The 72,089-nt window shown below is 36.6% G+C and overlaps 4 protein-coding genes and 1 non-coding gene across 5 annotated transcripts; 3 read left to right on the plus strand and 2 right to left on the minus strand.

Annotated features, from left to right (window-relative positions):
* Positions 1–21,724: 21,724 nt before the first annotated feature.
* LOC138177779 (olfactory receptor 51G1-like) lies at positions 21,725–22,681 on the plus strand. The gene has a single exon (XM_069108982.1). It carries the CDS (start codon positions 21,725–21,727, stop codon positions 22,679–22,681), a length of 957 nt encoding a protein of 318 aa, XP_068965083.1.
* Positions 22,682–26,887: 4,206 nt separating this feature from the next.
* Positions 26,888–26,990, plus strand: LOC138177803 (U6 spliceosomal RNA). The gene has a single exon (XR_011172553.1). It is a non-coding gene; the product is annotated as a U6 spliceosomal RNA (small nuclear RNA).
* A 2,224-nt stretch (positions 26,991–29,214) lies between these two features.
* On the minus strand, positions 29,215–30,328 carry LOC138177780 (olfactory receptor 51I2-like). The gene has a single exon (XM_069108983.1). It carries the CDS (start codon positions 30,184–30,186, stop codon positions 29,215–29,217), a length of 972 nt encoding a protein of 323 aa, XP_068965084.1. The 5' UTR covers positions 30,187–30,328.
* Positions 30,329–55,690: 25,362 nt separating this feature from the next.
* Positions 55,691–56,677, plus strand: LOC138177781 (olfactory receptor 51I1-like). Its single transcript, XM_069108984.1, has one exon. It carries the CDS (start codon positions 55,691–55,693, stop codon positions 56,675–56,677), a length of 987 nt encoding a protein of 328 aa, XP_068965085.1.
* Positions 56,678–67,180: 10,503 nt separating this feature from the next.
* Positions 67,181–68,125, minus strand: LOC138177650 (olfactory receptor 51I2-like). Its single transcript, XM_069108860.1, has one exon. The coding sequence runs from the start codon at positions 68,123–68,125 to the stop codon at positions 67,181–67,183; it is 945 nt and encodes a 314-aa protein (XP_068964961.1).
* Between the last annotated feature and the right edge of the window lie 3,964 nt (positions 68,126–72,089).

Consider the following 72,089-nt stretch of genomic DNA (forward strand, 5'->3'; position numbering starts at 1 on the left):
ATGCACTTATGTTCTACTCCTCACTAACCAGGAATATCAACACAACGCACAAGAATGATCCTAAAGAACATCCAGTAAAAAAAAGTGTTCTTACTGCTTTATGATTTCTTACAAGAGATGTTTTCCATACAAATTGCATCTACCACATAATTTGATTCTCTATTTTATTTTGTTTACACCTTTTTTTCATCTCGATATACTACTTCTCTGAAAGACTAATACTATGTTTTGTTTGTGTATTTACATCCAAACCTGAAATTTTATAAATATATGGAATTCAGTTTGAAAATTTTCTCAATAATAAATTTTAAAATTTAATTTGTTATAATTGTAATTTAGAATCTTAGAAAGTTGCCAGAGCACTGATGGGAAAAGAAAATTTTCTAGAGTCACATAGTTAATATATGTCAGAGACTAGAATTAAGAATTGGCCTTCTTGTCTAACAGGATGTCAATCCATTAAGGTAAGCTAACTCTTATGCTTTAAGTTGCCATTAGAACTTTTAATTGAACTAATTTTCTATAAATGGACAGTGTTCTCATATTTGTATTTGAACTACAATTTGCAGAAAGTCATCAATTTACAGTTCAATTCTATTTACTTAATAAGTTCCCCCATATTTTCAGTTAAAGACCCTCATGGGGGTGAGCTTTTCAGTTCAATTTGACAATACATTATCATATTGAAAATAGGGCAGTACATAATTGCCAACTTTAGTAGCTTCAAAGTTCATATCATATTGCTTCTTGAAAGGAATTAAGGCAAGCACATGTGTATGAAATGGGACTTTGTAACAGCACTGACACGCACATTTACTTTGCAACCAATGTAGAACTTACATAACTCTTCTATCTTCTTCCTATATGCATGAACATAGACTGCATCCCATACTTTGAATGCTCTACAGAAGCACTTACTTTCAAAACTCAGTCAAAATATCTTGTTTCATATGAGAATTTTCCTTCCTCTTCCCAGCCCCTTCACACCCCAAAGAACTCTATATTTACTTATCTTTGTATATTATGTTTCCCTCCTGTAGCATATAGGGTACATGAGGTCCTGGAACTCTTTCCTTTTTACCTTTGTAGTCCCTTAGAATTACTTAGCTCTTAGCAAAATAAAAAAAAAAATAGGCCGTTATTAAATGCTTGTATGAGCCTGCAGTGTGTCAGATGTATAGAGGCTTCCTAGGGGAGTATTGCTAATAACTATTCCCCTGAAAGGAAGGGGAGGGGCAAATTGGAATTCCCTCCTATGGTGTTCTAGTCAACATTCTGCTTAATGCTGTGATTATATCTATTGGATTGAATGTGCCTGCAGGGACAAGAGAGAAAAACAGACACAAACCTTTTGATTTCTATCTCTCTAGTGGATAATACTACAGTCAGGCCAGGGAAATCTCAGGATTTTAAAGGTACTCAAGTTATAGGAACCCTTAAATTGGCTTTTTCAGCTAAGATCAAACAGAGACTGAAGCAGAAATTTTTTTTTTTCCCCTACCCCTAAGTACAATAGATTTCATATGGTGACCACATCCCTCAATCCTTCCTGTGGATCCTTCCTTCCAAAATATGGGTAAAAAGGACATTAGATCACTCTCCACTTACATTCTTCCCATTTATTTTATTCTTTATTCAGTTTCCCAAATCCTGAGCATACACTCAAAGGAATTACTTATAAGAAATTTCTCCATTAGATTAAAAGAAGTCTATCCAGAAATCTAGAAAGCAGTCCAGCAGATATTAGGCTCAGACAAAAATCTTATACCATGCTCCATGATATGGCCTTTTTTTTCTATCTATTTTTAGTTTTCAACATTCATTTCCACAAGATTTGAAGTTGCACATTTTCTCCCTATCTTTACCCTAACCCCACCCCAAGATAGAAAGCATAGTTAATGCCCCTTTCCCCAGTCTGCTCTCTCACATCCTCCCCCATCCCCTTTCTAACTTTCTAGGAGGGCAAGATGGATTTCTATACCCCTGTGCCTGTATAGCTTATTTCCCAGTTGCATGTAAAAAACATTTTTTTAACATTTGTTTTTAAAACTTTGATTTCCATATTCTATCCCTTCTTCCCTCTTCACCCACCCCCACTGGGAAGATAATCAATTCAATATAGGTTGTACATGTGTAGTTATGCAAAACATTTCCATAACAGTAATATTGTGAAAGACTATATTTTCCTCGATCCTATCCCGCCCCTCACTTATTCTCTTTTTTCCTTTGACCCTGTCCCTTTTCAAAAGTGTGTGCTTCTAACTACCCTCTCCCCCAACATGCCCTCCCTTCTGTCATCCCTCGTCTTATCCCCTTTCCCCCTACTTCCCTATAGAGTAAGATACCGAAATGAGTGTGTATGTTATTCTCTCCTTAAGCCAAATTCAATGAGAGTAAGGTTGACCCATTCCCTTTCACCTTCCTGTTCTTTCACTCCATTGTAAGTGTTTTATGTTGTCTCTTTTATGAGATAATTTACCCTATTCTATTTCTCCCTTTCTCCTTCACTCATTATTTTCCTCTCACTTCTTAATTTTATTTTTTAGATAATATCCTTTCCTATTCTAACTGATCCTGTGCCCTATGTTTATGTATACATGTACACACATACACACATACTCACATATGTATTTATACACACATACACTCTCCTATTCATACAAATATGTATATATACATACACACACATATATATTCCCTTCAACAATTCTCATAGTGAGAAAAGTCTCATAATTTACAGTTATCTATTTTCCATGTAGGAATGTACATAGTTCAACTTTAATGAGTTCCTTATGATTTCTTTTTTCCTGTTTACCTTCTCATGCTTCTTGCATTTGAAAGTCAAATTTTCTGTTTAGCTCTGATTTTTTCATCAAGAATACTTGAAAGTCCTCTATTTTATTGAATGACCATATATTCCCCTGTAACATTGATACTCATTTTTACTGGGTAGGTGATTCTTGGTTTTAATCCTAGCTCCTTTGACCTCTGGAATATCGTATTCCAATGCCTTCTGTTACTTAGGGTAGAAGCTACTAGCTCTTGTGTTATCCTGATTGTGTTTCCACAATACTCAATTTTTTTTCTTCCTGGCAGCTTGTAATATTTTCTCCTTGACCTGGGAACTCTGGAATTTGGCTATTATACTCCTAGGAGTTGTCTTTTGGGGATCTTTTTCAGGAGGTGATCTGTGAATTCTTTCAATTTTTATTTTGCCCTCTGGTTCTACAATATCAGAGCAATTTTCCTTGAGAATTCCTTGAAGGATTTCTAGGTTCTTTTTTTGATCGTAGCTTTCAGGTAGTCCAATAATTTTTAAATGATCTCTCCTGGATCTGTTTTCCAGGTCAGTGGTTTTTCCAATGGGATATTTCACATTGTCTTCTATTTTTTCATTTGTTTGGATCTGTTTTATAATATCTTGATCTCTCATAAAGCTCCTTGTTCCAATCTAATTTTGAAGGAATTATTCTCTTTAATGAGTTTTTGAAATTCCTTTTCTATCTGGTGAAATCAGCTTTTAAAAGCATTTTTCTCCTCATTGGTTTTTTGGGCCTCTTTTGCCATTTGAGTTAGTCTACTTTTTAAGGTGTTATTTTCTTCAGTATTTTTGGGTCTCCTTTAGCAATCTATTGACTCACTTTTCATGATTTTCTTGTATCATTCTCATTTCTCTTCCCAAATTTTCCTCCACTTCTCTTACTTGATTTTCAAATTCCTTCTTCAGTTCCTCCATGGCCTGTAGCCAGTTCATATTTTTCTTGGAATCTTTTGATGCAGGAGTTTTGACTTCATTGACTTCTTCTGGTTCCATGTTTTGATCCTTTTTTATCCCCCAAAAAAGTTTCCTATGATCTGATTGTGCTTCTTGTACTTGCTCATCTTGCCAGCCAATTACTTGACTTTGGAGCTCTTTCCAGAGAAGAACTCTACTTTCAGAATGGAGAGCACTGTGTACAAAATCGCTGGGGTTTTCACAAATGTTTTCAGAGTTGTGAGGAGGGCACCCTTTCTACAGACACCCCAAATTCTGGCACACTGCCACACATGCCAAGACCACCACCCAAGTTCACAATCCAGATCCAGCAGGTCAAAACAAGAGTGATTGCCCTCTGATGGTGGTTTGGTGCACCTACAATCTGAAGGCCAGGAGCTCTGGAGGCAGCCACACAGTAGCAGTTGCAGCTACTATGCCTCCACCACCTCTTGTCCCAGGGGAAGGGGCTATACCTTGCTCTTCTGCCACCCATTTCCAATAGAGTTTCCCACTGACCTTTTACTTTCTCTTTGGCATTTATGGATTGAGAAGTCTGAAAACCACCAAAGCTGCTGGTGATTCTGAAGTCTGCTCTGGCCAGTCTGGGCTGCTGTGTGGGCCACCCCAGGTTTGGTTACAGACAGTTCACACGGGACTGCACTTGGCTCCCAGTCTTGTGCAATAGACACTTCCTACTGGCCTACTGGGCTGTCTTAAGCAGGAGATTTGGTTCTCTCCGTCACTTTGTGGGTTTGGTAGCCTTAACATTTGTTTAGAGACATATTTTATAGGCATTGGATTAGGTTGGAGGGGGAGCTCATGCCAACTTCTTGCCTCTACTCCTCCATCTATGCTCCCCTTGCCCTTTCTTTTTTACTCTTTGTTATTAAAGGGTAGTTCCCTGGGATTGAAAGAAGAGTTCTACTGGAAAGCACAGGCTATGAACAACAGGTTTTTTTTTAAATCAATAAAAACAACCTTTTAATCTCTCTCATACACATTACACATGCAAGTACACCATTTCTAATTAATTTTTCTTTTGTTGAAGAATTATTTTTTTAAATTTTTCAATTGAAATGCTAAGTAATTCACTGTCTCTTGAAGCAGGATTGTCCATACATCCAACAATAATGGTACAAGAGGATTTCCAGGAAAAAAAAATATTTCTCTTTCTCTAGCCTATCTTCCACAAGGTATCTTCCTTATAGAAGCTGAAACTTCCACTTTGCCTATTTTTTCTATTAGTTTTTGGATCAGCATTTCACCCTACCACCCCTGTTTTTTCATCTGGATATGCATCTTCTTTGAGGAAACTGTTCAGTGACTTTTTTTTTTTACAAACCCATGCATTTATGGGTCTGGGAAACTCCCATTGAGAAAACTGTTCCTACCAATGGAGATTAGTATTTTTTTTAATGTAGTCTTAGAAAGTTTCTAGGGCACTGAGCAGTAAAGAACTTTACCCAGGATATCATAGGCAGTTCATCTCAGAGACTGGAATTAAATACTAGTTGCTGTTTTTTTGGTTTTGTTTTGTTTTGTTGTTGTTTTTTTGTCTTGAGGATCACAATCCACTGAACTAATAGGCCTCTTATTTGGTGAATTACCAATTTTCCAAATCATGATTGACCATTAAGGTACTTTTAAAAGAGTCAGCTTAGTATTGATGGCCAGTGGTTTCCATATTTGTCTTTGAGCTAAAATGTCAGTTATCAACATATAATTTAAATCTATCTGCTTAAAAATTTTGTGTGTGTGTATGTTTGTTTGTGGGTGTATGTGTGTATTTAGGGAAGGAATACTGTTGGTGTGAGTCGTTTGGTATGATATACCAACATAAATTATTGTCAAATACAATGGATCCTAAATTCAGGAAACTTCTTGAAAAGCATCTAAGGAAAGCACATGTGTGTGCTGAATGGAGCTTCATATCAACATTTGTATACACACTAACACTGCATCCAACACCTAGATCACATACATTTACAGTCAAGAACATAACACCATTTCATAGCTCCGTGCCTTTATACCTTTTATTTTATGGGCCCATACCTTTAATCCTTTTATTTTTCACCTGATCTTTAAACCTTCACTCCCTCAAGTTTCAAATGAAAGGCCTCATCCTAGATGAGGTATTTCCTAAAGTTCTGCATCTTCATTCTCAAATTACCTTATACTCCCTTATCTTTGGATATCTTGCTTCCTCCAGGTAACATATAAAAGATCTGTTGCCTTTTTGCCTTTGAAAATGCAGTACCTAACTCAGTGCTTGGCAAATTTTTTTAATAGACTTTTTTTATATAGATGTTGCATCTAGGTGGTACAGTGTGTGTGTGCGCGTATAAAGATATAGATCCTAATCTTCTAGGAAATGGTATGAGTCTTTGATCTATGAAGTAGACAATGGCCCATACTCCCCTGGTTTCACTGTGGGGCAGCCCAGGCTATCCTGGGGCCCTACAGGTTCATTGTTCTCATTCATCCATTCCCCAAGTCCTGATCTGCCAGAAATTAGCAGAAGTGGTTTTATTGTTATCTGTTTCCCTTTGGTGATAGACTGAGCCTTGGGGAATTCTCCTTCATTCATCTGATTCAAGTAACAAAGTATATCAACCCTCTCTACCATGTTCTCCAATGGTACTGTGTTATCCCACCCTGGAGATCTTTACTCCCCCATCCTGATGTACTCATACCAGTTTAGCAGAAAATCAGATAGTGAGATAAAAGAAATGAAAATAGCTTTCTGTATTATTACCCACAGACTAAGGGGAGATCATAGAATGATGTACCTGGAAAGGCTTTACAACTCATCCAACAGAAACCCTTCATTTTACAGATAAGGAAATTTTGGATCAGGGAGTCAGAGAGGATTCTCATTCTCTCTTTCTCTCTCTCTTTCTCTGACTCTGTCTCTGTCTCTCTCTGTCTCTGTCTCTCTCTCTCTGCCTCTTTCTCTGTGTCTCTGTCTCTGTCTCTTTGTCTCTCTCTCTGTATCTCTCTCTGTCTCTGTCTGTCTGTCTCTGTCTGTCTCTCTCTCCCTTTCTCTCTGTGTCTTTCTCTCTCTCTCTGTCTCTCTCTCTGTCTCTGTCTCTCTCTGTCTCTCTCTCTGTCTCTGTCCCTCTGTCTCTGTCTCTCTGTCTCTCTCTCTCTCTCTCTGTATCTCTCTCTCTCTCTGTCTCTCTCTCTCTCTCTGTCTCTCTCTCTATCTCTCTCCTCCCCCCACTCCCTCTTCCCCCCTCCTAAGGCTAAGAGTCCAGGTTTCTTATTCCTATATCAGGGCTTTTTCAGTGCTGTAACAAACTGTCAAATGCAATGCATGTAATAATTACGATTTCTATTATTAGTGATGAATACTGTAATGATAAATGTATATTCATATAACGGAAAAAAGAACACTAAGTACAAGGTGATGGGAAAATTTGACATTAAAACCACAGAGTAGTGAATCCAGAAAAAAATATTATGTAGGAGAATAACAGAAAAAATATTGTCATGTTATATTCCCAGAGTGTAGAAGGTTACACTAGGTGGGGCTTTAGAACTCTTCTAGTCTAAGCCCCTTATTTAAAATATAAAGAATCTGATGATCAGAGAGTAATAGATTTCCCATGGCCATAATGGTAGGAAATGTTTGAATTTGAACAAAAAAAAATCTCTTGAAGTTTGAAGAGACATAGACTTTACAAGACTTAGTGTTATTTCTGTCCAGAAAGTAGTAACATTGACAAAGAACTAAATTAAATTCAGTGACAAAAATAAAGAAATATTTATTTTAGATTCACGATGTACTGAGCTGTGGGGAAGATGAGACTGCCATGGGTAAGATTCGAAAGACTAGAGTGAAATATAATGTAATGTTAAAAGCTTCAGGGTAATCATGAAGAGAATAATACATCAGTGTCCTTTAGGGCCTCCAGTTACTCAACTGTGGTAAACATTGTCTTAATGCATGATTCCCGCTAATACATTTATCAGTTAAATGTATCCCCTTATGAACTTCTAATATTTTTTTCAGCTCCAGAAAGAAAAATAAACATTAGGAAAGGGACAGCAGCAGGTCTTATGACAAGATAGTTGAGGAGGCTTTCTCTTTTTGATGAGGCTTGATCTTAGGTCAAAACATCCTGTTGTTTCAGTTGCATGGGAAAAGGGAGTAACAACCACAATATCCTTGAACTATAGTATTCTGCTTTTAAATGTAATGGATTTGCTTACAACCTTCTGAGATAAGTGATTAATATTAAGAGACACTGTAATAGAGAGAGCCTAATTACTCATCACCTGACCTAATAGTAGTGGGACGATTATAAGATGCATACACAGTGAAACAATTGTATCCCACCTTTCACAGTCATGCAGCATTATTGGTAATGATGCAGGTAGTAACAAAAAAATGAGCCTTTATTTCTGGGGGAAGCTTATGATACTTGAAGGATTATACAAAATCTGAAGGCAATTTACTTCTAACTTAATTTTGGACTCAATCATTCTTTCATATATATATATACACACACATATACATATATATATATATACACACACATACATATACACACATAGATGTGTGTGCATATGCATGTGCATATCCATAATCATTAAAAAAGTTTAGTGTGACTACTTACACAGAAAAGTCTAACTGTATAGAAAAATAGTTTGCTATAAAAATATTTTCATCTTTCTTCCATTTATGATCCTCCTTCAATTTTCTTCCACTGGAAAACTAGACTCAATCCATGGAACCACCTGGGCCTTTGATAGCTCAGCTTAGGCCTTATTGTGCTTAATTCCTCATTTTTACAGTAATTTTCTGACATTCAAATCCATGTCAAAAAGTGTGTATCTCCAAAAATCAATGTCTAGATCCTTTTTATGTATTGTTTTCTCACATTTGATTTGAAGCTCCTTCAAAACGGAGCCAGCATTTGGTAACCTAAGGTTACTAGACAAACCTGCAGCATTTTGCATGAGATTCTCCCTAATTGGTAGAGTGAATGATAATACAAGCTGCATGCCTGAATAAGGGGTAAAAATTGGTATGAGAGCTCAAGAGAATTGCAAGACTTTTCTTCTTAGATAATTTAGAGTATTTAAAGATTCTGTTGGGAATCAGCTCTAAACAATTTTGGATATGGTCATAGTTTCAAAATGTCTCTTCAAAATTTTCTTGTTTTTTATCTTGGTTTCCTATAGATTTCATTAAAAAAATCTCTAAGAGAGAAAGAGGCCTTTTTTTAAATTGAGCTAAGATCTCATTTCTCTCTGATCTAAACATTTCCTTCACTTTGTATACTTTCTGACATATTTTAATCTGTATAACATCTGATTCTTGTTTATCATTGTAAAGCCAAGTACCAGCAGCTTTCCAGAGGACTGCTGCTGTGAACAGCTTTCAAGGTTCTGATTACACAGCATAGTGAACTCTCTTTATTCAGTTAAAACATTAATAAAAAACAAAGTACAGCATTCACAATGTTATAACTTCACAACTTATCACTAAATGGCCACATACTTTTCATCAAAGAGGTCACATAGTTTTAGGCAAAAGATAACATTCATTTAGTAAGTCCTTCATTTAGTAAGTCCTTAATTCAATCACCCTTAAAGAGGCAAGTCTCCTTAATTAACACCAAGTACAAAAGTCAAAGATCTCCAGCCTGATGGGGTGCAATCAAGTTACAATATCATCAGTCACTACTGAGTACCCTCTTAAGGGGTAGTGGAAAGTACAAAGACCATCCATCCCTAGCTCACAAGTAAGTTACAGTCTCATCTGTCAGCATTAAATATGCAAGGACAGGTCTTTTCATTTTGACTCAAGGCAGGTTCTCAGCTTCCATGGTTCCTCTTCCATGGTCCCAGCTTCCACCCAAATCTAGCCAACTGCCACCTAAGTTCCAAGGCAGACAGCTCCCGGTTCCTTGTGTAGCTCTCTGTGCAGTTCCTGTTCCACACTGAAGCTCACAGTGTCCAGTCTACCTCAAGTTGTTCACAATTTCTGTTCCTGGGAAGATGAGGCTTAACAAAGCCATAATTACATTCATTCACATTGCTGGAACCCTTATCAAGATTACTTTCTGCCTGTGAAGTCAACATAGACCAAAAACAGACAGACAAAGTACTGACACCACAGTCATGCTTCCTCTGGCAGCTCCGGCTGGCCCTCATAAGTCCTTAGCAGCTTGGCTGGGCCTCGGAATTCTATGGCAGCTGTGCCTGGCCCTCAGAAACGGCTCTGCCACCATAAGCTCTATTATCAAAATCACTTCCTCCCCAAAGTTCCAGCTGGTTCTGGAAGAAGCTCTGCCACCATAAGCTCTGTTCTTAAAACTCAAAATCACTTTCTCCATCCTGGGCCTCTCCTCCTCAGCCTCCATGTGGCTTGTTCCAAGAAGATCTGACACTCCAGCTTGTGCTTTTCCTTATAAATGGTATTAGCTCCTCCCTGTTCAACTCCTTCCTTTTACTTCAACAAATCCATTCCACTGTGGGATTCACAAGTTCTGGGTCTTAATACTTAAATTGAAACTAAGTACTACGTCTCTATTAGCTTACCAATAAAAGGGGATCTTCAAATACCTTTACTATTACAACTACTGGATTGGTAAAAGGGTTACTTTTTGTTGTTTGTGATGATCTCCTGTATAACTAGTTTTTGATGGGAAGGAATTCATCCTGTGAGTGTACATTTGTAATATTCTTTTTCTCCTTAATAAATAGTGGCCAGGACACAGTCTTTTGTTTTGAACCTATTGTACCTTCAGGTCAGAAATATTTAGGAGGCGCACACACACACATATACATATACACATGTGTGCATGTGAATATATGTATATATGTGTGCATACACACATATATTCAGTTTTCTACCTCTTGGGAATTGGCTAATTAGCATATGAGTAAAGAATTTTCTTCTTTTTCCTTTCAGTTATAATACTGGATCTGCTCCTCATTTCAGAAGTGGTTCAGATATAAGAACTTATCTATAACTTTCTGTCATCAGTCTTATTGTGACAACCCACAGGAACATACATAGCCTACTCAGGTTATAGCAGACCTTATATTTCCTTCCTTTTTTATCATCATCCCTTAGTGGAATCACTTCCTAAGATCACTTTAAGCTCTTTTTACCCACGGATGTTTCTTTCTGCCTTATAAGTGATAATAATCATAATGATTCATCATCATTTTTAGTAAAGCTTTAAAAAGAAAGTTGTATTTTAAAATCATATTTTTGACAACCACATCTCTCTAGTTGTGAATTAGGTTAAGCATTTGCTGACTACAAGTTCTTTATGATTTTGGGGGGGGTCACATTCTAGAAATTGATTTATATCAAATATACTTCAATCATGCAATATGCATGCCTTTTATTTTTTCTTTTTATACTCATTTTGAACTTAAATACAAAAAGACAATAAAAGTTTCCATCTACACAATACAACATAAAAATAGGATTCACATAAAATCAAAAGTTTCCATTTTACTCTCTTTTCTTTAAAAAAAAATCTATGTAAATAAATACTACACATCATTTTCAAAACTACCCTGCTATTTTGTCCTTCATTCTAAGTTTTTTTTTCTCTGCTGTGTAATTTTTACTTTTTTCCCTCTCTTCTTCCTCTCCCCACCCTAGAGAAGGTTACTAGTAGGCATAAATATGGGTATATATATATATATATATATATATACATATACACATATATATATATGTAAAGCCATATTATACATAATTTATCAATTCTTGATGTAGACATCTGGAAGTAGACATCATCTTCCTTCATATAGCCTTTGTAGTTGATTTGAATATTTATAATATTCAAAATGACTTGGTCATTCAAAGTTGTCCTTTTAGAACAATATTGTTATTACTATGTACAATATTCTTTTGGATATACTCATGTCACTCTTCCTTACTTCATGTAAATCTTTTCATGTTTTTTTTTCTAAAGTCAGCTCATCATTTCTTATAACTCAGTAGTATTCTATCACAATCATATACCACAACCTGTTTAGCTATTCCCTATTTGATGAATATCCCCTCAGTTTCTAATTCTTTGCCACCACAAAGAGAGCTGCTATGAATATTTTAGAATCTATACATTACTTTCCTTTTTCTCTGATACCCTTGGGAAACAGACCTAGTAGTGGTATGTCTCAGTCGAAGGATAGAGGTGGTTTTATAACTTTTGAGGCATAATTCCAGATTGCTCTCCAAAATGAGTGGATCAGTTCACAGTTCCACTAATAGTGAATTAGTGTTCCACATCACCTCCAATACTTGTTACTTTCTTTTTCTATCATTTTAACCCATCATGTAGGTGTAAAATGATACCTCAAAGTTGCTTTAATTTCCACTTCTCTAATAAATAGGGATTTAGATAATTTTCATATGAATATATGTAGTTATATATGTGTGTGTATGTATATATGGTATATATATATAGTGTGTGTATATATGTTTGTATGTATGTGTGTATATATATATACATATATATTTATATATTCATATGGAGGGAGAAAGAGAGAGTGATTTTTCATTTCTTTACTGAAAAACTGCCTGTTAATATCCTTTGACCATCTATGAATTGTGGAATGATTTGTATTCTTATGAATCTGACAAAGTTCTTTATACATTTATATGAGAAATTGTCTATGAAATTTTTCTCCCAATTTTATTTTTCTTCTAATCTTAGCTACATTGGTTTTATTTACACAAAATATTTTAATTCAATGTAATTGATATTACCCATTCTATACATTGCAATACTCTCTATCTCTTTTTTATTTATAAATTTCTCTCCTATTCACAAGTCTGATAATCAGCAAGAAATTTTTTAAGTACCCACAAGATGCCGACATTGTGTAAGATATTGGAAACATACAAATATAAATAATGAAACTATGTCTACCCAGTAATCTTGATTTCTGATTATGTGGCTTCTGTGTAAAATATTTCAATTAATATCAGTATCATTTCTATGGCTCATTATCCATTTTCTTTATCAAGTATTTATTTTGCTATCCCAGATTTGAGTTGTTTCAATTGTATATCACTTCTTTGCCCTTATTAATAGTTTTTTTTTTTAAATTTACTACTTCTGATCTTAATCCTGCCAAATTAGTCAATGATATTACTACAGAGATATACTTGATTTGGGGATAACACCAATAGCAATAACCAGACTTTTCTTATGCAATTAAAATATAATAATTTTGTATTACTCATTAGTTGCACATGTTTCAGACTTTTTGAGACTTCTGGAAAATGCATTCCTGCCCGAGGAAACTAATCATTGATAAATATCATTTTCCTGAAAATCTCAATCATCCTTGGTGTTCATAGATTATTAGTACACTTTGTCCCTCTGATTGTATGCTCTGACGGGAGGACAGTGAGCTCCAAAACCTTCATTTAAGTAAGGGAATAGTACAATTTTCTCTCCCACTTCTTACCAGTTGCATTGCTTTTGGACTTCTTTGGATTTCTTCTGCATATTGCCTTTCCAGTTACATTGTTGTCTTCATTGTATTTATTATTCTATTTCTACTTACTTCATACTGCAGCAATTTCCACGTTTTTCTTTTCTTTTTGTTTTGTGTTTTCTTTTGCATCATGACTTATTTGAAAATATTTTGCATAGCTAAACATATATACTGTATATCATATTACTTACCTTCTCAAGGAGGAGTAAGGTAGGAAATGCGTTCAGACTCCATTAGTTCTCTTCTGGAAGTGAATAGCATTTATCTTCAAGAGACTTTTGGAATTGTCTTAGATCATTGTATTGCCTAGAATAGTTAAGTCACTCATATTTGATCATCATATAATATTGTTGTTACTGTGTACAAATTTCTCCTTCTTCTACTTACTTCACATTCCATCAATTCATGTAAGTCTTTCTAGGTTGTTTTTTTTTAAGAACCCTGCTTATTGTGCTTATAACACAATAGTATTCACTTTAAATCGTATGCCATAACTTGTTAAGCCATTCACCAATTTATAGGCATCCCCTCAACGTCTCATTCCTTGTTAACACAAAAAGAGATGCTATAATTTTATACATACATACATACACATATGTACATATACACACACACAGACACACACACACATATAAGTTCTTTTCCTTTTCCTTTGATCTCTTCTGGGATATAGACCTAGTAATGCTATTGCTGGGCCAAAGGGTATATACACACTTTTATCACCCTTTGGGCATGGTTCCAAATTGCTCTCCAGAATGGTTAGCTTAGTTCACAACTCCACCAACAGAACATTAGAGTCCCAATGTTCCCATATCACCTCCAACATTTAGCATTTTCCTTTTCTGTCAAATTATACAAAAAGTTAGGTGTGAGATGGTTCCTCATAGGTGTTTTTTTAATTATCATTTATCTAATCAATAGTAATTTAGAGCATTTTACATGTAAATGAGAAAAGATAACATGTTTTTAAATTTTTAAAAATTAAATTAAGGTATTTTTTTTAGTTGTAAACTGACTAGGGCCAAGAATTAACAATTTGACACTTGACTGAAGACCATTTACAAAATCAAAATATTTATGACCACTCTGAGAATGGCAAAATTAGATTATTCTACATGTAACTGTATTATTTATTCTTGTTTTCTATATTTTACTTTAAATATATATTTTATTGACATGCTGGATTTTTATTTTCTCCATTTATTTTCTCCATATCCTTTCCCCCTCCTCCCAGATAGCTGTCCTTTAAAACAAATATTTTTAAAAGGTTTAAAAAATCATAAAAAAACAATCAAAATATTTAAAAAAAACCCTGAAAATAAATGAAATTCCACACCTCTGGCCTCCTTACAGAGAGAGGGAGCAGGTATTATCTCATATTTATTCTTTGAGATCATAATTCTTTTAAAATCTGCAGCATTCTGTTTTGGTTATTTTATGGTTGTTTCAATTATTATTAGTTTTATCACATGTCAGCTCTTCTTATTTCACTTTGCATCAGCTTATGCATATTTTTCCATGCTTCCATGTATTATATTACTCATAGTTTTTGTTGGTATAGCATAATGTTTTAATTTTTTTTTTGTAAAGCAATTGGGGTTAAGTAACTTGCCCAAGGTAACACGGCCAGTTTTGTGTGTGGGTGTTAAGTATCTGAGGCCAGAACTGATCCCAGATCCTCCCGACTCCAGGGCCAGCCCTCTTACTCACTGCGCCACTTAGCCACCCCTCATTGTATTTTTTTTTTTTAACCAGTGTTTATCTGTTCCACAATTATGGGGAATCTGTTTCTAATTTTTTTTTGTTATCTCACCTTTCCTGAGATATTTTCCCTCTGAAAGTATTCTGGTTTGTAACTTTTCTTCCTAAAATATGGCATCCAGAGCTGAACTCAGCTAAATTATCACATCCCTTGTCTGAGACATTTGACATGGTTTAACTTGACTTTGTCTATTCTCTTTACTACAATGGTAGTGTACACCCAAGGAAATCATGAGTCTAGATGTTGGAAAGGTTTGAATTTTCTGACCTTGGTCATCAAATTGGACAACTCAATATTTTTGTAGTACTATCTTTAATCTCCATATTTTACCCGTTCGCCAATTCTATCAGCTAAAGTGAATAGAATATACATAAGGCTTTGGTTACCTTGTATGACACCTATAGGAATTTACATTTTTAAGGAGAGTCTTAGGGTTTACAAAGTATTTTCCTTACAATAATCCTATAAGTTAAATGGTACAAGTAGTATTCCCCTATTATACATGGTCAAAATGAAGCTCAGTAAAGGTAAATTATTTTCTCTAGGTCAGTAAGACAACTAACACTTAAGTATCTATGGTAAGCCAGACATTGTTTAAAGTACTGGGGGATACAAAAAGGGGTTAAAGACAATCCCTGACCTCAAGAACATTACATTCTAGTGGGGGACACAATAAACAAACAGATATGTTCTAACAAGTTATCCATTGGACAAAGATGTAGTAATTAACAGAAGGAAAGTGTTGGAATTAAGAGGAGTTAGAAAATTGATTCCTATAAAACATCGGATTTTTAGATGGGACTTAAAGGAAGAGAGGGAAGCCAGTATGCACAGATGAAGAGTGAGAGGCAGTGACATTGCCATTACCTTTTGGAGTTAGACTCTAAAACTCTATCCCTTGACACCAAGTATGGTAATCCTCCAAGGACCCTCCCCCCCATTTAAAGAGTACCCTGAAGACCAATGGCTCCTCCCCACAATATTTCTAGGTGCTTCAGTGAATAAATAACTGGCATGTGGATACTGAAAACTCTTTGTACCAGTAAGGCTTCAGTTAATTTCAATAGAACTCTCTGTTCTCCATCCTGCCTTACATTAACCTTCAAGTAAGATCCTGCCTATCTGGGCTAGGGGTTTAGTTCCTTAATAGAAGAGATGTACTATCTGGCACAAAGTGGATCATGTACATACAGTAGAGTGAAGAGGGTAAATTAAATCCAGTAAAGGTTTCTGAGATTTGAGAGGTGGGAAGTGAGAAGAGGAAATATCACAACCCAGGAAGTTGGAGTGAATAAACATTACTGGGCTCAGAAGGTAAAGGACAGAGCTTTGGATAGTTCTCTGAATATTAGGATCAGCTGTGAACGGTAGCGATAGAGAGGGGCAAGGCTGATAAGAATGGTAAATTCAGCTGGTGGGCAGCATCATTTTCTCTGGGTAACATTTTGTTTAATTTTTTTCAGGGGTTGATGATTTGATGCTGTTTACTTGTCAGTCACTTGGGTTTAATTATTTGCTCTATAGTGTCTCATTATTCAATTAACGGTGTTGTACTATGCTCCAGTCATTACTTCTACATATCTGGGAATGGTACTTTAACATCCAAACCATGAGCAACTTAAAGTTAGGGAGTACCTGTCTCTTGTCTGTCTAATCCTTGTGCCTGGTCTAGGGAGATATATGCCAAAACTGTTCGTCTGGAAAGAGCATGAGTGAGAATTAAGACAGCAGGATTCTAGCTCTAGTGAAGGGACTGACTCACTGTGTGATATTAGGTAAATCACTTCTCTCTTTTTTCTATTTTTTTTAACAGGGAGTGCTGCAGTGGGGTGGGAGGTATTATTAAATGATTTATAAGTTCCCTTCCAGCTTTGTTATTTTTCTGATTCTTTTCCTGACTGACCTAGCTTATCATTTTTCTGTGAACATTCATTTGCCATCATATACATACCTTTTGTGAAGTCCTGTGACTCTTCTGGGAAGTCACTACTGCTCTCCAGGATTTCTCACTACAGGTCCCAGGTAAGTGATAACATGTGTCACAGTCTTTACCAATGTCATGATCTGTAACCATTCTAAAAAAAATTGAATAGGTTTGAGTTTTTTGGATGTATGATTCTCAAGAAAGTAGGGAGAATGTTTAGCAACATATTTATATTCAGTATTCCAAAATATGTTTATTGAAACACTTTTATGTGTAAAGTCCTTTTGTGGTAATGGAAGAGGTAAAAAATTTAGGTAATTCATGGTCCTTGGTGATATAGGGCTTAAGGTCTAGAAGGGAGACATATCAATATAAATAATTCCAATATATGATAAATACCCTAGTGAGATGCAACATCAGTCCTTTGTAGTGTCCAAGGGGAAGGTCATATTTACTGAAGGACTCAAGGAAGGATAATTTCTTGAGGGAGTGGAGTCTGAGTTAGACTTTGAAGGATTGACAATAACATATTAAAAACGAGAGGGAATTCCTGGCATTGAGAACAATGTAAACAAAGGCATAAGAGGCTACCTGCACACACACACACACACACACACACATTTGAAAAGGAAATAGTGGGAAAATTGAGAGTAAAATAAATAATATGCTTTTCTGTAGTGCTTTGTAATGGGGCAAATTCTTTCTTCACAATAACAGGATGTACAATTAATATGATCACTCTTATACAGATGAGGTAATGAGTATCTGAGAGTTTGTGGGACTTGCACATGTCAACAGAGTTAGTATTTGTGTGAAGTGAAATTTGTAAACAGAAATTACTTTCTTCTGATCATCTATATGCTCAGTAGTTATATACCTGGGCTCATCAGTAGATTGATGCTTTTAAACCCCTAAAAGCAAACATAGATCTCCAGCTTTGAAGGTATAAAGGAAATGTTATCTTTCCTTACTTCATGTCTCTCATATCTTCTAAAAAAAGTTTTATTGATGTATTTCCTCATTACATTATGTTTACATATTGTTTGCACTTTTGTTTCCTGTAACAATATAAAAAGGAAGTAAACTTAAGAGCACAATGGACTCATCTGAAAATTCATGCAACAATTCATATCTGTAGCACAACTCTACCTCCTCTATTAAAAAAATTACAAAAAGTATATTTTCTCCATCTTATCCTCTAATCCTGTGGGGGGAAATGGAAGGAGAAAAATAAATATACATATTCAGTTTTCAAGAAAAAAATTTCCTCAATAGATATATACATATATAATATTATATATATATATGTATATATATATATCTTCATATATAGAGAGAGAGACAGACAGAGAGAGAGACAGACAGAGAGAGAGACCGAGAGAGAGAGAGACAGACAGAGACAGAGAGAGAGAGATTGATATTTTCTTTTGTTCTCTTTTTGGTTATTAGCCTAGTATAGTTGGGTTGAATGACATGCACTGTTCAATAACTGTTTATATAATTTTAAATTGCTTTCCAGAATGTTTGGAACTATTCCCAGATGCTCCAAGACTGCATCAGTGTGCTTTATTTTAACACAGCCCCTCAAACATTTATCATTTTCCATTTTTGTAATCTTTGCCATTCATCTTTTTTAAAGGCTACTAAAATGTCACCTCCTTCAAGAAGTCTCACCTTCCTCCGATCTTTCATTTTTCATGAATCAACCAGTTAACTGCCTGCCCTCACCACTCCAAACATTAATTTGATTTCTCCTTTTGCCAGTCTTCTGCACCTTTCTTCCACCTTCCATATGATATTGTGTCTCTCTCTATGAAACTATGTAGTTCTTTGTTATACCCTGCACTGTGAGATATAGGAAAGCAGGAACTATGTCTTATAATTCTTCAGTATTCTTTCCAGCAGAGAGCAGAATATACTGATATAGATTGAATCCTTATGTATCTTAGTAGGCCAACTTCAAGAATTGCTATGACCCCTCAACTTCATTTAGGTTTTGACAACCCTTGTAGGGATAGGTCTCTCTGCACTTGGATAGAATAGTGCTGGGATAACAGGTATATAATGTATTAGTAGAAATGCACATAAAGCTTTTCTAGCTGGACTGGACCATGTAGAGACTATGCCCTTTTGCTATAGTCTTCAAGAACTCAGCATTGCCATCGTACCATGAGTATACATAGGAGTAAATCTTAAGTGGAGAAATAATGGTGATGTAGATGATGATGATGATGATGATGATGATGATGATGAACAGTTCAACAACATAATGTTTTGATTTCTGGGTGTTTTATATCCATCATCATATTTAATTTCCAGAATATACTCAGAGAATAGGTAATGGAAATGTAATCATCTTTTATTTATAAGAGCAGAAATGGAGCCACAAAGAGATTTATGACTTTTCCGAGTGGCAGGGCAAGACTTAATCCAAATCATTCAAATTCTACATGCAGTGGTCTTTCTGCATGCTATTGAACACTTTTTGCTTTAAGCAAAGTAGGTAGAAAGGACAGTGTGGTGCAGGTCATTGAGAGCTAAGTCAGGAAGATCTGAGTTTAAGTCCTGCTTCTGATGTGGACTAGTTATGTAGCCCTGTGAGAGTAACAGAACCTCTCAAAGTTTTAAGTAATTTTCTAAGACTACAAACTGCAGATCTGTTGATCTGCATTGGTAGAGAGAGAATTCTTATCTGGAAATTTCTTATAGAAAACTAAGCCACAAATTCATGCCCTACACAGATAAGGCATTGTAGTATAGTAGAAACTTCTTGATACAGAGCCAAAAGCCCTGACTTCTAGCTTTGGTTCCAAAACTCACTCCCAACTTGGCCTTAAGAAAGTCTCTTAACCTCTTTGGAATTTATGTCTTCATCAGTCAGTAGTAATCACTGTCTTCCCTTTTCACAGGATAATGGAAAGAATCAAATAAGAGCTATAAAATTGTCTTAAGATATTGTGCTTAAAGTTAAGGTTTGAGTTCAAGTTCAGGATAAAGCTCTTATTAATTATCATATATGAAATCCAGTGAGGTGATACAGTTGAGAGAGTGCTGAGCCTGGAATGATGAAAACCTGCATTCAAATCTGCCCTTAGGCACTTACCTCTGTGTGACCCTATGCAAATAATTTCTCCATGCCTCAGTTTCCTCTTCCGTGAAATGGAGATAATCATTACACCTCTTACTTCCCAAGGTTAGTGTGAGGATCAAATGAAAAAATGTATGTAAAGCACTTTGCATTATACCTGTCACATAGGAGATGCTTAATATACACGTGTTTCCTTGCTTACTTCCTTCTTAATATCCCTAAACCCTATACCAGGTTCCAGAGATGGTGAAAAAAATTATAAACATGGGTAGCTAGCCTCATGGAATTCACAGTCTAGCAGAAAGATAGAACAAATTGCTTATTTAAGTTAAATTACTTACTTAAATTAAAAATATTATACAACAGTGTATACCATAATGCATAATAATGTATATGTGTGTGTATATATATTTATACATATATATGTGTATATATACATATACATGTGTGTATATATATATATACATATACATGTGTGTGTGTGTGTATATATTGCCTGGCACATTATTATAAGCACTCAATAAATGTTTGTTGATAATGGTACTATAGGTTAGTGCTAATGGCTGATTGGATATGAGTTTTTCCCAAAAGATTCTTCACAAGTCACTTTTCATAGATCTCTCTCCTAATAGATTAAATATCATTTGCTTACATAAATTCTATCTACAACCATTTGCCCCCAACCACATGTAATTTTCATGTCCTCTACATAACCTTTTCTTCTACAACCATTAGAAATGCAAAAGGCATTTGGCTGTGGTGAAAACAGTCAGTTAACAAGCATATATTAAGCATGACACCCTACTGAGGACCTGGGGATATTAAGAAAGGAAAAATAATCACCCTCAGCCTTCAAGGTGCTCACATTCTAATGGGAAGGAAACATGAAAATAACTGCACACAAGATATGTACAATGTAAATCAGTGGAAGCTGATCTAGAAGGAAGGTACTAGTTATTGGAGTGGATGGGTGGGGAATGGAAAAGTCATTAGATTTAGATTCATGGGCCTTAGGTTTTAGTTTTAGCTCTCATCTTGACTTGTCCTTTGACCTTAGGCATGTCAGACCTTCTAGGTTTGACTTCCCCTCCAAGGCCTTAACTTTATCATCTACATTCTCTGATTTCATAGTTGCCTAAGGTGAAGGACCTCTGGATGTGGGTCTCTCATTGTACCTCAGCATCGTTGATTAACCCAACTATGGAGAGAACTCATCCTCTCCTTCCCTCCCTTTCTGTTCTTCTAGGTTACCCAGTTCTCTTTGCCTGCCCAACTGCCATTCAGTCATTCATCCAGTAAGTCACAACCATACTCTGGCAAAAGTGCATAGAGTTCATAGCCTTGTCAGGGAGATGAAATGCACTGAATGTACAGAAACCAGTTGGTGAAATAATAGATCAAAAGAATGGAAGTCTCTGTAACATAATGTTGGTGTTACCACAATCTTGTAGAAGATTTCCTGGAGGATAGGTGAGCACTGAGGAAAATATATGTCTTTGACTATTCTCTGAGATAATTGTTCCAATCTGGTAACATCTTAGCTCAGTGACTAGTTAAACCTCCTTTGAGTAGCGTTCTCTTACCTCATTGAAACCCCTACAAGTTAGAATTGTCTCCAAAATATGTTCAGTGAATTATATTTTTTGGATTTCTTAGTCTTATTTTTAGGTCTTGGAACATCCTAAGCCCCAGTTCTAATTGCCACCCATCATGCTGGCTCCTAACAACACCACTGATGACCAGCCTGCCTTCATCTTCATTGGAATCCCTGGACTAGAAAACTTACACATCTGGATCTCCATTCCTTTCTGCCTCCTATACTTCATGGCCCTCACAGGAAACTCTATCCTCTTTCTGCTTGTTAGAACTGAGAAGAACTTACAGGAGCCCCAGTTCTACTTCCTAGCCATGCTGGCCCTCACTGACCTGGGCCTCTCCCTATCGACATTGCCGACTGTCCTGGGCACCTTCTGGATTGGTTCTCACCAGATTGGCCTGCCTGCCTGCCTGGTCCAGATGTTCTTCATTCACACACTGTCCTCTGTGGAGTCAGGAATCCTTGTGGCCATGGCCTTTGACCGGCTGGTAGCCATCTGTTCCCCACTGAGCTATTCCCGGATCCTAACTAGCCGTGCCATTGTCTGCCTTGGTGGGACTGCCTTCGTGCGTGGTGCTGTACTCCTGGCTCCACTACCTTTCTTCCTCAGCAGTTTTTCCTTTTGCAGAGACAACATTCTTTCCCACTCCTATTGCTACTACCCAGACCTGCTGACTTTGGCCTGTGGGGACGTTACATTCAGCAGTGCCTATGGGCTAGTCTTTGTACTTTGCACCTTTGTATTGGATGCACTCTTCATCATAGCCTCCTACCTGAAAATCTTGACCACCGTCCTGAGGTTGGGAGCTAGTGACAGGGGACTGCGATCTATGCACACTTGTGCCTGTCACCTATGCACGGTGCTCCTTTTTTACCTCCCTCTCATCAGCCTGGCTGTGATGCACCGTTATGCCCATGGAACACCTCCTCTCCTCTACACTACCCTGAGCAATGCCTACCTCCTCCTAACACCACTACTTAACCCTCTGGTTTATAGTCTCAAATCCCGGCAGATCCAGGCTGCTCTACAGAGACGACTCTGGGTTCAGAGGGTCACAGCTGGAGAATGAACTTAGCTTTGAGGGAAACATGGAGCTTTAGGTGAATATTTTTGAAGAATGAATACTATGGTCTAGCTTTGAGAGGCAGCTGCACCCATGGCCTCTGATATGTGGATCTCTAGGATTATGCAGGAAGAGTTTCTTCCTCTTGGTCTTATGGAGGAAACAAAACAGCACCAGACTTTTGATATTCTACACAAATAAAGTAAACATATGGGAAATCCCAAATCACCTAGTTGTTCTTTTGAGTCTAGAAATTCAATATATCGTGTTACTCATGTTCATGAAAGAGAGTAACAAAAGTCTTTGAAAATGGATCCATAACATGATACCTAGGTGGTGCAGTGGATAGAGCACTGGCCCTAGAAGGAGGAGGACCTGAGTTCAAATTTTCCATTAGATACTTTATACTAACTGTGTGACTCTGGGCAAGTCACTTCACTCGAATTACCTTGCCAACAAACAAAGAAACAAAAATAGATTCATACCTAGGAGAAACTGAGGGCTTTATCAAGGTTTTTGTTCCCATTCTCTTATTCAGAGCTTTCTTTTCTTTATTCTATGACTGGATGATTTAATTGCTTAGACAGACTGTGGCAAGTCACCAGCCTAAAGAGAATGACCTTCTCCTTCTTTCTTATGCTCGTGGGATTGGGAGATGGGAAAGCATTTCAGATTAAGCAGTTTTCTTTCAGGAGTGCAGAGATGAAAGAAATTTGAGGGGTGACTGACATCAGTAAATAATTGGCAGAGTGGGTGATGTCAATAACAACTGTGAGCACACTTCTCTCCTAGTTACTGTTTACAATTTGCCAGGAGAGAAGTCACGCTGTTGGTACAACAGGAAGTATGTTTCAGGATTGCTTACTCAAGAGGAGGGGAGAGACTAAAATGTAAAAAATCAGATAAATCACTAAATGGTGGACTAATAAATCAGTCAGAGAATCACCAAACACTTAATGAGCCTTAACTATTTATTTATTCTTTCTGGAGTTGGGCACTGAGGAGGGTGCTAAAGAGATGCATAAAATGCATCCTGGGAAAGAGAGTTCTTTATCTGAAGTCTGAAGGCTTGGGTTCCAGTCCTTGTTCTCCTTTACTAAATACATATTACCTTTGAGACCTACAGCATATCATTTAATTTCTCTGACTTTCCTTCCCTTCTCTGAAATATAATTCAGGAAACTTTATTTTATATGTTCAATCCCAGGCCAAATACTGAGGAATATATAAGAGGAAGTAAACAAAGCACCTTTCACCTAAGAGCTTTCAATCTACTTGAGGAGAAAAAAATTAACACATATAAAACTACCAGATAATTTTATACACCTCTACCTGCCAAAATTCAAGCTTTTTGATATTCCAAATGCTACCTCTTCCAGGAAGTCCTCTCAGATGGCCCAACCCTAAATCAGGAAGTGATCTTCTTCCTTTCTGAACAATTGTATCACATTAAACATTTCTTACTTCATTCATCAAGTGGACCTTTGATGTAGCTATTAATTAGTAGGCAACAAATGTTTTTTGAATTGAATGGATTTGAATTTATGTCTGTCTTATTATCCCAACTATAACTCAAATCCCAGGAGACTGAACACCCTGTTTAATGTCTCATTGAGTTCCCATCAACACCAATCACAGAATTGTGAAAACAATATGAGTATCTTTAAAGGATTGCAGAATAAGTGAATGAATGGATGACTGAAATGATAAATTCACTATCACCAAACGCAAGAATGGCTGAAACAGAGACAATAATATAACTACAATGAATCCAGTTTCACAGCTAGATGTCATCAGGGCAAAATGGTACAAATATAACAGAAATCTTCTTGTGAAGGAGCCTTTATTATTTCTGACTTAAGATGCATCTTGGAAAAAATTGTGAGCATATACTCGGCATTCAGTTAATAGATGCCATCTTCCAAATCATCTCCCATAATAGCTATAAGTCACAAAAATTGTGTCTTTTATCTCATTTGATCCTTGCAAACAAATAATCAATGCATATGTAGTAAACACCTGCTATGGGCTGGGAACTGTACTACAGGGCTACTTTTTGAGAAGGGAATATTTGGTGGGAAAGAGAATTTGTTCTGTTTCATACATATTGAGTCAAAGATTCTTACAGAGGGTACAATTTGAGATGTCTGAGAAGCAGTAGGAAATCCTAAATGGTAGGACAACAGAGTCTAGGGAAGTATCTATACAGAAATGAAAGCTGAATCCATGGAAGCAGATGAAATTACCAAGTGAGGTTGTCTAGAGAGAAAAGAGGACACCCAGGAACACAGCTTGGAAAAGGGTGAAGACATCTGGACTAAGAAAAAAGCTTCAGGAAATTGAACTAAGAGCTTAGCATGTGGCTAGGGAAGTGTGTTAAAGGGAAGAGGAAAGTCATCAAGTTAAAACACAGCATTCTTGGCTAGCCCTCATGCTGGGACCCTAGCCTTGGCTACATATAGAGACTACAACCATTTGACAGCTTGACTTGCTACTGAATTTCCTTTACTTGTTCACTTAGCAGGAATATCCAGGGACAAGTCACAAACTGGAAGCCTAAGCCTCATGACTTCCTTTAACTGTGGGAGTTTCCTCCTCTCCCTGACTCACCCACAGAATAAGATAATTATATGCATACAACCTACTCAGAAATATGTGCACAAAGTATAAATATATGTATACAAGTAGTTCATATGAACATGCATAAACATATATTAGCTTTGTAAATGTGCATGTGCTTTGATTTATATAAAACAGTGCAAGATGGCTTATACGTGAATAGTCAAATGACAACACATGTACACAGCAATGTGCACGTTCACTGACCTAAATATATTTGAATAAACATATAAAATAGGCATATTAAAATATATTTATACAATACAATATATTCAAATACATATGTGCGTTGAATACATTTGCAATAACTGATATGAATAGGTGAACACACTTAATGCACTTGAATATTTAAGTATGCATATATTCATGTAAACATTTAGTTCTACCTTATTTTTAAAGTGTTTCCGAGGTGTATGAGGCTGTATTGGGTAATGGAAGAATAAGGATACCAGTGACATTTTTCTCCCTCAAAGACTTTATAATCTATTGGACATAGTTTTCCATTACATGAACATATAGTGACACACTAAATAAATGTGCAATATGTTTAAGTATACATTAATACAGTTAAACTTAGAACATTGTTTGAATATGTATGTTTAGCTGCATGCACATATGCATGCAATTTTGCATACATATACACACATAGAATCTTAGAGTCAGAAGAGACCTTGATAGCCATCTAGTTTAACTCACACTAGGGCACCTAGGTGGTACCATGGATAAAATTCCAGTTGTAAAGTCAAGAAGATCTGAGTTCAAAACCAGCCTCAAACACTTACTAACTGTGTAATACTGAACAAATAATTTAACCCTGTTTTTTCCTCATATGTAAAATTAGTTTGAGAAGGAAAATCCAGACCACTCTAATATTTCTGTTAAGAAAATTCCAAATGGGGTCACAAAGAGCTGAATGTGACAAAATCACTAAAAAAAAATCAAATGCAGGAATCTCCCCATGAATGCTACCTATATGAACACATAATCAATGAGCACAATGCACTCAAATACACTCAGAGAAATGTACGTACTCATGTAGACATATGCACATGAATACAGTTTGTAGATACAAGCATAATCATGTACATATTCCCAGATAATCACACATATGTATGAACATACATATCCACATGGATAATATTTTGGTACGTAAAAAATCACCATGCCTGTATACACAATACACTTAATGTGTGTATACACATAGAAACAAATGAATACCTTCTGTGCACAGAGACATAACCATGCCTACATGTGTGGCTTTGGGCATATATGTATGTATATACACATACATATACATACAAACTTGGTCAGACCAAGGCCATTTAAAAAATTATTTATTTAGGCTAGGCAATCAGGGTTAAGTGACTTGTGTGAGGTTACATAACTAGTAAGTGTTAAGTGTCTGAAGCAGGATTTGAATTCAAGTCCTCCTGACTCCAGTGTTAGTGGAGTGCTATATCTCCTGCACTACCTAGCTTCTCCCAAGGCCGTTTTTAATGAAGCCTGATTTAAGAAGTTTGGTTTCACTCTATTTGCTAAGGGAAAGAAATTTTCAACTTTTCAGTATGTGAATTAAATGGCATTTCCTCATGCTTGTTATGGCAACTGAAACATTAAAACTGGAATGATGCAGAGATGATTAGCATGGCCCCTGTGGCTAGATGACATTCAAATTCTTGAAACATTCAACATAAAAACAAATAAATTAAAAGACCCTTCCTCCTATGTAGGGTCCACATGCACTTCTGGCACCTGTCCCAATGTATAAATGAATGAAAATTAAGCCCTACTGTATGTCAAGCACTAACATAAGAACTTGAGATGGAAATATAAAAAGGAGTCTTCTTCTGACCTCAGAGTGCTTACATTATAATGGGAGAAACAGGAAATAAAGGGGAAACCATAGCCAGGGTAGCCTGTTTTAAGTTGTTTTCATTTGAGGAATTACAGGGATGATAGGTATACCTATAAGACAAATGAGCAATGCAATCTTTCCATTATCAATTCCGATATTAATTTACTCACAGTTCCCAAAGGTTTAAAATGGGGTGGGGAGGGGTATACATATACAGTGCTCTCTGAGATTCCCATAGCAACTATGTTAATTCTTCCAAGCCATGGTCTCTGGTGGTCTGGGTTCTAGAAATGGGAATTGGAAGGGGGGGTGGCAGTGACAGGGAAGACAGCAAGAAACTATGTCCATTTTAATGGGGGGTATATCATGGAGGATATGAGAGCAACATATAGTTAGGTGTTTCCTCTGGAGTTTGATCTTCAGTGAGTGGAAAGAATGTTGGAGTTAATGCTGGGCCAGACCTTGGCCAAGCCTGAGGAGCCAGAAGAGTGTTTTCCTACCAGTAGTGTGGGGTGGAGGGAATATTGATGTGGGGATGGCAAGAGTTGAGTTCTTGCACAAAGTGAAACTTCTGCAAACAACAACATCATGGACATGTAGTGTACAAGTATACACACAGGCATACTCTCAAAAGCAAATGCATATACAGACACACCTGATGATGATGTATTGTCATATGAAGATTGATTGTTTAGCCTGCAGACATGAAGACTAACTTTGGGTGTAATAGCTTTCTTCAAGTCTTTGAAGGGCTGTCATATGGAGGAGGGCTAGAGACTTCTATGATTTAATCTGTGTGGGCAGTAAAAATATCTTCATACCAAAGTGGGAAATAAGCGCAAAATATGGACTAAAAAAGGTCTGGATTCAGATCAAAGCTCAATTATTTAATATCATATGTCCCTGAGTGAGTCAAGTTACCTCTGTGACCCTCAGTTTCTTTATGTGTAATCAACAATCAATCAACCAACAAATATTAAATAAATAACTACTATGTCCCAGGCATCATGTGAGGCAGTGGGTATATAATTTTTCCCTTCTTTTCTGGAGCATACACAGTGATGGAGAAGACAATAAATGTGCATAGTATAAGGATATATAAAAGAAAAAGATAAACACAAAGTAATTAAAGAGAAAAGGCCCAAGCCATTAGGGGAATCGGGAAGCATTTTCTGTAGAAGGTTGTGCTTGAGCCACAATTTGGAGAAAGTTAGGGATTCTCAGTGATGCGTAAGTGAGAAGGGAGAGTTTTTCAGTCACCAGTTTTAGGGCTCAGAAATGGGAGATGTAGTGCCATGTGTAAGGGACAGAGGAAAGAACAATTTGGCTGGATTATAGAGTGTAGGAAGTGGAGTAATGAATAATGATGTTGGAGAGGTATGTTAGGCCAGGTAGTTAAGGGATTTAAAACCCCAGAAGAGGAGCTTACATTGTATCCTAGAGGCAATGGGGAGTTTTTGGAGATTATTGAGTGGGGTCTATTTGGTCATATATGCACATAAGGAAAATCATTTGACAAATATATGAGGACAGAGTAGGCAAGGAGAAAGACGAATTATGGAATCTGATTAGGCAGCTGTTATAATTTTCTAGACAAGAGGTTATGGGGTATTATAGTGTTGATATTGTAGGCAGAATAGGTCAAATGTAAGAGCTGAAATGAGCGTGTCAATCTGGCTCATGCTTACCCCTTTTGTACCATGTACTGCTTTGGCACTCAGGTGAAGAATTTGATTTCCTCAGAATAATCTTTTAAGCACACAAAATAAAATATAAAAGAAACCAATTATATTGAAATTCATTTATCAAAATATTAAAAGTTGCAAGTTCATAGGATAACTGAAATCTGTCAATGAACTTCTGGGCAGATCACAGTTTAAGAAACCATGGACTAGAAAATCCTAAATTTCCTTCTATATTAAAAATTCTGTGACCTTATGAATTTAGAAGGAGGTCTATCTCAACTCAAATAGAAGAAAAAGGATATTCACAGAGAAATACATGGCTCCCCATTCTTCCTCTCCAATTCCCAGTGCATTCCAAGAAAGTAACTTCAATAGTCACTTTAACGAGATACTGCTTTCCCTTTTCTCCCATCTTCTCTTGTCTTGAACAGCCTGAATAGAACAGTTCTTATTTGTTTAGTCTTCATGCTATACACCAATGGGTTGAGAACAGGTGTGAGGAAAAGGAAGATATTGGACATGGTGACATGGGGAAGGGGGGAGTGGTACTTGCCAATTCTGTGGATCAAAGCCAAGGCAATGAGCGGCACATAGAAGATAAGAACAGTGAGGATATGTGAGACACAGGTGTTGAGGGCTTTGAGTCGTCCCTCTCGGGAAGCAATGCCTAGAACTGTCTTCAGAATAAGGGCATAAGAGAGGACAATGAACACAGAGTCAATGCCAAAGGAGCAGAGGACCAGGGCAAGGCCATAGATAATGTTGACCCTGATGGAGCCACAGGCCAGCTTCATCACATCAGGATGGAAGCAAAAGGAATGTGAGAGAATGATGCTCTTGCAGAAGGGCAGTCGCTTGAGTAGTATGGGCAGAGGTGCCATGAGGGCCACACCCCTCATAATAGCCACCAGCCCCATTCCAATGATCCGAGAATGGGTCAGGACCATAGTGTAATGCAGTGGGTTGCGTATGGCCACAAAACGATCAAAGGCCATAGCCAGAAGGATGGCAGACTCCATGGAAGAGAATGTGTGGATGAAGAACATCTGGGCCAGGCAGCTGTGAAACTCAATCTGTGGTTGATTAAAGAGGGAGACATTAAGCACTGTGGGCAGTGTGGATGCAGACATGCCCATGTCTGTTCCTGCCAGCATGGACAGGAAGATATACTGGGGCTCATGCAAGCTAGGGGTTTTCTGTACAATGTAGAGGATAATGCAGTTTCCCAGAAGAGCAATCACATACATGACACTCAGTGGGATGGAGATCCAGATGTGCATGGACTCTAGACCTGGGATGCCAGAAAGGAGAAAATGGATTGGCTGGTAGTGGGTACCATTGAACATCTGCATGACACTGAATCTAAAAGGAAAGGATAGTCAGAGAGAACTGTTAAGGAAGCAGATTATAGAAAAATGTAAGTGCATGTGAGCTCACTAATATTTTTTATTGAAATGTCACTGATCAAGAAGGTTTCAGTACCATGGCATAGGGACATAATCAAGAACAGCATCCAAAGTAAGAAACAAGGAAAATTTCTGGTCTGTTCATGTTTGTCCAGGAAAAAAAGCCATCTCCCACCGTCCTCTTAATGCAATTATCCTAAAAAGAAAATTATCCTTTTCTCAGTTCTAGGATGAAATTTAAGCAAGCTAGGAGTCATATAGTGCATGCAAATATGTGTCTATATGGGGAGTCTCAACATACAGAGGCACTAAGAAGATAATTTTTAATATGTGTTTTTAACTTACATATTTTGACATCAATACTTATGTATTCCATGGCATTAAGGTCTCATTTTGTTATGTCCAGTCACTTACATTATAGTGAAGTCTAGGAGCTTTGAGCAGATAGCAAAATAAGGGTGTCCTGGTTTTAGGTCTTGCCTAAGGTTTTGGGTGATTTAAATTACTTCTACTAGAAAGATCCTTAACTGGTCTCCTTGCTTCAAATTTTTCTCTTGTTCTAGTCATTTACACATAGATACAAACATGATATTCCTCAGATAGTGACTCTTCATTGTCTCTAATATAAAATACAAACTCTTCTGTTTGGCACTGAAAGCAATTCACTGTCTGGTTTTCACTCTGTATTTCCAGACTGTGTCTCTGTCAGGATGCCTATGTCCTAGCCAAACTGGCCTTCTTGATTTTTACTATACACATTTGATCTCTTATTTCTCAGCCTTTGCAATGACTGTGCCCTAGGCCAGGAGGCCCTTTCTTGTCATTCCCCATCTTCCTTCAAAGTATAGATCAGGTACCCCTCAGATCTTTTCTGATCTCCTCTTGCTCTCACCTTCATCTATTATCTATGGTCATTTTATTTTCCTCAGGTAGATCATACACTTCTTGAGGGCAAGCACTGTTTCATTTCTTTAAAGTACATATTTATCGAATTTAATTGAATTGAACTGAAGGGAACCTTATGTATCATCTAGTCAATTTTCATCATTTTCCTAACCCTGATCCTTCTACTGGAGGCACCTAGATAGCTCAGTACATAAAGTACCAGGCTTAGAGTCAGGAAGATCCAAATTCAAATTCAGCCTCAGACACTCACTAGCCGTGTAACCCTGGGCAAATCACTTTATTTGAGCCTTAAGACAACTATGTAAGGTTGGCGATACAATCTTCCCATTTCATATATGAGGAAATTGGGGCTTAGAGAGTTTGAGTGACTTGCCCAAGGTGTCATAATGATGTCAGAGGTGGAATTGAAACTGAGATTCTTCCGATTCCAAATACTACACACCACCAACTATACGAGAAAAGCAAGTAAGGCCTAGGTAGGTTCAGCAGTTTGTCCAAGTTATACAGGTAGCCAGGATTCAAACCTGGGCTTTTTAAAATCCAAATCCAGAGTGTCTTGTTTTAGTTCCATCTTTTTCAAACACCCAGAACCAAGAGCAGGGAATGACCACATCAGTGTTTTCTCACACACTTGGTGAGTATACAAAGATTTCAACATCCAGTCTCCCACATTGAGCTCAAAGGGCTTACCAACAGGTAATAAATTTTCATTGCATATAGCCTCAGCCAGCCCCCCGCCCCTCTCCCCAGCAGTGATGGTCAATAATCCTTTTGCTCTTATGAGCGTTGTCGTTTACTTTATGTAGTGCTTGTTCCTTCTCATTTTAAGAACCCAGGTTCATTATTAATAATAATAGCTTAATTTATATGGCTTTTTACATTTTGGAAAGTGCTTTTCAGTGTATTTCACTTGATCCACAGAAACAACTCTGTAAGGTAGGTACTATTATTATCCTTGTTTTATGAATAATAAATTGAGGCTATAATATTTTATGTAATATATAATAATACAACAAAGTATAATATAATAAATTATAATAATTTATATTATTATAAATAACAAACTTCTACTTATCATAAACACCTGAGGTTGTGAGGGGTTGAGAGTGACTTTCCCAGAGTCACAGAGCTAATAAGTGCCTGAGACTGGATTTGGTCTTCCTGATGCCAATTCCAGCCTTCTAACCATTGTGCCACATAATCAGGAAAGAGATTTCTCAAAAATCTCCTAATCACTATATCTGGTGCTCCCCTTTTTTTCAATCTCCATACTCCTTGAATCTTGTCTAGCATTTGAGACTGTTTACCACCCTCTCCTCTCTAGGTTTCAGAGATACCAAAGTCTCCTGATTTTCTGTCTCTTCCTTCTTCGTCTCCTAGTTCCTTCTCCTCTTCCTGACCACTGGATGTGGGTGTCCCCCTAACATCTGTCTTAGTCTTACATTTTACTGTTCCACCATCCCTTACTTGGTAATTTCCTTAAGTTACACAATTTCATGTACTGTCTTTCTTCCCATGACTCCAGATCTATAAACTCCTATCTCTGACTTCTGATCTCAGGATTCCCATCTCAAAATACTCAACAGAAGGGTGGCTAGGTGGCGTCATGAATAGAGCACCAGCCCTAGAGTCAGGAGGACCTGAGTTCAAATTCGGACTCAGACATTTAACACTTACTAGCTGTGTGACCTTAGGCAAGTCACTTAACTCTTTGTCTGCCCTCTTAACTGCCCTGCCCTCCCCCTCAAAAAAAAAATACTCAACAGATAGTTTTATCACCATGGCCCACTAGCAGGTAAAACTTAACATGTCCACAACCTATTTCATTATCTTTTCCTCATACTATACCTGTTTATCTTGCATAATAATGACAAAACAATTACTTTGAAAAACAGAAATTACTATTCACCTAATTCAGACCTGTAGAAGAAGCTTTGAATCTTTGTACCATTCATCTTTAACAACAAAACAATTAAACCCTTTAACATGTCTCGTACCTGTCCTCTTTGTTATATTGCCATTTCTGCCAACATGGTTTATTCTTCATTGTCACCTGCCTGAGTTAATGTTGTAGTTTCCTGACAGATCTTTGTGTTTCCCTCTTTTTCATGTTACCATTCTATTCTTTATACTGCAATCACACCAGGTTTTCTACGCAAATCTGTGTACAAATGTATGTTAGTGCCACGCAGATTCTTTGGTGGTTCCCTTCTTGTTTAGACCTGTGATTTCATCAGGTCTAGGGGCTCTAGCCTTGAAAACTCCTTTCAACAATGCTGGTTGGCAATTGTAGCATTACTTCAAGTGTTGCCTCTAGCAATGAGAAGTAAATTATGCTGTTTATGTTCACAAAGCCATTATGAGTCTATTTCAGGACTTGAGCACATGTCCATCTGATCCTGAAGCTAGTCTTCTATTATGCCAAGTTGTGTCTCACCATAAATTGGATATTTGAGTTGACCACATGGAAAAAAAAATCATAGAGAAAACATCCAGGTTTTAATTGCTGAGCCTTAGAGCCATGACAAGTAAATACTGAATTCAGAAAAAAAAAGTTCTAACCATTTACATGGAATTAAAATCCTCTGCAATCAGATACAATGCTATGCCCTAGCCTTAGCTCATTCATCTTTCTTCTGTGTTTTCTCAACTTTATGAAACTTGAACTTGATGTCCATTGAGCATGCTCTGTGAATTTCCATCTCCCTACCTTTGATGTGTCTTCCTCTATGTCCACAGTGCTCATCTGAAATCTCACCTCATCACTAATACATTCATCCCATTGTATTGTGAGTTACAATTATCTGTGCATATGTCAAATCTCCCTGTTATACCATAACCTCCTTGAGATCAAGGACCACATCTTTTGTAGACGTGCCACTTCTTCCTTCTCCATCACCTCGAACACTTCTCTAACACTAATGCCTTCTAAAATATATATAGTTCTCTTTTTCATTCCAGATGATATTTTTCTCAGTTGAATCTCCTATCAGCGCTCTGAACTAGTCTTAGGCAAGTAATATGTACCTAATAACATATTATCAATTAATAAAAATGAATTATAACTCATTAATTGTAATTAATATTAATCTCAGATGATTGCCTCAAATCTCACAGCAAGTTAGGGGCAGAACTAATAATAAAATTCAGATCCTCTGATTCCATGTCCAGTGCTCTTCTACATTTTTAGTTGATTAAAAAATCATTTACAAATTCATAGACTTAGAACCAGAAGGGAACTTTGAGGCCATCAAGTTCAACTGTAGAAGATCTGTTGCACTGAGAATTTAAGTGACTTATGCTAGGTCGTAAGTGGCGATTTTGGATTTCAAAACTATGTTCTATGATTTCAAATTTAGCATTCTTTTACTGTGTTGTGCTGCCTACTAGATTTATAGTTAGATGAATATCAGAGATATTAGCAATCCATTAGGTGCTATAGTAAATAAAGCAATGAACTTGAAGTCAGGAAGAACTGAGTTCAAATTCAGCCTGACACTTATAAGTCATTTAATCATTTTCGGCCTCAGTTCACTGATCTACAACATGGAGAAATAATAGCACCTACCTTTCAGGGTCATTGCTGTGAATATCAAATGAAATATTACATGTAAAGCCCTTAGCAAATCTTAAAAACACTTTATGTGCTAGCTATTATTTTTATGAATTTACTCATTCTCATCAAAAAAGGGAAAAGAAAAATGAAAACAGAATAAGAGGGCTATAGAAACAGAAGATATGGACAGCTCAGTTATGCAGGCACACATCTTTTACAGAAGAACATAAAGGAGTCCTAAGTAGAGAGGAAAGAATAAATCAGTTCTTTGGAATGTGTTTATTTAGCGTCTGTTATCTGATGATTACTTTGAAAAGCCTTCTCTGAGATATAAAGAAGTAAAGATGCTTACATTTTAGTTAGGACCTGAGGGGTATACATGTGAAAGAGGTACATACATAATTGCATTTGAATATTGATTTTCATAGTTAAGAGGAGAGGGAAAGAAGCAAAGACAAGTTTAGATTTAGAAGGCTTTCTTCATGGAGGTAGTAGCACTGGAGTTGGGCCTTGAAGGATCTGGAGTAGAGGGAAGGGGGGAGGGGAGAAGAGCAGGAGGAGGAGAGTACCAGAAGGATAAAGTAATGTAAAAACAATTTTATTTTCATGTGATATGACCTGAGTTTGAATCCTGGCTCACCTGCTTATAATCCCAGAAACCTCTCCTTGATTGAGCTCTTATCTATCTGTAAACCTCACTTATTTATCTCTAAAATAAAAGAGTTTGACTAGACAAACCCTAAGGTTCCTTACAGGTCTAGATCCTGTGTTCCACTTTGTCTTTATATGTTACCAAAAATCTAAATGATTTCCTTTCCAATCACTTTCCAACTTCTCTGCCATTTCCGAAAGCTTCAGTTTCCATTCCCCTCACTCACCAAGGTTGTGCAATACACAGAGTTCTACTCACAACAACCTACCACTGAACTTTAAGGAGACGGCAAGGTCCAGTGTCAAGATCCCTTACAACTTGGAGGATTTATCTCTCTTAGATATTCCCCTGTGCTTTCTCTCTCCCCACTGTCCCAGGAAGGCACTGAGGACTGCTAGAATTCTCAGAGGATGAGAGGGAAGGAAGAAGAATAGAAATGGTTGGGTAGGCTGATGTTGAGAACATATTTGCACATAGCTTATTACATCTTGTTTTCCTAACAAATTAATAGTCAGAATTTGTGACTGTTATTATTTAATGTGAAGGGTCTGGAAAATATACCTATATTCCCTGAATACTTCATATGCCATTCTTTTTTTTTTTCAAATGCTTTATTAACTTCTGATTTACATCATTCATTTCCGCCAGATTTTGAGTTAAAAATTTTCTCCCGGTTTTTCCCCCACCCACCGCCCCAAACTAGCAGTCCCACAGGATATCCCCTCCTCCAATCTGCTCTCTCCCATATTTTCTCCCATACCCCTTTCAACTTTTCCAGTAGGGCATGGTGGATCTCTATGCCCAAGTGCCTGGATATCTTATTTCCCAATTACATGAAAAATAGTATTAATAATAATAATAATCATATATATGTATTTAAACATTTGATTTTAAAACTGAATTCCATATTCATTCACTTCTTCCCTTGTCACCCACCCTTGCTGGGAAGATAAACAGTTCGGTATAGGTTGTAAATGTGTAGCTAATACAGAACAATAACATAGTAGATATATTGTAAAAGACTGACTATATTTCCTTCCCTGCTACCCCACTTCCCACTTGTTCTATTCTCTACTTTGATCCTGTCCCTTTTCAAAAGTGGATGCTTCAAAATTCCCTCCCCTCCCCTCCCCAGCCTGTCCTCCCTTGAATCATGCCCCCTCTCAATCCCTTCCCCCCACTCTCCTATAGGGTGAGATACCCTATTTAGTGTGTATTTCATTCCCTCCCTGAGCCAAATTCAATGAGGATAAGGTTGACACATTCCCTATTGCCTTCCTATTCTTCCTCTCCATTGTAAGCATTTCCCTTTACCTCTATATATGAGATAGTTTACCCGATTCTGTCTCTCCCCATCTCCTCTCATTGTATTCCTCTCTCACCTCTTAATTTGACCTTTTAAGTATCATCCCTTACTATTAAATTGGTCCTATGCCCTCTATCTATGTATACCTGTGAACATATATATGCACATTCACATATGTTTTCATATGCCAATATACCCTCATATATATATACACATACATATACATGCATATATATATGTGTATATATATATATATATATATATATTCCCTTCAACTATTTTCATACTGAGAAAAGTTTCATCAGTTACAATTACTGTTTTTCAATGTAGGAATGTTAATAGTTCAAATTTGATAAGTTCCTTATGATTTCTTTTCCCTCTTTACCTTCTCATGCTTCTCTTGAATCTTATATCTGAATGTCAAATTTTCTATTCAACTTTGGTTTTTTCAGCAAGAATGCTTGAAAGTCCTCTATTCCACTGAATGACCATATTTTCTGCTGAAACATGATACTCAGTTTTAATTCCAGCTCCTTTGACCTCTGAAATATCACATTCCAAGTCTTTGTTCCCTCTGTGTAGAACCTGCCACATCCTAGGTTATCCTGATTGTGTTTCCACAATATTCAAATTGTTTCTTCCTGGCTGCTTGTAGTATTCTCTCCTTAATCTGGGAATTCTGGAACCCAGCTATAATATTCCTAGGAGTTTTCCTTTTGGAATCTTTTTCAGGAGTTCATCAGTGGATTCTTTGAACCTCTATTTTTCCCTCTGGTTCTAAAATATCAGGGCAGTTTTCTTTGAGAACTTCCTGGAGTATTATTTCTAGGTTCTTACTTTCATCATGCCTTTCAGGTAGTACAATAATTTTTAAATGATCTGTCGTGGATCTATTTTCCAGGTCAGTGGTTTTTCCCATGAGATATTTCACTTTGCCTTCTATTCTTTCATTTTTTTGGATCTGTTTAACACCATCTTGATTTCTCATAAAGTCATTAGATTCCATTTGCTCCAATCTAATTCTGAAGCCATGATTCTCCTCATTGAGCTTTTGAGATTCTTTTTCCATCTGGCAAATTCGGCTTTTTAAGGCATTCTTTTTCTCATTGCATTTTTGAGCCTCTTTTGCCATTTGAGTTACTCTACTTTTTAAGGTGTGATTTTCCTCAGTCAGGCTGTTGACTCTCATTTCATAATTTTCATGCATCATTCTCATTTCTCTTCCCAATTTTTCTTCCACTTCTCTTATCTGCTTCTTAAGGTCCTCTATGACCTGTAACCAGCTCGTATTTTCCTTTGAAGCTTTTGGTACAGGAGTTCTGACTTCACTGTTTTCCTCCTGTTCCATGCTTTGCTCCTTTTTGTCCCCAAAAGAGGAGTCTAATGTTGGAATCTTCTCTCTGCTTTGTTTCCTTTGCCTGGTTATCTCGCCCCTCAGTCACTTGACCCCTGTGCTTTTTGCTACAGTAGGACTCTGCCACCAGACAGGGGAGCTTCTGTCCCAAACGTTGTGGTTTTTTCAGCTTCCAGAAGTATTAGATGGGTGCTCTCTCTGAGGCCTCCACATGTGTTGAAAAGCTGAACATATACCCTAGGACCTCCACCCTAGACTGCAATCCAGATCCACGCAGGTAAAGCGGGAGTGATTACCCCTCACTCTGGTTGCTTCACTCCCCTACACTCTGCAGACCAGGAACTGAAGCTGCCACGTGGCGCTGGCTGGCTGTGCCTGGCCGTCTCAGCAGCTTCTTGCCCTGTGGGCAAAAGCCGAAGCACTCCCACTTACTGGGTCCCAAATCTAGACTGCACTGGCCTCTCACTTTGTCCTTTGCATCTCTTTGTTGATAATTCTGGAAATGGCCACAGCTGCTACTGATCTGGAGTCCCTCTGGCCTTGGCTGGTCAGACCCGCCCTGCAGCTAAAACCTCTGGCTCACGTGGGCCTGGGCTTGGCTCCCTGAGTGCTTCGGTGGCTGATCCCTGCTGGCCTGCCAGGCTGTCATCAGCAGGAGATTAGCTTCTTTGTGTCATTTTGTGGGTTCTGCAGCTCCAAAGTTTGTTCAGAGTCCCCTTTTTACATCGATTGGGGAAGGTGGAATCTGGAGCCACTCAGAGGTCCTGCTTCTACTCCACCACCTTGACTCTGTCCATTGGTCTTTGTATTTTCTAATCTTCATATGCCATTTTTACAATTATTTTCCATTATTTTTATTAGCAGCAGTTTGTTTAGACATTTCATCTACTTTGTTTCCAATTTTCTGCTACCTAAATAAGTGCCTTTATGAATATTTTTGCTCTTCAGTATTGAATTCTGTGCCTAGCAATAAGCAACTCAGGGTCAAGTTGTATAGGCATTTTATTTACACTTATGATTTCAGATTGTTAACCAAAAAGATTGGATTAAGTGAAAAATCTCCCAATATTACATTAGTGAGCATATCTTTCATCCCTCCATTTATTATTGTTGCAAATTGAAATGGGTGTAGTGAAATCTTAATGGTTTCAATTTTCATGTTGCTTATTATTTATGACTGAAGAGATCTTTTAGATGCCTGTTACAATTTTCAACTTTTTTTTTTCAGAATGGTTTGTTAATATGTGTTAGAGAATGAATTTTATTTTTCATTTGACCAGAATGATATCACAATAGTGAGTTGTTAGGAAAACTAGGGCAGGTGAAGAAGAAAAGGTCCCCGAAGAAGGTCCTGGGAAGAAGATTGAAGTAATGAAATTAGGCCTGGAATAGAAGTCAAAATGCTTAAGTATTGGGTTAAAATCATGATGTTGCCATTTGCTGGTTGGTTGACCTCAGAGACATTATGATGCAGTGAAAATAATGCTTGATTTGAAATCAGAGAAACTTAGTACAAATCCCCACTCTGTTATTTTTTTAAATCCCTCCAAACTGGGGATTTATCCTTTCCTTGAAGTATGGATATGAATTAGATATGCATAAGTGATAGAGGAGGGCACTCCAGGAAGTAATGCAAAAGACTGGGAATGTTGGATCATGAAACACAAACAAATATTGACATAAGGTTCATAAAAGACTTTCATCCCAATAACCCTATATTGTAAGCAATACGAGTAGATGAAGACTATATTGTTGTAACAAATACAACTAGATGAAGACACTTGAATATTTAGGACATGTATCTAGGATGACATGAGTAAATGTCAGTGTCAAAACATACCCAGATCTCCTGAATCAATGTATAGTACATTTCTCATTACAAAATGCTACTTTTTTAAACATATGATTGAAGAATCTGATGTATAGATGGAAGGAACTCTATTCACAGACAGTTTATCAGAAATGTGGAGAAAAAAAAAGATGTCAAATGAAGAAACCTAGTATAGAAGAATCACAGTATAATAGTATTGCAAATTTTGGAGGAACGTAAAAGAACCTTTTTTCTAACCCTAAAAAATAGTCAGTAAATAGGTATCCAATATTTCCTTAAATCCTGTCACTGTTGAGAACATATTTGCACGTAGTTTATTACTTCTTGTTTTCCTAACAAATTGATTTAAGTCAGTGTTTAGAGCTATTGGGATCCCATTATTTTCCAAAGTATACCATCTTACTCTAGAAGAGCTCCACCTGCTGAGAATTTTTTTTACCATTAAATCTTGGTGAATTGAATGCATCAAAATTCTATCTTCCTATTTTCCTGCTTAATTTAGGTAACAATTTCAGTAAATTACAAAGCTTATTTGATGACCCTAAAGGTTTTTCTTTTCCCCAAAAGTAAGCATAACTTCACCTTTTAATACTAATATTCTGAGTGATATTTTTTCAATAATTGGGCATAATGGAGCACTTTAGTCTCAGAAATATACAACACAAAATATAATGAAGAGGCACATGTAGGTGGGAATATGCTATAACACATAACAAGTAAGGACCTGAAAATGAACTATAATAAATGATGATATTAAAGTATGTATGATCAAAACACATGGGTTACTTATGTCGGAAGAAGAAAGGATAATGTTTACTGAATTGAAATCTTTAGTATGTCAAAAGAGAAAGGAGACAATACCTCTAGCTTCTTGGGTAGACCCTTTGAGGCAAAATTTATGGGAGGTACATAGAAAAGGGTCCACAGGATGACCAGGTTGCAATCTCCATCAGTGGAGAGAATCTCCACAAGGAGGCATTAATTTGAATATCATTTTATTCGTTTAATTACGAACACTCAATATTAACAATTTATTTTGATATTTCTAATCCAAAAATATCCTTCTTAACTGAGAACATGGAAGGAAAGTGAGAATTGCAAGAAGAAAGCAATTGTTTTCAGAAATCATTGTCACATTCAATGCTTTGAGCTATCTTTGATACTTGTCTTTTTTTTCCCTCTGTTTATTATTTTTTGTTTAAATCATTCATTTCCACAAGATTTTGAATTACAAATTTTCTCCCCATATTTCCACTACTCACCACCCCAAAACAGCAATCCCACTGAAAATCACCTCCCCAATCTGCTGTCTCCCATATCTTCCTACATACCCCCTCCAACTTTCCAGTAGGGCACAGTGGATCTCTATGCCCCAGTGCCTGTAAATCCTATTTTCCAGTTACATGAAAAATACTACTACTAATAATAATAATTTTTACATTTTTAATCATTTGATTTTAAAACTTTGAAATCCAGATTCTTTCCCTTCCTCCCTCATCACCCACCCTTACTGGGAAAATAAGCAATTCAATATAGGATATACATGTGTAGCTGGGCAATACATTTCCATAGTGGATATATTTGGAAAGATTGACTATATTTCCCCCCATCTTATCCCACCCCTCCACTAGTTTTGTTCTCTACTTTTATCTTGTCCCTTTTAAAAAGTGGGTGCTTCCAACTTCCCTCTCCCCAAGCCTGCCTTCCTTCCATCATCCCCTCTCATCCCCTTCCCCCCTACTCTCCTGTAGGGTGAGATACCCTATTTAGTGTGAATGTCATTCCCTCCCTAAGTCAAACTCAATGATAATAAGGTTGACTTATTCCCTTTTGCCTTCCTGTTCTTCCCGTCCATTGTAACAGTTTTTCCTTGCCTCTTCTATATGAGATAATTTACCCCATTCTTTCTCTCCCCATGTCCTCACATATTCCTCTCTCACCTCCTAATTTCACCTTTTAAGTATCATACCTTCCTATTAAATTTGTCCTGTGCCCTCTACCTACATATAACTTTGCAAATATTTATACATATATTCCCATATCTATTCATACACCCATATATACTCCTATATATGTGTATATATATATTAGTGGATGTGTGTGTGTGTATATTTCCTTCAACAATTCTCATACTGAGAAAAATGTGAGAAGTTACAATTATCATTTGTCCATGTAGGAATGTAAGTAGATCAACTTTGATAAGATCCTTATGATTTCTTTTCCCTGTTTACCTTCTCAAGCTTCTTTTGCTGCTTGCATCTGAATGTCAAATTTTCTATTCAACTCTGCTTTTTTCATCAAGAATGCTTGAAAGTCCTCTTTTCCACTGAATGACCATATTTTTCCCTGAAACATGATACTCAGTTTTACTGGGTAGGTGATTCTTGGTTTTAATCGCAGCTCCTTTGACCTCCAGAATATCATATCCCAGGCCCTTCTATCCCTCAGGGTAGAAGCTGCCAGATCCTGTGTTATCCTGTTTATGTTTCCACAATATTCAAATGGTTTCTTCCTGGCTGCTTGTAATATTCCCTTCTTGATCTGGGAACTCCAGAACCTGACTATAATATTCCTAGGACTTTTCTTTTTGGGATATTTTTCAGGATGTGATCAGTGGATTCTTTCGACCTGTATTTTGCCCTCTGCTTCTAAAACATCAGGGCAAATATCCTTGAGAATTTCTTGAAGGATGATTTGTAGGTTCTTTTTTTGCTCATGGCATTCAGGTAGTTCAATAATTTTTATATTATCTCTCCTGGATCTATTTTCCAGGTCAGTGGTTTTCCCATGAGATATTTCACATTGCCTTCTATTTTTTCATTTGTTTGGTTCTGTTTAATAGTATCTTGATTTCTCATGAATTCACTAGCTTGCTATTTCTCCCATCTAATTCTGTAGGAATGATTCACTTCAGTGACCTTTTGAGATTCTTTTTCCATCTGGCAAATTTGGATTTTTAAGGTATTCTTCTCCTCATTGCCTTTTTGAGCCTCTTTTGACATTTGAGTTAGTCTATTTTTCTAAGGTGTTATTTTGTTCAGTCAGGTTGTTAACTCTCATTTCATAATTTTCTTGCATTATTCTCGTTTCTCTTCCCAATTTTTCCTTCCACTTTTATTATTTGGTTTTCAAAATCCTCCTTAAGTGATTTTCCTCAGTCAGGCTGTTGACTCTCATTTCATAATTTTCTTGCATCATTCTCATTTCTCTTCCAAATTTTTTTTCCACTTCTCTTATATGCTTCTTAAGCTCCTCTGTGGTCTGTAACCAGCTCATATTTTTCTTGGAAGCTTTTGGTGCAGGAATTCTGAATTTGCTGTGTTCCTCCTGTTTCATGCTTTGATCCTTTTTGGCCCCCAAATAGGAGTCTAATGTCTATTTGTTCTGCTTGCTTTGCTTTCTTTGCTTGCTCTTGTTTCCACTCAATTACTTGACTTTTGAGCTTTTTGCCACAGAAGAACTCTGCTACTGGAAAGGGGAACTTTGTCCCAAATTGCAGGGGTTTTCTCAGCTGCCAGAGCTATTAGTTGGGTACCCTCTCTGAAGCCTCCACAAGCTCTGGCACACTGGTCACGCATCCCAGGACCTCTACCCCAAACAGTGATCCAGATCCAAGCAGGTTAAAGCAAGAGCGATTACCCCTCAGACTGGTTGCTTGGTCCCCCTACAAGCTGCAGGCCAGCAGCTCTGAAGCAGCCACATGGTGGCAGCTGCACAGCTGTGGCACCTCAGCCACTTCTCCCTCCAGGGAGTAAAGGCTGGACCACACTCCCAAACTCCCAGATCTGAAAGTCCACGTTGCATTGACCTCTCATTTTGTCCTTAGCATCTATCAGTTGATAATTCTGGATACCACCACAGCTGCTGGTGATCTGAAGTCCCTCCAGCCAGCAGTTGGTTGTGGCCACCCTGAGGCTAAAACCTGTGCTCCCACATGGCTGGGCTCAGCTCCCAGAGTGCTGCAATGGGCGCTACCTGCTGGCCTGCCAGGCTGTCTTCAGCAGGAAGTTAGCTTCTCTCTGTTACTTTGTGGGTTCTATAGTGCCAAAGTTTGTTTAGAATCATTTTTTACATGAATTGGAGGTGGAAGCCAGAGCTGCATGGAAGTCCTGTTTCTACTCAGTTATCTTGACTCTGCCCCTGATACTTGTCTGATCATTAAGATAATTAATGTAAAGTATTTGGGCATTCTCAGCCTCCTCCTATCAGTCACCATTTAGAGCTTCAGTACTCCTGACACTCTTATGCTAGTTACCATATTTTGTCAATCGCCCCCTCTGGCTTGACCTTGTTTCCATTTTATGTACATATATTCATCTGTCTTTCCCTCTATTTCCAATCTAAGTTGGTTGGTAAAGTTCCTTGTGCATCCATATTAATTTCTTTAAACAACAATGATAGTTCTTCCTATCTTCAGAACTTTACTTGAAGAATTTCATTCTTCCTTGGCTGACAACCTATCCTATCTTAAAATATTTTCAACTAGGCTCTCCCAAATTCTAAGTTGTTTGTCAGATTAGCATTGTCTTTTCTTTAAGGAAGGAAGGAATGAAGGAAAGAAGAAAGGAAGAAAGGAAGGATGAACAGTTTTTATTTAAATTGAATGAAATTCTGCCTTTCTGAAACTTTTAACCATTGCTTCTATATTTCCTCTGGGGTTAAGTAGAAAAGCAAAATTCATCTTCTATTAACTAATCTTTCAAACATTAGCAAGCAGTGATCTTATTTCCCTAGGTGTTCTTTTTTCCCAGGTCAAAGACTCCCAATAAGCATGAAGTTAAGCAGGGACAGGGAATTTACATTGCTTTGAATACCAGAGCCAAATTAGAAGATTCCTTGGCACTGTGCATATTTTCCTCAATAGAGATATAATAATGGGCTGTTGGCATCAGGGGCTAGACAATCAATATTTGTTGATATTTAGTTCTTCCTGAGGGTATGGAATATCATCCTCTCTGAGGAGTTAGACTCAGCCAGGCACAACTTTTTCTTTCTTTTCCCTTGGCCTTTTTTTTTTCTTTTTTGCCTCCCCCTACCCCCTCCAATGACTTGGATTAATTTCAGATAATTTCTAGTTTTATCCCTTTCTCAGTCTACTGAGATAATCTCCAGTGTGACTTTGCACATGGATTCAGTGCTGCCATCTCTGCTTCTCATTCCCCCTCCTTCTGCCTTCCTCTAGCATACTCTTGGGACCTCCGCTAGTGAGAAGTATGTGAAAATATTGCATCAACCAACTCAATGAATCTTTCAAATAGATATCAGAAGTGGATAGAAGGGGCACAAGTGGCTCAGCTACTCTGAAAGACTTGCAGGTAACTCTCCATATTGTACTCCATGGTTGACAGAAGTTAGGGACTATTCTGACCGTAAAACCTGAGAATAGGGAGAGCTGTTAACTCCCTGATCCCAAGCAACTTCCCTAAGGGTTGGGATGCAGATAGAGAATCATTGACTCTAAGGGCTTCAGCCACTTTCAACTCCTTTGATAATTCTATAGATTTTGTTTTTAATAACAGTGCAGTAGGATTTCCTACCATTAGTTGCTGTAGACAGGGTTTATCTTTTATATGCCAGAGAAAACAGGCAGTTGGTTACAGAGGCAACTGGATAATCAAGGACTTTCTCCAGCACCACTCAGACATCATTCTACGTGAAATTACAATAACCAAGTCTTTTGAGTTAACCAGTGGAAGCTATATAGCTTCATTTATAGGGGAGTGGGTGGTGGGGAGGGGGAAACAGGTGAAGGTTTTTCAGTCACTGACCAATTCAGATCAATCAATCAATCAACTAGATTGGTTAAATGCTCCTGATGGTTCAGGAACTATGCTGTGCATTGGAGATGTAAAGACAAATGAGAAGCAACCCTTTCTTCTAGGAGCTTACATTCCATCAGGTGAGACAGCCTGTACAAAAAACACATATACAAAAGATATACAAAATAGATACAATTGGAGAGGGGAAACACTAGAAGCTGAAGTGGGGTGGGGTGCTTCAGAAAGGCTTCCTGTAGGAGGCAACATTTGAGTTGAATTTGGAAGGAAATTAAGAATTCTCTAAGAAATCATGCTGGTGCCAATAGATGATATTTCGATGGTATATTGATATGGTGTGTAAAGTATGAAGTACTCTACATATATAAATTGTGTGATTTGATGCTTACAACAGATTTAGAAGGAAAGCAACAAATATTACTAGCCCCCTTTAACAGATGAGGACACTGAGGCTTGGAAAGCTTAAGTGACTTTCATATATACATATATGTATATCATATATTTGAACATCATATTTTTGAACACATATATTTGAACACCAAGTCTGGTTACAGCTCCTTCCACTATACTATATAATAATTCACATTTACAGTGTGTACACATCAAGTTTTTATAAAGCATCTATTGCATTCCACATTTTCAGCACCCGAAGTTGCTTTAGAAGTATTTAGTCCAAGTCTTTCATTTAACTGAAGGGTAAATTTAATTAAAAGACTGTTAGGTGGCTTACCTAAGATTATACAGTTAGCAAGTAGCAGAACTGAGGATTATTGACCACAGAAATTCCGTCTTCAAATCCATTGTTCTAGACTTCCAAAATCACCATTACAGGTTTGTAAATACAGAGAAGAAAAATTGTCCCTGTTCTTAATGAACTTAAATTCTCTTGGAGAGATACACATATATATATATGAACTGGAGGGAGAGAACCATTAAAAGAGATATCAGTAAAGGCTTCCCCTAAGAGATGGTATGATGGTATATGAGTTCATCCTTGAAGGAACTAAGGTTTCTAAGAGTTGAGGAGGGAGTGCATTATGGGAATAGAGGATGATCTATGGAAAGTCATGGTGTTGGGAAAAGGAATGCTAGGTTAGATAATAGCAAGAAAGATAGCTTGGCTGTTAGTGAGCAAGAAAAATTAATGTAGATTTAGTATGAAAAGGATTTAGACTATGATGGGCTTCACATGCCAAGCTAAGGATTCTGGGTTTTATCCTACAAGCATAAGAGAAATATTTAATATTTTGGAAGAGTCAAATGGCACATTCAACCCTATATTTTAAGCAAATTATATTGCCAGCCATTTTGTATAGAATGGATTAGAAATGGGGAGTAAATGGGAGCAGAAAAAAGAACCAGACAAGGGGATATAATTTCTAGGAAAAGAGGAGTAAGGAATTGAACCTTGATGGTAGTATATGTGAGTGGAAGGTAGGGAAAAGATATCTGAAGGAACAAGTGACACATTATTTTTTTATACACCCAAGAATTCTTTAAGCTATAGAAACAAAGAATCACAGATCTGGAAGAGATCTCAGAAACTGTCTAGCTGCTGCAAGTATTATGATTGTCTCACTCTATATCATTAATGAAGGAAGATATTATCTAGATTGTTTGGAATCTTTCCTCAACTTCCAGTCATTCCTGACCAGGGAACATCCATACCTCCACTGACAGGTATGTAATAATGAAAATAGTATGCATAGCTACATTTATGTAAGAAATCAAAGTTGTATATTTGTTATGTATTGTTTTAATCCCCCCAATAATTCTATGACTGTGGTATTTCAAGGTATTGTTTTCCCCATTTTACTGAGAACACTTAAGTTCAAAAAGGCCAAGCCCCTGTTGACTCTAAGAATGATATTCTTTTTTTTTTCAATACTTCAGAAGATTCATGATTTCATTAATGTGGCTTCTTTCTTCACTAACATAGCAATTCCTTCATATCCTAGTAAATTTCTGTTGAATGTTATTTTATATGATGTAATTCAATAAAACACAAATTGATAATCATTGGATTTTTCTTTTATTTTTCTCAATTATATATAAATTAAAAAGTATCATTTTTTTAAGTGAGTTCTATTTCACTCCTCTCACAACTTATTGAGAAGGCAGAAAGTTAGATGTCGATTATACATGTCCAGTCATGCAAAACATTTCCGTATCAGCCATGTGCAAAAAAAGAATAAAATAATCCAAGAATAGTAAAGAAAAAAATAGTATGCTTCAATCTGCATTCAGGCCCCATCAGTTCTTTATCTAGAGGTGTTAAGCATTTTTTACCATAAGTCATTCACAATATTTTGGATCATTGTATTGCTGAGAATAGCTAAGTCATTTACAGTTAGTCATCATAAAATATTGCTGTTACTGTGCACAATGTTTCCTTGACTGGGTTCATTTTGCTTTGCATCAGTTGTTTTAAGTCTTTCCAGGTTCTATTGAAAGCATCCTGTTCTCCATTTTTTTTATAGCACAATCATATTCCATCACAATCTTTTTCCACAATTTGTTCAGCCATTCCCCAATCAATGGGCATCATCTCAATTTCCAATTCTTTGCCCCCACAGAAGAACTGCTATAAATATATTTTATACATATGGTCCTTTTCCTTTTTTGTTTTCAATCTCTTTTTGGTATGAAGACCTAGTAGTGGTATTGCTGGGCTAAAGGGTATATACACAGTTTTATGGCATTTTGGGAATAGTTTCAAATTAATTTTCAGAATAGTTGGATCTAGTCACAATTCTAGCAATATTTTTCCACATCCATTTCAACATTTGTCATTTTTCTTTTCTTTCATATTATCCAATCTGATATGTGTGAGGTGGAAATTTAGAGTTGTTTCATTTTGAACTTCTCTAATGAACAGTGACTTTGTAGATTTTTGTCATATGACAATAGGTAGGTTTGATTTCTTCTGAAAACTGCTGTTATGTGTTCATATCCTTTGACCATTTGTCAATTGGGACTTATATCCTTGTACATTTGACGAATTTCTTTATGTATTTGAGAAGTAAGGCCTTTATCAGAGACATTTGCAGTAAAAATAATGTTTTCCCAGTTTCCTCTTTTTCTTCTACTCTTGGCTGCATTGTTTTGTGTGTGTGTGTGTGTGTGTGTGTGTGTGTGTGTGTGTGTGCGTGTGTGTAAAACCTTTATAATTTGATGTAATTAACATTTTCCACTTTGCATCCAGTAATACTCTGTCTCTTATTTGGTCATAAATTCTTCCTTTATCCATAAATCTTATTGGCAAAATATTCCACGTTCCCCTAATTTGCTTATGAGATCACCTTTTATGTCCAAATCATACACCCATTTTGACCTTATATTGGTATACGATGTTAGATATTGGTCGATATCTCTTTTTTGACGAATGCTTTCAAGTTTTCTCGCAATTTTTTGTCAAATAGCTCTTTCTTGTCAGAAATATTTTGGATCTTTGAATTTATCAATCATTAGATTAATATGGTCATTTACCACTATGTATGGTATACCTAATAAATACCAATGATACAGCATCCATTTTTAGCCAGTACCAGGTCATTTTTATGATTACATATGATTATGTTTTGTAATACATTTTAAGAGATGGTATTGCTGGGTACTGCTAGCCCAAAAGTGTGAAGACATTTTAAAATTGATTCCCTTGATGTTCTTGACCTTTTGTTCTTTCAGATGAATTTTTTTTTCCTATCCCTAGAAAATGATTTGGGTAGTTTGATTGGTATGGCACTGAATAAGTAAAAAATGAATTTGAGTAGAATTATCATTTTTATCATATTGACTTGGTCTACCCATGAACAATTAATATTTGTCAAATTGTTTAGAATTGACTTTATTTGTATGAATAATTTTATAATTGTATTCATTTAGTTCCTGAGGTGGTTTTGGTGGTAGTCTCCTGAATATTTTATATTGCCTGCATTTATTTTAAATGGAATTTCTCTTTCTATCTTGAACTCATGAACATTGTTGTTAACACACACACACACCACACACACTTACACACATATATACACACAAATTTATATGTATATATAAATGCTGATGATTTATGTGAGTTTATTTTATAATCTACAACTTTCCAAGGATGTTCATTATTTCAACTAGTTTTTTTTTAGCACATTCTCTAGGATGCTCTAAGCATAACATCATATCATCTGCAAAAAAGTGATACTTTTGTTCACTCATTGCTTATTAGAATTCCTTCAATTTCTTTTTTTTCTCTTGTTACTGTAGTTAATATTTCTAGTACAACATTGAATAATAAGTGGTAATTATAGGCATACTTGATATTATTGGAAAGACTTTTAATTTAATCTCCATCATAGAGAGTTTGCTGGTGATTTTGGATAGATATTACTTATGATTTTAAGGGAAGTTCCATTTATTCCTATAATCTGCAGTGTTTTAATAGGAATAAGTATTATACTTTTGTCAAAAGCATTTTCTGTGTATACTGAGATAATTATATAATTTCTGTTGGGTTTCTTATTGACATGATCAGTGAGATTGATCATTTCCCCAATATCTAACTACCTCTTTATTCCTGACATAAATTCCAGCTGGTCATAATATATGATCTTTGTGATACATCACTGTAATCATCATTCTAGTATTTTATTAAATTTTCCATCAATATTCATTAGGGAAATGGATCTATAGTTTCTTTTCTCCATTTTTGCTCCTCCAGGTTTAAGTATCATTACCATATTTGCATCGTAAAAGGAATTTGGTAGGACTTTTTTGCCTATCTTTTAAAAAATAGTTTGTATAGTATTGGAAATCAATGTTCTTTAAATATTTTGTAGCATTCACTTGTGCCATCTGGTCCTGTTTTATTTTATTTTGTTTTCTGTACTCATTTATGGTGTGTTTATTTTGTTTTCTAAGATTGGTATTAGTCTATTAATCTAGGCAATTTATATTTTTGTAAGTATTCATCTATTTCACTTTATATTATCAGGTTTCTTAGCAAATAATAGGACAAAAGAGCTCTTGCTAATGGCTTTAATTTCATCTTCATTGGTGGTAATTCCACTATTCATTTTTGATAAAGGTAATTTTATTTTCTTCCTTCTTTTGATTAATCAAATTAACCAGTGGTTTATTTTATTGATTGTTTTAATCAAGCCATCTCCTAGTTTTATTTATTAGTGTAGTGGTTTTCTTACATCCAGTATTATTAATCTCTCCTCTGATTCTCAGGATTTCAAATTTGGTGTTTAGAGATTTTTAATTTGATTTTTTTTTCTTTTTTTTTAGTTGCACCGCTTAGTCTTTGATTTACTCTTTCTATATTTTAATGCTGTAAGAATATAGTGATATAAAATTTCACCTATGTACTGCTTTGGTTGCACCCCTTAAATTTTGGTATGTTTTCTCATTATTGACATACTTTTTAATAGAATTATTTACTGTTTCTCTGATTTTTTCTTTGGCCTAGTCATACTTTCGGATTGTATTTTTGTTTCCAATTAATGTTCAATCTATGTTCCCAAGGATCTTTTAATTTTTTTTTACCTCATTATGGTCATATAAGTATGCATTTAACATTTCTCCTTTTATTCAATTGGTTATGAGGTTGTAATTCCCTAATTTTGTGGCTCAGTCATGTCAGTCAAATCCAATTAATTGTAAAACCATTTGGAATTTTCCTGGAAATGATGGTTTGCCTTTTCCTTCCCTGGCTCATCTTAAAGGTGAGGAAACTGAGGCAAACAGGGATAAGTGATTTGCCCATAATCATGCAGCTAATAAGTATCTGAGGTTTTGTTTGAACTCATGTCTTCCTAACTCCAGGCCCAAAGCTCTATCCTCTGTACCATCTAGTTGTAAATTTATACCTTAATATGTGGTCAGTTTTTTGAAGGTGCCATGTATAACTGAGAAAAAGCACACTTCTATTCCCATTTATTTTTCTCCAGAGTTCTAATACATCTATATTTTCTAAAATTCTATTCATGTTCTTAATTACTTTCATACTCATTTAATGGTTCAATCTATCTATTTCTGAGAGGAGGAGGTCCCCCACAATTATAATTTTATTGTCTATTTCCTCCTGTACCTTATTTAAATTTTCTTTGATGAATTTAGCAGCTATGCCACTTGGTGCATATTGCCTATCATAAATTTTAGCAGAATGTAATTTACTTCCCTATATTTTGTTTTATTGGATTTTTTCCCCTTTGCTTTATCTGAGATCATGATTGCTACCCCTGCTTTTTATTTTTTAATCTCAGGTTAAGCATAATATACTCTGCTCCAGTCCCCTATTTTTACTCTACGTGTTTCTGTTTCAAGTGTTTTTTTCTGACAAATATCATATTATTGGTTCTTATTTTTAATGCCTTCTGCTATCTGCTTCTATTTTATGGATGAATTCATCCTATTCCCTTTCACAGTTATGATTATGAACTGTGTATTTCCCTCCCATTATATACCTTATATTGGTATATGAACTTATTTCTTTGATTTTTTGATCTGACAAGAAAGAGCTATTTGACAAAAAAAATTGCTGAGAAAACTTGAAAGCATTCGTCAGAAAAGAGATATCGACCAATATCTAACATCATATACCAATATAAGGTATATTTGGGGTATATACCTTATGAAATAAGTTCATATACCAAATATAAGTTCTTATTCTATTCTTATATATGAACTGTGTATTTTTCCCCATTTATGCTTATCTCTTTCTCTCCTTTTACTGTCTCCCTCCTCAGAGGTATGTTTTGCTTCTGACTACTACCTCCCTAAATCCGTTCTCCCTTCTTTTGGTCTCTTTCTTCTTCTCTTATTCCCTTCCTCTCCTACTTCCTTGTGTGGTAAAATGGATTTCTATATTGAACTGAATGTGTATGTTATTTCCTCTTTGAGCCAATTCCAGTGAGAGAAAGGTTTAAGCATACCTACTCCTACACTTTCCCCTTCATTGTAAAAGCTCTTCCTTTTGTTCCTCTTTTATGTGAGATAATTTTTGTCATTCTTCCTCTCCCTTCCCCCTTCTCTCTGCAGATACCTCTTTCTTCCTTTAATTTATGTTTTAATCCTCCTTAATCAACTCCCACCTTTACCTTCTATCTATATATACCACTTCTAACTTTACTAATAATGATAAAGGACTTACTAGTTGTAATTATCGTGTTTCTTTTTTAGGAACATCAATATTTTAAGGTTATTGATTCATTTATGATTTCTCTTTCATATTTACCTTTTTGTTCTTCTCTTGAAACTTATATCTGAAAGTAAAATTTCTATTCAGCATTGTTTTTGTTTTTGTTTTTCACCAGGAGCTCTGGAATTTGGCTTTGGCTGTCATATTCCGGGAAGTTTTCATTTAATGGTCTCTTTCAATTGGTGATGAGATCCTTTCAATTTCTATTCTCCTCTCCAGTAAAGTGATTCAAGTTAGTTTTCCTTGACAATATTTTCTTTTATTACTGTTTGCCCCATTTTATTTATTTATTTTTGTAAATAGTATTTTATTTTTCCCAATTACCTGTATAATACCTTTCAACATTCTTTTATTTTATAGCATTTTGAATTCCAAAATTTTCCTCCCTCCCATCCTCCTTCTCCAAGAGGGCAAGCAATCTTATATAGGCTATAAATGTGCAATCATGTAAACATATTTCCACATTAGTCTTTGACAATGCCTTGAAAGATGATGTCTAGGTTCCTTTTTTTTTTTTTTATCCCGGCTTCCAGGCACTCGAATAATTCTCTCTTGGCCCTCTTCTTCATGTAAATTGTTTGTTCAATGAGATCGTTCACACTTTCTTTTTCTTTTCCTTCATACTTTTAATTTTGTCTTATTGTTTCATGGTATCTCATGGAGTTATTAGCTTCCACTTATCCAATTCGAAGTTTTAATTTTTTTTTCTTTACTGAACTTTTCTACCTCTTTTACCATTAGACAAAGTCTGAGCTTAAAGAGGTTCTTCTCTTCAGTGGTTTTCTGTGCCTCTTTTTACCATTTTCCCAATTCTATATTTTAATGTGTTACAATCTTTATTTTTTTGTTCCTCCTTTGCCAAACTATTAACTCTTTTAATATTCTTTTTTGCATCTTTCTCATTTCTTTCTTCAATTTTTCCTTAACTCTTTTATTTGATTTTTAAAATTCTTTTTGAACTCTTTTAAGAATTCTCATTTGGCCTATGACCAATTGACAGTTGTCTTTGAGGCTTTGCAGGCAGCTATTTGGACTTTGTTATTTTTTTTCCCCAAGGCTGTGTTTTGATCTTCCCTTTCACCCCAGTAACTTTCTATGGTCAGGCTCTTTTTATTATTTTTGTTTGCTCATTTTTCCAAACCCCTCAATTTCAACTGCGAAAGGATCCTCTGCTATCTTCTTCCAACCAGTTGTTTCTATATTCCCAATGTCTATATGTTGAGAGATATAGAAATTGCTGCATCTGCCATGGGCTTCTTTCCATGAAGGATCCTCCTGCCTGTCTCATAAATTGAACACATTTCTAAGCTGGGTCTTTTAATTCCTTAATTCTCCATAACTCTGTGTGGCATTATTGATACTTGCAGATGCTGTGGAGGTGTAAGACCAATAACACCAGCACACAGGAGGGCTGCTAGCACAGGTTCTTTAATTTGATTTTCTAAAGAAAGGACAGCTTCAAACAGTTAACAACTTACTTGAATTAAAAAATGTAGAACGATCAGAAAGATATATAAGTACTCAAGAAAGATCCAATTGACAGGGCTCCAACTATCTTAACAAAGTAATAGAGCTATTTGTACACATCACCACACCAGGAAGTACCACCAACTGGGTTCATAAAGCCAGGGGTGGGGGACCATTAACAAAGGCTAATCAGAGTCTCATCTGGGCAATCAACAATACCTCAGGCAAAATATTCTTCCTATTAGTGAGCCCCAAGGCAATATCTCACCTCAGAATATGTTTACACTTTTAACTAATAGGCTCAGAGCCAAAAGGCACAAAAACCTACTATTGCCTCAGTACCCAAAGGTGTGAAAGCCTTTCTGCAAGCAAGCCTTCCTATAAGCAACCTTTCCCTAAGCAAGCTTCCCCTTGGCCAGTTCTTTCTCCAAGGCAATATAAATCTCTCTTAATATATATAGTTTTCACCCAATGGGCTCTATATAACTCAGAATGGAATGTATCACAGCCATGAATTGGACTGGAATTCAAAGCAGAAAGACATCCCTCATTGAAATACCTGTGTACCTTTAAACCTGGGAATGGAGCCCGTGTTTCAAGGCAGAAAGGGAACACATATGGTCACATGGACAGGAGAGATCTTATATTCCCTTAACCCTTTGGTCTGTTTTCCTGTTTTACTTCCAGCCCAAGATGACTTCTGTCAAATCACCCTTGCCCTTCTGAAAGCAGTATATAGCCTGCTTCTTGAGAGCCTATTTCTGAATTTGGAATGATGGTTTCTCAGGTTTCATCCCCTTAGTTCCCTGAATCAGAGGTTTCTCCTTGTTGCTAAATAACTAATTCAAAAATATGTTGTCTCTTTCACTGAGCCTTACCACACTACTTCCAAAAAAAAAATAATAATAGCTAACATATGACTGCTAAAGTTTATAAAATGTTTCACATAGTTAATCTTATTTACACCTCACAACAGCCTTGTGAAGTAGATGCTATTATTATCTCCATTTTAAAGATAAAGAAAATGAGACTGAGAAACTTTGAGTGACTGGCCAAGGTCACAGAGCTAGTAGATCTTTCTGACTCCTCATTCACTGTTCCATCTGGCTGCCTAGATTTCTGAGTCCTCCTCTTGCTTAGGGTTAAGACTATTTAGTTTGATTGTTGTAATGTCAGCAGAAATATAATCCTACAGAGCATGAAACCTAATCTCAAGTACATAAAAAAGGACTCTGTAATGTGTATTTTTTATCCTTAGAGTATATGACTTACTTCTCCAACACTTCCCCAATACCATCTCCCTTCAGGCCACTATTCAGGGGTGGCACTGTGTATCCTCAGTATTCATTCGGCATGATTTTGGGGTGGTCATTTTCATCTAACATCTTTCTTTTCTTCCCCACCCAGTATCCATGCCTTGGAATTACTCTGAGAAGGCTCCCTCCCATCACATTTTGCTGCCTTACAATAGTACTGACTTTCAGCCATCTGTCTTCATCTTGACTGGTCTTCAAGGACTGACAGGGGCCCGCATGTGGCTAGGCCCACTCCTGAGTCTTATGTACATCATCACTCTGACTGGTAATTGCACATTATTATGTCTGGTGAAGATTGAGCGCAGCCTCTGGGAGCCCCAGTATCTTTTCCTCTCCATGTTGGCAGGAGCTGACATTGGCCTGTCCATCTCAACATTGTCTTCAGTACTTACAGTGTTTATCTTTGGTCATCATGAGATTGCATTTGATGGCTGCCTTAGCCAGCTCTTCTTTATTCACACCTTCTCCTCTACAGGATCAGGGATTCTCTTATCCATGGCCTTTGACCGCTTTGTAGCCATCAGCCACCCATTGCACTATACCACCATCCTCACCCATCCTCGCATCACTAAAATGGGCTTGGCAGCCTTTTTGAGGGGCATAGCACTCATGACTCCATTGCCCATCCTCCTTAAGAGGCTGCCTTTCTGCAAAGGTCAGACCCTCTCCTATTCCTACTGCCTCCACCCTGATGTCATGAAGCTGGCCTGTGGTCCTGTCAAGATCAATATCTTCTATGGTCTAGTCTTGGTCATATGCTCCTTTGCAGTGGACTCCTTGCTTATTGTCGTCTCCTACACCCTCATCCTTCGATCTGTGCTGGGAATTGCTTCCAGAGAAGGTCAGCTCAAGGCACTGAACACCTGCCTGTCCCACATCTTCATTGTGCTAATCTTCTACATACCACTTTTAGCAATAACACTGCTGCATCGGATCAATCAAAAGAGTTCCCCTCTAACCCATGCTGTCCTAGGCAATATTTATCTCTTCATGCCTCCTATGTTAAACCCAATTATCTACAGTCTGAAAACCAAACAAATACGTGCAGCTCTGCAGAAGTCCTTTGGCAACTGGAAAAGCTAAGGCGATAATTTGTAGTGATTCCTGAAATATGTTTGACCTAGGAAATGGAAAGCAAGATTCAAGTTCTGGACCATAGGCTTAAGCAAAGTGAGTGTGATAGGTTATTTTTTAACTGGATTTCCTTCTCTTATCTAGACTAGAAGTAAAGTGGCCATTCATTAGCCCAGTTGCACCACCTATCCATCCTCCAACTTGATCCTGTTACATATCTGATCTGCTCTCCTTTCCTTCCATATTGGAGCTGGTTCTTAGTTCCATTCCAGCTCATAAATCCAATGTCCCCTCAAATGATTAAAAGCATACATATTCCCTCATGCCCAGTCCCTAATATATCCTTTTGATATTTTGATAATCCTTCTTGTCTTTACTTAATCTTTGACAGAGATCATTTTCTGAATTTGGATAAGTGAAGGGATGGGACCTTATGGATAGATGTAAGATTGCTCTTCAATTCTCTCTGTGTGTCTCTGTCTCTCTTTTTGTATTTGTATATCTCTCTTTGTCACTTTCTGTGTCTGTGTCTCTCCCTCTGTTATCTTTCCAAGGAGTTCCTATTCCTTCTTTCCATCCTACCATTCCCCATAAATAAATATTTCACTTTCTGCCTTTGCAGGAAAGTATGGGGGGGGGATGTCTAAGCTCCCTTGACTACTAACTAATTCAATTCACCATTTATATAGTGCCTCCTATGCATCAGGCACCTCATTAGTGAGTAAAACCTATAAAGGTAAAAATGAAACATCATGACCCTCACCTACTTCCATCAATGAAGTACAAAGACAAAATCAAACTCTCCCTATTTAAATTGAATTTGAAGGATATAACCAGAATAGAAGGATGTAAATAAAATATGTACAAAGTAATAGAAAGTAATTCCATGAGGAAGCATATACTAAATAAATGGGGGAGAGTAAAGTTGGGTGGGGTTGGGAAAGTCCTCTTGGAGGAAAAGGTAACTGAGATGTGCCTTGAAGCAAGCCAGAAATTCTCCTTCCTCATTTTTTCCTGAGTTTCCTTGTCTTATTTCAAGTCCCAGATGAAGTCCTGCCTTCTCCAAAAAGTCTGTCCCAGTACTTCTTATTCTTGATTCCTTTATATTTTTATCGTCATCTTTACTTAATTATTTGCATGTTGTCTTTCCCTGTAGACTGTGAGCTCCTTGAGAGCAGGGACTGTTTTTGTTTGTTTTGTTCTGCATTTTCTTAGAAGCACATAATACATGATAGATATTAAATATATGTTAATTGATTGTGTGTATACATACTGATGGGGAAAACCATACAGATTTTACATCCAACTGAATTTCACATTAGAAATAATAAACATTTGGGGTGGCTATGTGGCACAGTGAAACACTCCTTCACAATTAAAATTGAAACTTAACACACACATACACACACACACAAACACAACTAGCTGTGTGACCTTGGGCAAGTCACTTAACCCCAATTGCCCTCCAAAAAACAAAACCAAAATAAATAATAAACACTCTTCATCTAAAAAGTCCCTGCAAAACTCACGTCAACACCTTTGATCATGGGGGAAAGGCAGGTTTTTACAAGCAGCATTCTATAATAGACCATGTCTTAACTATTTCACAACTGACTGAAAAGGGTACAAAATTCAGCAATCCACCATGTTTTTTGTTGGTTCAAAGTGAAATATTATTTCTTTTAGTCAAAGAAAAATCATTCCTTAAAGGCTTTCTTCTTAATATATTTTCTATATATACATGTAAGTCATTCGAGATTCCTAGAGTAATTAAACAACAAATTACCTTGTGAAGTCTGAAGATTCTTTTCTTGTCTTTTTTCTTTTTGGATGGCAATTGGGCTGAAGTGTCTTGCCCAAGGTCACATGGCTAGTAAGTGCTTCAAGTGTCTGAGGTCGGATTTGAACTCAGGTCCTCCTGACTCCAGGGCCAGTACTCTATTCACTGTACCACCTAGCCACCCCAATATTAATTTCTTTTTAAATGAAGATTGTTTTCTTTTCAAATGATATTAAGCTCATTATATAAACTGTGGGATAGTATAAAGCTTTCTGGAAAAGATCCATAGTCATTCTTAAAAGTTTAGTGTGACTACCTTGACAGAAAAGTCTAATTGTGTGGGAAAATAGTTTGCTATAAAAAATGTTTCATCTTTCTTCTGTTTATCATCCTCCTTCAGTTTTCCCCCACTGGAAAACTAGACTCAAATCCTGGAAGCACCTGGAATTTGATATCTTTGATTTGGCCTTATTGTGCTTAATTTCTTATTCCTACAGTAATTTTCTGACATTCAAATCCATGCCACAAAATTTGTATTTCCAAAGTCAATGTCCATATCCCTTTTATGTGTTGTCTTCCCACATTAAAATTGAAACTCCTTCAAAACAGAGACTGCATTGGGTAACCTAGGTTACTAGACAAACATGCAGCATTTTACATGAGACTTTCCCCAACTGGTAGAGAGAGTGATGGCACAAGCTGCATACCTGAATGAGGGGTAAATGTTGATATGAGAACTTGAGAGAGGAGTGATACTTTTCTTCTTAAATAAGCTGAAGTGTTTAAAGATTCTTTTGCCAACCAGCTATAAACAAATGGGAAGATTTTGGATATGGTCATCATTCCAAAATGTCTCCTCAAAATGTTCTTGGCTTTATCTTGCTTGCCTAGAGATTTCATAAAAATTTATCTTTGAGAGAGAAAGGCCTTTAAAAAAAATTGAGCCGAGATCTCATTTCTCTCTAATCTAAAAATTTCCTTTGTTTTTGTATACTTTCTGTCATATTCTAATCTGTATAACATGTATGATTCTTGTTTACTATTTGGTTGGTTAAAAGGGTTTTCTTGCTTTATATCAATTGCCATAGGAAACCAATAAAAGAAAACTGGAAACTGGCACAGGGAACAAAATGCTTGATCTTTTGCTAAATGGAGAAATATGGCAAGCAAAGGAATACTTACTTAGAAAAGAACTTCATTTGTAAAACCTCAGAGAGAAGGATTTAATAGCACCTTGAGAGTAATCATAGATCCCTCTGAAGAACTCCCATGAGGGAAATTCCTGGAAAATAGATTTTAGACAACTCAAAAATTAATTGGGTAATATGTGCTTTATAAAAAGATCCTTCTGCAGATTCCTATCTAGAATTAAACTCACAGCATCACAGAATACCAGATTAGAAAGCATCTCAGAAGTCATCTATTTCAGCCCATACCTGAATAAGAAATACATCAAAGTATTCACCAAGCGCCTCCTTGAATACCTTTAAGGATGGGGAGCCAACTACTAAGAAAAAAGCCAATTCTTCCTTTGGATAGCTCTCTTAAGAGATTTTTTTTCCTTACAATTAAATAAATTTGTTATCACTGAATTTTCATCTGGGGTGAAGTAGAATATTTGATTACCTTTTCCACATAATAAGCCTGGAAAGTCTTAAGTACAACTATCATAAGCCTCCCCCAAAACTTCTCTTATACAGGCATTACATCCCTAGTTCCTTTAAGTAATCTTCATATGGAATGCTAGCAAGGAAGAACACTGATTCTAGAGCTATAGGACATGGGTTCAAATCCACTTCTGATGATTAAAATCTAGGTGACACTTGACAAGTCATATTAGCTCCCTTGGCCCTCTGTTTCCTTACATGTAGAACTGAGGTGATTGAACTAGATATGCCTATAAGGTTCTTTCCAGCTCTAGATCTGTGAACCCATATACTCCAATTTATCAACATCCATTGTAAAATGTAACTGAATATCAAAGGCAAAAATGAACAGAGTCCTCCAGATGTGGTAGGGCCAAAAAAAGAGTATGCCTCTTTAAGCATGGACATTGGGTCTCTTCATGCAGGCTAAGCGTGTGTGATTGTTTTACCCTACCAGAAGCTCATACTGAGTTTACAAAGATAAAAAGACATTGGACCATGCTTGTACTTATGCAATTAATTTTTGCAACCCATAAGAGATGACACTTTACATTTAATACTTTTAAACTTCATTGCATTAGATCTTTCATTATTCAAATTTGTCATGGTCATTTTAGATCCCAATTCTGGGACCTGAGTTTTCAGAACTTTTCTTGATTGAATTACTACTGTCCCCCCAGTTTCCTCTAACAGGAATGAATTCTGTAGTTATTCATTTTGCATAGTCTCCCAAGGGCATAATATAATTGATATTTTTCTGTTGTATGAAGTCAAGCCTAACTATGAGAATAGTTTCTGGGAGTGTATCCATGATCTCTTGTAGTCACAAAGATTTTCAGAGAAGGTATGGTTGAACTAAACTAGCATTGTTGGCTGATGGAATAATGTTCTTACAGCTTTATCAGGTCTGAGTTCCTCAAGTTACCGTGATAGGGTTCCAACATAGTTTTCAACTTATTAATTCACTTACTAGTAAATTAATTACATATTAATCTACCAATCTCTCATGTGACATTTCTTTATTGCCTAACCTATATTCTCCCTCCAAAATCCTATCCACAAGCTTTCTGGCATGTGAGTTGGCTCTGGAGACTCATATTTTTGCCTCCATATAATTTACTATAGGTCATAGCTTCTCCCATATGCTCCATGGAGATGCATAGATCCTGTTCCTTGTGACTGACATTGACATGGTGTGGAAAATGGTTTTCCAAGGTCCAAAATTTCCAATGAATGATGGTTGCATCCTTGGGGTCAAAAGATCTTGGAGATTCACTTAAAAACAAGATAAATCGTTAACAGTAGGAGCCAGATGTGGGGAAAGGCAAACGACTTGTGTAACTCACTTGGCATTAGAAGAACAGGTATTTCTAAGAATTGGGATACTTAGGCATGTGAGTAGTGATGGTAGAGTTGATAAGAGGTACACATGGGCATCTAACATCTATAAGAATTGAGAGGTTAGAGAAGTCAGAGCAATGGAGAGCTTGAGGGTTTTCTGCCTGTAGGGGCAAGCACCCCAAGCGTCCTCAGGGTCGCTGCCAACACAGGTTCTTAGATCTGCTTTGTTAAAGGAAAGCAACTCAAAATGGGTTAACAAGCTTACTTTAATCAGTCAGATATGTATCGTTTACCTAGTTCAGGGGAAAAAAAAGTTCACCCTGAACTTCAGATATACAAACAGAATTATCAAGACAGAAACAGATCAAGTAGACAGATTTCCAAACTGTCCAAACATTACATCCATACCAAACAACATCTGGGTTTCAACATCTGGGTTTTTCAAAGCTGAGGGGGGGCTCTCAACAACGGCTTCCCAGAATCCAGATCAAATCCCAGAACACTTCTCAAAGCGAGCCCCAAAACAAAGCTACACATCAGGGCTTATATAGCCTTCTCCTGGCTCAGAGAATATAACAACCTTATTGACTCACTGGCCAATCAAGAAGTATCTACTGAAAAACAAGCCTCCCACCCCAGGCTCCAGGTACACTTTAGGCTAGGGGCAGGGAAGATCTTTAAATTTACATTCCCATTACACTGCCTAATGTTAAGAACCCAGTCAAAGATCTTGCTTCTCTTAGTTTTGTATCACAGATGATGCCTTCCCTTCTCCAGAAAACAAAACAAAGCAACCCAAATGCAAAAGTCAAATGTTATAAAGATATTTAAAAGGCAAAAAGACAATGTTTTTCACAGATAATAGCTAACCATTGAAGTTTATTCGGTGGTAATATTTAGAATTTACATAGCACTTAAAAGTTTGTAAAGTGTTTTATAAATATTACCTAATTTTATCCTCATAACTGTGCTGGAAGGAGAGTGCTATTATTATTCCAATTTTACAAATGAGAGAACTGAGGCTGATAGAAGCTAAATGATGGGGTTATAGGCACGCAGATAGTAAATGTGTGAATTGAGGTTTGAACTCAAGTTTTCCTGACTCTAAGTCCAGGACTTTCTCTAATGTGCCATGTAGCTGAGCAGAGGCGTAACATGATAGGATCATTTTGACATCTGGGTAGAGGATGGATAAAACTGGGAACTGGGAACAACTGGGGAAATACTAGAGGCTGGGAGACCAACCAGAAGGCTATCCCAATAGGCTTGACATGAAAGTCATCTACATAGAAATGATAACTGAATCAGTCATAGTTGATGAGATTACTAAGCAAAATAGCACAGAGACAAAAGAGAAGAGGGCCAGGAGTAGAGCTTCATCTACTGCGAGTGACATAACCAAGAAAATTCAGGAACTAATATGCAGGAGTGATAAGAACAGCAAGAGGAAAATGAAGAAAGAACAGTGTTATGCAAACCTAGATGGGAGAGTATATGTAGGAGAAGAGGGTGATTGACAATATCAAATGCTTCACAGGTCTAGAAGGATGAGAATTTAAAAAAGTCATTAGATATAGCAATCAAGAGTTCAATGGGAACTTTGAAGACATCAGTTTCAGTAGAATGAAGTTGGAAGTCAGACTGCAGAGGGATTAAAAGAGAATGAGAGTAGAGTAAGAGTCACTGATTAGAAACAGCTTTCTCAAAGATTTAAGAAATAAAAAGAGATACATATGATTAAAGCTGGGCATAGCCAGATTAGCTTCTACTCCCAAGTTGTTCATAATCTTATAGGAGTGATAAGGCATATGACTTTAGAATTCTTTATTTTGGACAGTGTTGAGTGAATTTACTTAGACAAAATGAAATAATCAAATATATTAATATACCTAAACCTCACAGCTTTTTATATCTTTAAAGAATAAAATATATAATATCATCTCCTTTTGCAGAAATAATTTTATATGAGTTGGCATTGAGTTTGCAAAAGTTTAACAATTTAAAAAATCAGACTTATATGAACTGATGTCAACTGAAGTGAGCAGAACCAAGCAGACATTGTTCAGAGAAACAGTCAAAGTGTGCGATCACTGATTCTGATACACTTAGCCCTTCTCAGCAATGCAAGGACCTAAAATGGTTCGAAAGGACACAGGATGGAAAATGGAGTCCACATCCAGAGAAATAATTATGAAGTCAAAATGCATACTGAAGTAGACTACTTCCTTTTTTGTTTTATTTTCTTTTTTTATTTCCCATGGTTTCTCCATTTTGTTATAATTCTTCTATGCAACATGACTAATATTAACATGTGTTTAATAGGAATGTATATGTGGAGCCCATATCATACTGTGTGCCATCTTGGAGCAGGGGAAAGAAGGATGAGAAAATTTAAAATATATGGAATTCAATGTTGAAAACAAAAAATAAATAAATTGGAAACAAAAATTCATTGTGAAGTCACACTTTTGAGACTAGATGTTAAGCATACTATTTAAAAACAATTCACTTTTGTAAATTTAGCTTGCATTCTAATTCATGGTTTTTCAATAAGATTTAAATCAGGCAAATTCCCAGAACAAAGAAGCATATTTATATATTTTAGATAAACATCTTAACTTTTTGTAACATGTGTGGCATAGTTCATAATCCTTCTTTCATAACCCTTTTCTACTTGGGGATTTCTGTTATTCCAGTAAACAAATAGCTTCAATATCAGTATATTTATCAGAGTTCTTTATATCCTTGTTGATTCCCTAGAAAAGTATATCAGCCCCATTCGAAGTAAAAGTATTCCTGTTTTGAGACAGTTCTCTGGCATAAGTGAGAAGAAGTAATGTTCTGTTATTGCCCTTGCTTTCTACAACTGGATCCATAATGTCATACTCCTTCACTGTAAGTGCAGCTGTAAATAGGTTAAGTCCCTGCTGTGTACCCATTTTATGTCTAAGGCTAGAGAAAGATGTTCGGGCAAATTAAAAAATAAAACACATCGCCTTCTAAATAGAGTAACTACAAGCTCTGATCATGAGTAGAGAGCCACTTTTTCAGTTTGAGGCTTGGCACTAGAGCTCCTATGGCAGTGGCAAATACCACTGGTGAGCATCCATATCCTATTTATGCTTTCCTTGGTATTAATGATCAGTAGGTATTTTGACAAAGCTCTTCTTTTCTTAATAAGTTTCTAAAAAAGTAAGAAGAAAAAACTAAAAAAAATTGAAAAATAATATTTAAAATAGTATTTAGTTCCTCATCAGATGTTGTTTTTGTTGTTTTTACAATTAACAAACAATTTGAGATTTTGTGTGCAACACAAGTGTCAGTAAAGGTTGTAATGGTAAATATATGATATCATGTATAATACACCTTGAAAAATCATTCATGTTTCTTTCTGATAACCTTAGCAAAAGTATTGTAGATACAAGTATACATAATACTCCAGATTATGCAGACAGAAAAGAGAGCACAATGTTGATAGCTATAGACTTTCTCTAGGTTGTATTTTCTAGTGAACTGGCAAAGATGACAATAACGTAAATATTCAACATTATAGAGTTTGGAGGGGTTATAAAAAAGTTACAAGAATGTACTATCAGAGGAAATGTGAATTGATAATAATCATTCTGGAATCCAAAAATTTAGATAAGCAATGTGCTAATGGTTACAAAAATGTCCATACCCTTTTTTTTAACCCAGAAATCCCACTGCTAGTTATATATACTAGAGGTTCAATGATAAAAAAAGAAAGGCCCCATATACAGCAAATATTTATAACAGCATTTTCTATACTAGTAAAGAATTAAGGGGGAAAGTATTTGCCCATAGATTGGAAATGTCTGAATAAATTACATGCATGAAAATAATGGTACATAACTTCATGTTTATTGATGTGTTGGTTAGTTATGTAGAACTTTCTTTAATAAATGTTATTTTGGTTGTTTTTCTGGTAGAGATATATACTAGGAAATATAAGTAACTTTAAAAGAAAGATATCAATTAAAATTTAAGAATAAACATTTTAACCATCCACTTCTCTATATTTTATGAGATAGTAATGATCATAGTCTTTCAAAATTACTTCTTTATAAAATTTACAAATGAATTTTGATTTTAATATGCTATCCATGGATACCAAATCTTGGTATCTGCAATCCTCCTTGGAATCTGCAGACAAGAACATATTTTTTACACCTACTAAGACATTTTTAAATGTTATTTTGGTCATTTAAAAGATTCTTGTCATGGCAATTAATTTACACCAGTAAAATTAAACTTCTGTATGAAATTATTATAAGTAGTGTCTACGTGCTTTACTTCCTACATCTTATATCCAATTTTTTCTCCATCAATAATTTGTTTGAATAGGTAGAATGAATTTTTTAATAACATGCTACATCTTTTATTTTTGTTTTCTTGTCCAGCTTTATACAAATTTCTATTTTTCTTTTAATAAACTGCCCATATCCATGGGCAGTTTATGAGGAATAACATATCTCTTGGCAGTAATTCATTTCATATCTGGTAAAAATTCAATTGTGTATGTTTCTGTGTGTGTATGTGTATAGTGTTAGTCATTGCTTAAAAAGCTGAGTGCCTCCTTATTCTTTCCTACCTTCCAAGTGTAATCCATTTGCATATGGGAAAAAACAGGGTTATATTTAGCAGTGGTAGAAAAGAGTTAAATTTAAAAATAATTCTATGTAGAATATTGTATATATGTATATCTTGCTCTAAAATGAGCATTTATCAAAATATAGCAGTCTTAAATAAATTATTAACTTCTTTAGAAATAGTTTAACTTTAAAGAAATATCATTAAATGGTGTAGCAGCAAGCACCCCAGTGACCCCAGGGTGGCTGCCAACACAGGTTCTTAGATCAGCTTTGCTAGAGGAAAGCAACTCAAAATTGGTTAACAAGCTTACTTTAATCAGTCAAATATATATCGTTTACTGCGTTCAGGGGAAAAAGGTCAGCACCCCGAACTTCAGAATATACAAACAGAATTATCAAGACAGAGAAACAGATCAAGTAGACACGTTTCCAAATTGTCTAACCATTACATCCATACCAAATCAACATCTGGGTTTTTCAAAGCCAGAGGGCTCTCAACAACAGCTTCCCAGAGACTCATCTGATCAAATCAGAGAACATTTCTAAAAGTGAGCCCCAAATCAAAGCCTCACATCAGGGATTATATAGCCTTCTCCTGGGTCAGAGAATGTAACCACCCTCTTGACCCACTGCCCAATCACACAGCATCAAGGTGTGGGCATTCCTGAAAACCAAGCCTCCTGCCACAGGCTCCATGTGACCACATTCAGCCTAATAGGAGGCAGAGTATATTTTCAAATCAAGGAAGATTCTTAGAGTCTCTTAAGCCTATCAAAGGGCCTAGGGGCAGGGAAGATCTTTAAATTTGCATTTCCATTACAAATGGAAAGGCATAGTAGAGTCCATGTTTCAAAGTTGACCTTACCCCTGGGAATACTGGTTGTTCAGACCATTACAAAGGGCCAAGACTTAAGAACTACTTTCAGAAGCAAAAGCAGCCTTCAGACATCTAGCTAATAGGTGCATTATGTAAATGCAGATCAAATATTTAAGAGGAAATAAGCAGACTCATGAAATTTAAACTCAGAAATTAAAATCTAGGAAAATAAAACCTACATCACAGGCACAGAGATTAGTGGACTGATAACCAGACAAGTGCTTCTGTTCCAAAGAAAACACTAGACTTCTGGGGTCAACTAACTCTTCTCATTAATACTTTCTGCACGGCAAAGCGGATCTGTTTAGTTTTAAAACTATAGACCAGTGGATTCAGGACTGGGGTTAGGAAAAGGAAAAGGTTTGCCATAGTGACATGAAAGAGTGGTGAAGTGAATGTGCCAAATCTGTGAATTAGTGCCAGAATAATGAGTGGCACATAGAAGATAAAGACTGTGACTATGTGAGAGATACAAGTATTGAGAGCCTTAAGGCGACCCTCACTTGAAGCAATGCTCACAACTGTCTTCAGGATTAGGACATAGGAGACAACAATGAAAACAGAGTCAACACCAAAAGAACAAAGAACAAGTGCCAACCCATAGATTATGTTGACTTGGACAGGTCCACAGGCCAGCTTCATGACATCAGGATGGTAGCAATAACCATGGGAAAGGATAACATTCTTGCAGAAGGGTAACCGTTTAAGCAGGATAGGCAAGGGTGCCATCAGTGCCACACCCCTCAAAACAGCCAGTAATCCCATCCCAACAATCCGAGGATAGGTAAGAATCACGGTGTAGTGTAATGGGTTTCGAATGGCCACAAACCGATCATAGGCCATGGCCAACAGGATTGCAGACTCCATAGAGGAAAAGGTATGGATGAAAAACATCTGTGCCAGGCATCTATGGAACTCTATCTCCCGGTGGTTGAGAAGGAAGATATTGAGCACTGTTGGCAATGTGGAGATAGACAGACCAACATCTGTAGCTGCCAGCATTGACAAGAAGATGTATTGAGGTTCATGAAGGCTGGGAGTGGTCTTAATGATGAATAGAATGATACAGTTCCCAAGTAGAGCAATCATGTACATGATACACAGAGGGATAGAGATCCAGATATGTGCTGCCTCGAATCCTGGGATGCCTGTCAGGAGGAAGAAGGGTGGCTGGAATGGGCTACTGTTCAAATTTAACATGTAGTGACTCTTTGAGAGCCGAGTTATATACACTGCCAGGCCATGATCCTATAAGGGAGAAACAACATAGTAAATGAGTTAGAAGGTCTTGTTTTTAACCTAACATGAAAAACATTAAACTCCAGTCTTCTTCAAGTAAAATGACAATGCTAAGGATTGTCTATAACTTTTTTCAAGGGCAGAAGAAAAGAAATAACATTGGTCAGTGTTATGGGAATATAAATTAAGATCTTCCCTGCCCCTACGCCCTTTGATAGGTTTAAGGGCACCTGAAGCCTGTGGTAGGAGGCTTGTTTTTCAGGAGATACTTTGTGATTGGGCAGTGGGTCAAGAGTGTTGATACATTCTCTGAGCCAGGAAAAGGCTGTATAAAAACCCAGATGTGGATGCTTACCTCTCTGGTGACTGACTAGGTATGAATATAATGGTTGGACAGTTAGAGGCATGTCTGCTTGAAATGTTTCTCTGTCTGCTTGTAACTTCTGTCTGTATACTCTGAAGTTCAGGGTACTGACTTTTTCCCCTGAACTAGTAAATGATATGTTTGATTAAAGCTAGATTGTTAACCCATTTTGAGTTGCTTTCCTTTAGAAAAGCAGATCTAAGAACCTGTGTTGGCAGCCACCCTGGGTATGTCGGGGTGCTTGCTGCTACACTCAGTCACTGAGATGTTTGGATTGAGAAGGATTTAACAGGAGGTAGATTATCTTGGACAAAAACTTTGAAGCAGCACAAAGATGAAGAGGTCAAGAAGTAAAATTACCTTTGGACGCAAGCGAAGGAATGCTATTCCAAAGCTCACAGGAATTAAAGAGACCAGTCACAGCATCTTAGAGTTACAAAAGACCCAAAAGCCATCTAGTTCAGCCTATATCTATACAGGAAACCCATCTATAGCATTTCTAAAAAGTGATGGTATAAGCTCAGTTTGGAGACCATTCGCTAAAGGAGAACCCTTCTGAGGCAATTCATTCTATGTTAAAACTGTTCTAATTGTTAGAACAATTTTCTTGACATAACAGTTTAAATCTGCCTCATTACAACTTCATCCCATTATTCAAAGTTCTGCCTCATGAGAGATAAGTAGGAGAAAATCCAATCCTTTTATACATGAATAAGCCTTTTGCATATAGAAAATCAATGATGTTAAGTAGTATGATCTGAGACATGAGAGTTATTACAAGTACAAAACTATAATTAAAAAAGTTGTTACCTAGAGTTAACATCATGACAAGTATTAAATGTCCTCTCAAATCATTTTTGGATATGGAGAACTTGACTATGAATCTGTAGGAAGAGAGATCCTGGGTCCCTACTCCAGTGGAGGGAGAAAGACTATGGGATATCTCCCTCCCTTCCTCTTTCCCTCTCCCCCGACACGAGATAAAACTCTGGCAACTCAGACTCTCTGCTCCAAAGCCTTTTGATGGGGAAGAGATATGGACTGGGTCAGAAATTCATGAGGTTTAAAAAAGATCACATACTTTTCAATAACCTACTTGCTTACATAGCCACACCTACCCACCCCCCATCCCCCATACACACTGTTTCTGCCTCTGTTTCTTTATAGACAGTATTGCAGGAATGCCTCTTCTATCTCAATGCTCCATTTCTCCTTTTTTCTTCATCATCACCACCAATATCATTTGCATAATCGTCCTCATAATCATTACAAGCAGTATTAATTAAATCATCCCCATCTACTTCATCATTATTAACATCAGGAAGAGTGTTATCATCACCATAGCTAACTAGCTTCATTTTCTTCAGCATAGCATTGGGGTTACAATATTGGACTTTGGGTCAAGAAGAGCTGTTTTCAAGCCATACCTCTGATACACATTAGTCATATAACCTTGGGTAAATCACTTAAACTCTCTGAACCTCAGTTTCCTCATCAGTGAAATGGTAAAAATACCTCCCTTATAATGTCATGGTAAGGATCAAATTATATAATATACATTGCAAACATCAAAGTGCCATGTACAGGTTAGTTATATCCTTATCATGCTCCTTGCCAAGACTATATATGTGTCAGATCATTTACCATAGAGGATGAAGTTCCAAAGCTATCCAAGCACCCTAGCTGTCCTTTGAAGTTTGTATTTCATAAGAAACAGTTTTCTCAAACAAACCAGAAACATTTAATAAATGCTTGATGTGTCTTGTTGGCTCTACTAGGCCACATGACCCATATCATAATATAGAGACATGAATTTTTACCTGTTTCTACTGTCTAAACTCCTCCCTTCTGACAAAGAAACCCTTTCTCCTTAATATGATTTCCCTAGATCCCATACCTTGTTGATCTTCAACATACATGTTTCATACTTAATTTTCCCAATAAATGCCCCAATCACACCCTTTGTGCTATTCTTCAAATACAGTTCTTCATTCAGATGTGTTTCCTGCACCCATTGAAGCCTGACTTATATCTGTCTTCCTCCAAGAAGCCTTCCGTGACTAATGTAAGCTATGGTGATATCTATCCCAAAGCAAGGAGTTATATTGGCAATGACTCTTCAAATAAATGCCATCCATTGGTTTCATATAGCTGGGTTTCCTCTTAACACATGAACTGTCTGACCTCTTCAAAGTCAGGGGCCATGACTTCTCCTTTTACTACTAGAGACAACTAGCAGGATTATATTCATAGTAGGTTCTCAGGAGATTTTACTAAATAAATAACTAATCTCATGAGGTAGCAGAAGTAAATTTGTATTTGCTTAAAAAAACAGTTTTAGAAATAATATTCCATGTGAACATAAAAATGCCTAGAAAAGCAGTCTTCTTTTCTCATTCCAGCAATGTGAGCATGTGCACATATGCGTTTACAAGTGAGAGAAAGGTGAGGAAAAAAAATATTCGCTCCATAAGTAAATATTAGATATGACCTAGAAGAATAAAAAAGGGCTAGGAATGACTTGGACAAAGACCACTTTACCTGTGTTCCCTTCTGACTCTCCCATCCTCAGACTTGAACAATCTCCAACAAAAGCATTCGACTCACTGCTAACATCAAGAAAATCCCTAAGTCACTCCATTGTCCCTGCCCTATTTCTTCTCAATTCAGTGCTCTTGGGTCTCAGTCTTAAACTGTATTTCTCAGGGATTGACAAAACTCACCATGAAGTTTGTGCTCCCTCTGATCAGGGAAGCTCAGCTGCAGACCCACTCATTCCAAATTCAAACTCTACTCCTTGGATTGAAAGAGTCAGGGCTTAGAGTGCAGGTGCATAAGCTGTGTATTTATGGCTATGGGAAATGAATGAGACAGAGGGGCAGCTGTACTCCAACTACCCAAGGGAGCATTGACTGTAAGACTTGCTCTTGGGAGAGGAGCATTGACCAGAAGGAAAAGCAAACAAAACAAAAAAACACTACAGTCAACACAAGCTCAGCTAATTCCAGCATCCTTCTTATCAAACTTCTTTTTTTTAGGTTTTTATTTTTATCAAATGCTTTATTAACTTCTAGTTTACATTATTCATTTCCACTAGATTTCAAATTACAAATTTTCTCCCATTCCCACCACCCCCAAAATAGCGATCCTACTGGATTTATCCTCCTCCAATCTGTTCTCTTCCATATCTTCTCCCATACATCCTCTGGCTTTCCAGCAGGCCACACTGGATCTATATGCCCCAGTGCCTGTATATCTTATTTCCCAGTTACATTAAAAATTATATATATATATATATATATATATATATATATATATATATATATACATACACATATTTAAACATTTTATTTTAAAACTTTGAATTCCAGATTCATTCCCTTCCTCCCTTGTCACCCACCCTTACTGGGAAGATGAGCAATTCCATATAGGTTGTATATGTGTAACTATGCAAACAATTTCCATAGTGGATATTTTGTAAAAGACTGACTATATTTCCTTCCCTCCTGTCCCACCTCCCACTTGTTCTATTCTCTACTTTGATCCTGTCCCTTTTCAAAA

The sequence above is a fragment of the Petaurus breviceps genome, unplaced genomic scaffold, assembly GCF_028583685.1.
Source record: "Petaurus breviceps papuanus isolate PSGF00001 unplaced genomic scaffold, PetGlider_PUasm1.0 90444, whole genome shotgun sequence".
Lineage (NCBI taxonomy): Eukaryota > Metazoa > Chordata > Mammalia > Diprotodontia > Petauridae > Petaurus > Petaurus breviceps.

Excerpts from the sequence above, each read along its gene's own strand:
- LOC138177650 (XM_069108860.1), bottom strand. The coding sequence starts at position 68,125 with ATGTTAAATTTGAACAGTAGCCCATTCCAGCCACCCTTCTTCCTCCTG.
- LOC138177780 (XM_069108983.1), bottom strand. The coding sequence starts at position 30,186 with ATGCAGATGTTCAATGGTACCCACTACCAGCCAATCCATTTTCTCCTT.
- LOC138177781 (XM_069108984.1), top strand. The coding sequence starts at position 55,691 with ATGCCTTGGAATTACTCTGAGAAGGCTCCCTCCCATCACATTTTGCTG.
- LOC138177779 (XM_069108982.1), top strand. The coding sequence starts at position 21,725 with ATGCTGGCTCCTAACAACACCACTGATGACCAGCCTGCCTTCATCTTC.